A 72,089-nucleotide genomic window follows, 5' to 3' on the forward strand; every position below is an offset into this window, starting at 1 on the left:
CTAACCTAACCTAACCTAACCTAACCTAACCTAACCTAACCTAACCTAACCTAACCTAACCTAACCTAACCTAACCTAACCTAACCTAACCTAACCTAACCTAACCTAACCTAACCTAACCTAACCTAACCTAACCTAACCTAACCTAACCTAACCTAACCTAACCTAACCTAACCTAACCTAACCTAACCTAACCTAACCTAACCTAACCTAACCTAACCTAACCTAACCTAACCTAACCTAACCTAACCTAACCTAACCTAACCTAACCTAACCTAACCTAACCTAACCTAACCTAACCTAACCTAACCTAACCTAACCTAACCTAACCTAACCTAACCTAACCTAACCTAACCTAACCTAACCTAACCTAACCTAACCTAACCTAACCTAACCTAACCTAACCTAACCTAACCTAACCTAACCTAACCTAACCTAACCTAACCTAACCTAACCTAACCTAACCTAACCTAACCTAACCTAACCTAACCTAACCTAACCTAACCTAACCTAACCTAACCTAACCTAACCTAACCTAACCTAACCTAACCTAACCTAACCTAACCTAACCTAACCTAACCTAACCTAACCTAACCTAACCTAACCTAACCTAACCTAACCTAACCTAACCTAACCTAACCTAACCTAACCTAACCTAACCTAACCTAACCTAACCTAACCTAACCTAACCTAACCTAACCTAACCTAACCTAACCTAACCTAACCTAACCTAACCTAACCTAACCTAACCTAACCTAACCTAACCTAACCTAACCTAACCTAACCTAACCTAACCTAACCTAACCTAACCTAACCTAACCTAACCTAACCTAACCTAACCTAACCTAACCTAACCTAACCTAACCTAACCTAACCTAACCTAACCTAACCTAACCTAACCTAACCTAACCTAACCTAACCTAACCTTTTTTTTTTTTTTTTTTTTTTTTTTTTTTTTTTTTTTTTTTTTTTTTTCTCGCTGGAAAAACGCGTTACGCGCTTCCCCCACGTGATGGAAGGTGGGGGGGTGTGTGGGACTCCCCGGAGCCCTGGACGCCGAGTGCGCCCAGGTACGCCGGGTTTACCCACTAAAAAACCAGCGGTACCCTCTCCGTCTTTCGGCGGGCGCCACGGGATCGCTTGCGCATGCTACCGTGACGCCCTGACGGTCGGCCCGCCTATGCGGGCCTCCAACACCTAGAGGGGGTTCTCGGGGTACTGAGACCCCCCCTAGTCCCTGCGACGCCTATTGAGGCGGGGGGAGAAGGTGCGCGTAGCGCTTCTTCCTCCTCCCCGGTCGTCTTCGGCGGAGCGGGTCTGCAGCGGCATCCTCTTCCCGCTCCCGCTCCGCGGCTTCCTTCTGCGACATCACGCTTTCGCAGAAGGAGCGCATCTCCGACCAACACGTCTCACTACCGAGCATTTCGTTGACGATGCTCGGCAGCGAGAGGTCTCCGCCCATAGTCGCCGCAAGGGTGTGCCTCTGGGGCCCCCACGCAGCACACTCACTCAGGGTGTGGTGCGCCGTGTCGACTGGCGCACCACACTCGTGGCAGGAGGGTGACACCTCCCGCCGCGCTATCCCGTGCAGGTACTTACCGAAGCATCCGTGCCCGGTAAGTACCTGCGTCATCCTGAAGGTGAGTGTGCCCTTCTTCCTCTCGACCCAGCGACTCAAGTGGGGCCGGATCGCCTCCACTGTCGCCAGGCCCGCCGTGGGTGACCCCAGATCCTCCTGCCATCGGGCGATCAGGGCTCGCTGGGCTAGAGCCCTGATCCGCCCGACCTCCGCCGACCCTGGACGGTCGCCGCGGTTCCTCGCCTCGACCCGGAACCGGTACACTTCCGCGAGCACCTCCGCCTGGAGCTCCCAGGGCGGATCGCCCGCGAGAAGTGTCGCCGCAGCCCACGACACCGTACGGTACCCTCTGATGCCTCTCACCGCTATGACCCTCTGCGGCTTACGCAGCAGGGCCCGGTTGTCAGCGGTGAGGGCGTCGACCCAGATCGGGGCACCGTACAGCGCCATCGACCTCACTACACCGGAATATAGACGCCGGCATAGCGATCCCGGCCCCCCCACATTCGGAAGGAGGCGGCCGAGAGCGGCGGCGGCGTTGATGAGCCTCGGGCCGAGATGGACAAAATGCTGCCCGAAGCTCCATCGACCGTCCAGGATGAGGCCCAGATACTTCATCTGGGCCTGCACCTTGATCACCGTCCCCCGGACGGTGATACTCGCCCCTCGTGGGGGTCCTTGCCGTGGACCGTGGAACAGGAGGGCCTCCGTTTTGGATATGGAGACCCTCAAGCCCAGCATTCCCATACGGTCCACGGTGAGAGCCGTTCCGACCTCGGCGAGGCGTGCCGCCTCCCGAAAGTCCCGCCCAGTCGCCGTGACGAGGGTGTCGTCAGCGTAGCACAACACCCCCATCCCGGGAAGGACGGGAGCTCGCAGGAGCCAGTCGAAACCGACGTTCCACAGGATTGGGCCGAGAACCGACCCCTGAGGAACGCCGCAGCCTACCCGACGCCGGACCAGCCTCCCATCAACCCCCGCCCAGAGGACCTCCCTGTCCTGGAGGTACGCCTCCAGCAGCCTCCTGAGATAGGTCGGCACCCCATGGTATCGGAGTGCCTCCCGTATCGTCTCGAAAGGGAGACTGTTGAAGGCGTTCGCCACGTCGAGCGACACCGCCAGGACGACTTGCCCCCGGGCCACCGCTTCCGTCGTCCGAGTCTTCAGGGCGTCCAGGGCGTCGACCGTCGACCGGCCCGCCCTGAACCCGTACTGAGCCTCTGAGAGACCCGGACCGACCTCCTCGAGGTGCTGAACGAGACGGGCTGCGAGGACCTTCTCGAAGAGTTTGCCCGTCTCGTTCAGCAGCACTATTGGCCTGTATGCCGAAGGGGAATCCATCGGCCGACCTTCCTTCGGCAACAGGACCAACTTTCCTTCCTTCCAAGGCTTCGGAAACTGCCCGCTGCACAGGCACTCGTCGAACAGCTCCCGAAGCCTTGCACCCAGGAATTCCAGGGCGTCGCACAGAACACGCCCTGGAACCCCGTCCGGACCCGGCGCCGTGTTCTTGGCCCTCAAGCGGCCGAGGGCCATCTCCATCTCCCGCTCCGTGATCAGTGGTGGAGCCACTGCGTCTTCGATCACGGAGCGGGGGGCCATCTGCGGAGGGACATGCTCGCCTGGATGGGGAAAGAGTTCCCCGACCAGGCGCAGGAGGAGTTCCGGCGGCAGCGTCTCAGTGACGGGGGCGCCTTGAGTGCGGAACTTTCCGCGTACGCCGCGGTACGGGCGCCCCCACGGGTCTCGATTGAGACCCGCCAGAAGCTCCTCCCTGGCCTTCTCCTTGGCCTTGCTTATCGCCAGCTGCAGATCTTTTTTCAACTGGCGATAAGCGTCCAGCATCTGTCCCTCCAGGTCCGTGTCGAGGCCGTTGCGCCTTCGACAGCGGACGTAGGCCCTCCGCGCCCGGCAGCACGTCGCCCGAAGGTCGGCGATTTCGGGCGACCACCAATAGACGTGCCGGCGCGGAACCCTGCGCCGGGTCCGAGGCATGGCCGCATCGCAGACCTCCTTGAGCGAACTGCGCATGCGGCCCGCCAGCTCCTCTGCGCTGGCGCCCTCCGTAACCTAACCTAACCTAACCTAACCTAACCTAACCTAACCTAACCTAACCTAACCTAACCTAACCTAACCTAACCTAACCTAACCTAACCTAACCTAACCTAACCTACCTAACCTAACCTAACCTAACCTAACCTAACCTAACCTAACCTAACCTAACCTAACCTAACCTAACCTAACCTAACCTAACCTAACCTAACCTAACCTAACCTAACCTAACCTAACCTAACCTAACCTAACCTAACCTAACCTAACCTAACCTAACCTAACCTAACCTAACCTAACCTAACCTAACCTAACCTAACCTAACCTAACCTAACCTAACCTAACCTAACCTAACCTAACCTAACCTAACCTAACCTAACCTAACCTAACCTAACCTAACCTAACCTAACCTAACCTAACCTAACCTAACCTAACCTAACCTAACCTAACCTAACCTAACCTAACCTAACCTAACCTAACCTAACCTAACCTAACCTAACCTAACCTAACCTAACCTAACCTAACCTAACCTAACCTAACCTAACCTAACCTAACCTAACCTAACCTAACCTAACCTAACCTAACCTAACCTAACCTAACCTAACCTAACCTAACCTAACCTAACCTAACCTAACCTAACCTAACCTAACCTAACCTAACCTAACCTAACCTAACCTAACCTAACCTAACCTAACCTAACCTAACCTAACCTAACCTAACCTAACCTAACCTAACCTAACCTAACCTAACCTAACCTAACCTAACCTAACCTAACCTAACCTAACCTAACCTAACCTAACCTAACCTAACCTAACCTAACCTAACCTAACCTAACCTAACCTAACCTAACCTAACCTAACCTAACCTAACCTAACCTAACCTAACCTAACCTAACCTAACCTAACCTAACCTAACCTAACCTAACCTAACCTAACCTAACCTAACCTAACCTAACCTAACCTAACCTAACCTAACCTAACCTAACCTAACCTAACCTAACCTAACCTAACCTAACCTAACCTAACCTAACCTAACCTAACCTAACCTAACCTAACCTAACCTAACCTAACCTAACCTAACCTAACCTAACCTAACCTAACCTAACCTAACCTAACCTAACCTAACCTAACCTAACCTAACCTAACCTAACCTAACCTAACCTAACCTAACCTAACCTAACCTAACCTAACCTAACCTAACCTAACCTAACCTAACCTAACCTAACCTAACCTAACCTAACCTAACCTAACCTAACCTAACCTAACCTAACCTAACCTAACCTAACCTAACCTAACCTAACCTAACCTAACCTAACCTAACCTAACCTAACCTAACCTAACCTAACCTAACCTAACCTAACCTAACCTAACCTAACCTAACCTAACCTACCCTAACCTAACCTAACCTAACCTAACCTAACCTAACCTAACCTAACCTAACCTAACCTAACCTAACCTAACCTAACCTAACCTAACCTAACCTAACCTAACCTAACCTAACCTAACCTAACCTAACCTAACCTAACCTAACCTAACCTACCTAACCTAACCTAACCTAACCTAACCTAACCTAACCTAACCTAACCTAACCTAACCTAACCTAACCTAACCTAACCTAACCTAACCTAACCTAACCTAACCTAACCTAACCTAACCTAACCTAACCTAACCTAACCTAACCTAACCTAACCTAACCTAACCTAACCTAACCTAACCTAACCTAACCTAACCTAACCTAACCTAACCTAACCTAACCTAACCTAACCTAACCTAACCTAACCTAACCTAACCTAACCTAACCTAACCTAACCTAACCTAACCTAACCTAACCTAACCTAACCTAACCTAACCTAACCTAACCTAACCTAACCTAACCTAACCTAACCTAACCTAACCTAACCTAACCTAACCTAACCTAACCTAACCTAACCTAACCTAACCTAACCTAACCTAACCTAACCTAACCTAACCTAACCTAACCTAACCTAACCTAACCTAACCTAACCTAACCTAACCTAACCTAACCTAACCTAACCTAACCTAACCTAACCTAACCTAACCTAACCTAACCTAACCTAACCTAACCTAACCTAACCTAACCTAACCTAACCTAACCTAACCTAACCTAACCTAACCTAACCTAACCTAACCTAACCTAACCTAACCTAACCTAACCTAACCTAACCTAACCTAACCTAACCTAACCTAACCTAACCTAACCTAACCTAACCTAACCTAACCTAACCTAACCTAACCTAACCTAACCTAACCTAACCTAACCTAACCTAACCTAACCTAACCTAACCTAACCTAACCTAACCTAACCTAACCTAACCTAACCTAACCTAACCTAACCTAACCTAACCTAACCTAACCTAACCTAACCTAACCTAACCTAACCTAACCTAACCTAACCTAACCTAACCTAACCTAACCTAACCTAACCTAACCTAACCTAACCTAACCTAACCTAACCTAACCTAACCTAACCTAACCTAACCTAACCTAACCTAACCTAACCTAACCTAACCTAACCTAACCTAACCTAACCTAACCTAACCTAACCTAACCTAACCTAACCTAACCTAACCTAACCTAACCTAACCTAACCTAACCTAACCTAACCTAACCTAACCTAACCTAACCTAACCTAACCTAACCTAACCTAACCTAACCTAACCTAACCTAACCTAACCTAACCTAACCTAACCTAACCTAACCTAACCTAACCTAACCTAACCTAACCTAACCTAACCTAACCTAACCTAACCTAACCTAACCTAACCTAACCTAACCTAACCTAACCTAACCTAACCTAACCTAACCTAACCTAACCTAACCTAACCTAACCTAACCTAACCTAACCTAACCTAACCTAACCTAACCTAACCTAACCTAACCTAACCTAACCTAACCTAACCTAACCTAACCTAACCTAACCTAACCTAACCTAACCTAACCTAACCTAACCTAACCTAACCTAACCTAACCTAACCTAACCTAACCTAACCTAACCTAACCTAACCTAACCTAACCTAACCTAACCTAACCTAACCTAACCTAACCTAACCTAACCTAACCTAACCTAACCTAACCTAACCTAACCTAACCTAACCTAACCTAACCTAACCTAACCTAACCTAACCTAACCTAACCTAACCTAACCTAACCTAACCTAACCTAACCTAACCTAACCTAACCTAACCTAACCTAACCTAACCTAACCTAACCTAACCTAACCTAACCTAACCTAACCTAACCTAACCTAACCTAACCTAACCTAACCTAACCTAACCTAACCTAACCTAACCTAACCTAACCTAACCTAACCTAACCTAACCTAACCTAACCTAACCTAACCTAACCTAACCTAACCTAACCTAACCTAACCTAACCTAACCTAACCTAACCTAACCTAACCTAACATAACCTAACCTAACCTAACCTAACCTAACCTAACCTAACCTAACCTAACCTAACCTAACCTAACCTAACCTAACCTAACCTAACCTAACCTAACCTAACCTAACCTAACCTAACCTAACCTAACCTAACCTAACCTAACCTAACCTAACCTAACCTAACCTAACCTAACCTAACCTAACCTAACCTAACCTAACCTAACCTAACCTAACCTAACCTAACCTAACCTAACCTAACCTAACCTAACCTAACCTAACCTAACCTAACCTAACCTAACCTAACCTAACCTAACCTAACCTAACCTAACCTAACCTAACCTAACCTAACCTAACCTAACCTAACCTAACCTAACCTAACCTAACCTAACCTAACCTAACCTAACCTAACCTAACCTAACCTAACCTAACCTAACCTAACCTAACCTAACCTAACCTAACCTAACCTAACCTAACCTAACCTAACCTAACCTAACCTAACCTAACCTAACCTAACCTAACCTAACCTAACCTAACCTAACCTAACCTAACCTAACCTAACCTAACCTAACCTAACCTAACCTAACCTAACCTAACCTAACCTAACCTAACCTAACCTAACCTAACCTAACCTAACCTAACCTAACCTAACCTAACCTAACCTAACCTAACCTAACCTAACCTAACCTAACCTAACCTAACCTAACCTAACCTAACCTAACCTAACCTAACCTAACCTAACCTAACCTAACCTAACCTAACCTAACCTAACCTAACCTAACCTAACCTAACCTAACCTAACCTAACCTAACCTAACCTAACCTAACCTAACCTAACCTAACCTAACCTAACCTAACCTAACCTAACCTAACCTAACCTAACCTAACCTAACCTAACCTAACCTAACCTAACCTAACCTAACCTAACCTAACCTAACCTAACCTAACCTAACCTAACCTAACCTAACCTAACCTAACCTAACCTAACCTAACCTAACCTAACCTAACCTAACCTAACCTAACCTAACCTAACCTAACCTAACCTAACCTAACCTAACCTAACCTAACCTAACCTAACCTAACCTAACCTAACCTAACCTAACCTAACCTAACCTAACCTAACCTAACCTAACCTAACCTAACCTAACCTAACCTAACCTAACCTAACCTAACCTAACCTAACCTAACCTAACCTAACCTAACCTAACCTAACCTAACCTAACCTAACCTAACCTAACCTAACCTAACCTAACCTAACCTAACCTAACCTAACCTAACCTAACCTAACCTAACCTAACCTAACCTAACCTAACCTAACCTAACCTAACCTAACCTAACCTAACCTAACCTAACCTAACCTAACCTAACCTAACCTAACCTAACCTAACCTAACCTAACCTAACCTAACCTAACCTAACCTAACCTAACCTAACCTAACCTAACCTAACCTAACCTAACCTAACCTAACCTAACCTAACCTAACCTAACCTAACCTAACCTAACCTAACCTAACCTAACCTAACCTAACCTAACCTAACCTAACCTAACCTAACCTAACCTAACCTAACCTAACCTAACCTAACCTAACCTAACCTAACCTAACCTAACCTAACCTAACCTAACCTAACCTAACCTAACCTAACCTAACCTAACCTAACCTAACCTAACCTAACCTAACCTAACCTAACCTAACCTAACGTAACCTAACCTAACCTAACCTAACCTAACCTAACCTAACCTAACCTAACCTAACCTAACCTAACCTAACCTAACCTAACCTAACCTAACCTAACCTAACCTAACCTAACCTAACCTAACCTAACCTAACCTAACCTAACCTAACCTAACCTAACCTAACCTAACCTAACCTAACCTAACCTAACCTAACCTAACCTAACCTAACCTAACCTAACCTAACCTAACCTAACCTAACCTAACCTAACCTAACCTAACCTAACCTAACCTAACCTAACCTAACCTAACCTAACCTAACCTAACCTAACCTAACCTAACCTAACCTAACCTAACCTAACCTAACCTAACCTAACCTAACCTAACCTAACCTAACCTAACCTAACCTAACCTAACCTAACCTAACCTAACCTAACCTAACCTAACCTAACCTAACCTAACCTAACCTAACCTAACCTAACCTAACCTAACCTAACCTAACCTAACCTAACCTAACCTAACCTAACCTAACCTAACCTAACCTAACCTAACCTAACCTAACCTAACCTAACCTAACCTAACCTAACCTAACCTAACCTAACCTAACCTAACCTAACCTAACCTAACCTAACCAACCTAACCTAACCTAACCTAACCTAACCTAACCTAACCTAACCTAACCTAACCTAACCTAACCTAACCTAACCTAACCTAACCTAACCTAACCTAACCTAACCTAACCTAACCTAACCTAACCTAACCTAACCTAACCTAACCTAACCTAACCTAACCTAACCTAACCTAACCTAACCTAACCTAACCTAACCTAACCTAACCTAACCTAACCTAACCTAACCTAACCTAACCTAACCTAACCTAACCTAACCTAACCTAACCTAACCTAACCTAACCTAACCTAACCTAACCTAACCTAACCTAACCTAACCTAACCTAACCTAACCTAACCTAACCTAACCTAACCTAACCTAACCTAACCTAACCTAACCTAACCTAACCTAACCTAACCTAACCTAACCTAACCTAACCTAACCTAACCTAACCTAACCTAACCTAACCTAACCTAACCTAACCTAACCTAACCTAACCTAACCTAACCTACCTAACCTAACCTAACCTAACCTAACCTAACCTAACCTAACCTAACCTAACCTAACCTAACCTAACCTAACCTAACCTAACCTAACCTAACCTAACCTAACCTAACCTAACCTAACCTAACCTAACCTAACCTAACCTAACCTAACCTAACCTAACCTAACCTAACCTAACCTAACCTAACCTAACCTAACCTAACCTAACCTAACCTAACCTAACCTAACCTAACCTAACCTAACCTAACCTAACCTAACCTAACCTAACCTAACCTAACCTAACCTAACCTAACCTAACCTAACCTAACCTAACCTAACCTAACCTAACCTAACCTAACCTAACCTAACCTAACCTAACCTAACCTAACCTAACCTAACCTAACCTAACCTAACCTAACCTAACCTAACCTAACCTAACCTAACCTAACCTAACCTAACCTAACCTAACCTAACCTAACCTAACCTAACCTAACCTAACCTAACCTAACCTAACCTAACCTAACCTAACCTAACCTAACCTAACCTAACCTAACCTAACCTAACCTAACCTAACCTAACCTAACCTAACCTAACCTAACCTAACCTAACCTAACCTAACCTAACCTAACCTAACCTAACCTAACCTAACCTAACCTAACCTAACCTAACCTAACCTAACCTAACCTAACCTAACCTAACCTACCTAACCTAACCTAACCTTTTTTTTTTTTTTTGTTTAACGAGGAGGAAATGCATTTACGCATGCCGCCCGGTCGGGGGACCGGGACGGGTATGTGGGACTCAACCGGGAACTAATGCCCCGTGCCAGGGCACGCTAGTGCTAATGCCCTGTCCTACCCACTAAAACCATCCTCGGGTTTCCACCATGCCGCCGAGTGGTGAGGCCACGGGATCGCCAAGGGCATGCAACCGCGACCCCACCAGCGGCAGCCGCCCTAAGGCGGCTGAATATTCATGGAAAGCGCGCCTAGTGCGCGCCTTCCCCCTCATCCTCCACGTAAGAATGTAGCGAACTCCCCCGAGTTCGCCACTGGAGGCTGGGCGTCAACGAAGCTGACGCCCTGCGGCGGATAAGATGGTAGGCTCCGCCGCTGACCGCCGGTGTAAAACACCTGGGAGGCTCGAGTAGCGAGCCCTCCCACTCCCTCCTAGCCAACGAGGCCACTCACATGGTTCGCCCTGACGCCGATCAGGGACGTACCAGGAGCAGCCCCGCGGCATCCCTCCCGCCAGTCTTAGCCGTGGCCGACGAGCAAGCTCAAGCCGGCCCCGTTGCCCAGGGTACACCACGAGGAGGTGACTGACATGTACCCCAACCTAACCTAACCTAACCTAACCTAACCTAACCTAACCTAACCTAACCTAACCTAACCTAACCTAACCTAACCTAACCTAACCTAACCTAACCTAACCTAACCTTTTTTTTTTTTTTTTTTTTTTTTTTTTTTTTTTTTTTTTCTCGCTGGAAAAACGCGTTACGCGCTTCCCCCACGTGATGGAAGGTGGGGGGGTGTGTGGGACTCCCCGGAGCCCTGGACGCCGAGTGCGCCCAGGTACGCCGGGTTTACCCACTAAAAAACCAGCGGTACCCTCTCCGTCTTTCGGCGGGCGCCACGGGATCGCTTACGCATGCTACCGTGACGCCCTGACGGTCGGCCCGCCTATGCGGGCCTCCAACACCTAGGGGGGGTTCTCGGGGTACTGGGACCCCCCCTAGTCCCTGCGACGCCTATTGAGGCGGGGGGAGAAGGTGCGCGTAGCGCTTCTTCCTCCTCCCCGGTCGTCTTCGGCGGAGCGGGTCTGCAGCGGCATCCTCTTCCCGCTCCCGCTCCGCGGCTTCCTTCTGCGACATCACGCTTTCGCAGAAGGAGCGCATCTCCGACCAACACATCTCACTACCGAGCATTTCGTTGACGATGCTCGGCAGCGAGAGGTCTCCGCCCATAGTCGCCGCAAGGGTGTGCCTCTGGGGCCCCCACGCAGCACACTCACTCAGGGTGTGGTGCGCCGTGTCGACTGGCGCACCACACTCGTGGCAGGAGGGTGACACCTCCCGCCGCGCTATCCCGTGCAGGTACTTACCGAAGCATCCGTGCCCGGTAAGTACCTGCGTCATCCTGAAGGTGAGTGTGCCCTTCTTCCTCTCGACCCAGCGACTCAAGTGGGGCCGGATCGCCTCCACTGTCGCCAGGCCCGCCGTGGGTGACCCCAGATCCTCCTGCCATCGGGCGATCAGGGCTCGCTGGGCTAGAGCCCTGATCCGCCCGACCTCCGCCGACCCTGGACGGTCGCCGCGGTTCCTCGCCTCGACCCGGAACCGGTACACTTCCGCGAGCACCTCCGCCTGGAGCTCCCAGGGCGGATCGCCCGCGAGAAGTGTCGCCGCAGCCCACGACACCGTACGGTACCCTCTGATGCCTCTCACCGCTATGACCCTCTGCGGCTTACGCAGCAGGGCCCGGTTGTCAGCGGTGAGGGCGTCGACCCAGATCGGGGCACCGTACAGCGCCATCGACCTCACTACGCCGGAATATAGACGCCGGCATAGCGATCCCGGCCCCCCCACATTCGGAAGGAGGCGGCCGAGAGCGGCGGCGGCGTTGATGAGCCTCGGGCCGAGATGGACAAAATGCTGCCCGAAGCTCCATCGACCGTCCAGGATGAGGCCCAGATACTTCATCTGGGCCTGCACCTTGATCACCGTCCCCCGGACGGTGATACTCGCCCCTCGTGGGGGTCCTTGCCGTGGACCGTGGAACAGGAGGGCCTCCGTTTTGGATATGGAGACCCTCAAGCCCAGCATTCCCATACGGTCCACGGTGAGAGCCGTTCCGACCTCGGCGAGGCGTGCCGCCTCCCGAAAGTCCCGCCCAGTCGCCGTGACGAGGGTGTCGTCAGCGTAGCACAACACCCCCATCCCGGGAAGGACGGGAGCTCGCAGGAGCCAGTCGAAACCGACGTTCCACAGGATTGGGCCGAGAACCGACCCCTGTGGAACGCCGCAGCCTACCCGACGCCGGACCAGCCTCCCATCGACCCCCGCCCAGAGGACCTCCCTGTCCTGGAGGTACGCCTCCAGCAGCCTCCTGAGATAGGTCGGCACCCCATGGTATCGGAGTGCCTCCCGTATCGTCTCGAAAGGGAGACTGTTGAAGGCGTTCGCCACGTCGAGCGAAACCGCCAGGACGACTTGCCCCCGGGCCACCGCTTCCGTCGTCCGAGTCTTCAGGGCGTCCAGGGCGTCGACCGTCGACCGGCCCGCCCTGAACCCGTACTGAGCCTCTGAGAGACCCGGACCGACCTCCTCGAGGTGCTGAACGAGACGGGCTGCGAGGACCTTCTCGAAGAGTTTGCCCGTCTCGTTCAGCAGCACTATTGGCCTGTATGCCGAAGGGGAATCCATCGGCCGACCTTCCTTCGGCAACAGGACCAACTTTCCTTCCTTCCAAGGCTTCGGAAACTGCCCGCTGCACAGGCACTCGTCGAACAGCTCCCGAAGCCTTGCACCCAGGAATTCCAGGGCGTCGCACAGAACACGCCCTGGAACCCCGTCCGGACCCGGCGCCGTGTTCTTGGCCCTCAAGCGGCCGAGGGCCATCTCCATCTCCTGCTCCGTGATCAGTGGTGGAGCCACTGCGTCTTCGATCACGGAGCGGGGGGCCATCTGCGGAGGGACATGCTCGCCTGGATGGGGAAAGAGTTCCCCGACCAGGCGCAGGAGGAGTTCCGGCGGCAGCGTCTCAGTGACGGGGGCGCCTTGAGTGCGGAACTTTCCGCGTACGCCGCGGTACGGGCGCCCCCACGGGTCTCGATTGAGACCCGCCAGAAGCTCCTCCCTGGCCTTCTCCTTGGCCTTGCTTATCGCCAGCTGCAGATCTTTTTTCAACTGGCGATAAGCGTCCAGCATCTGTCCCTCCAGGTCCGTGTCGAGGCCGTTGCGCCTTCGACAGCGGACGTAGGCCCTCCGCGCCCGGCAGCACGTCGCCCGAAGGTCGGCGATTTCGGGCGACCACCAATAGACGTGCCGGCGCGGAACCCTGCGCCGGGTCCGAGGCATGGCCGCATCGCAGACCTCCTTGAGCGAACTGCGCATGCGGCCCGCCAGCTCCTCTGCGCTGGCGCCCTCCGTCCTCCCCGCGGAACCCCACCGCTGCACGATGGCGGCCTCCTTGACCAGCTCTCGATCGACCTGGTCGAGAGACCACCTCGGCAGCGTAGTCGGCACCCTCTGGGGTTCCGCCGGCCTGCTAGAGGTGGAGATCTCGAATCGGATGTACCGGTGATCCGATAGAGTCTCCACCTCCTCCTCCACTCTCCAGTCGACCACTCTGCGTGCAACGACAGGGGTGGCGAACGAAACGTCCACCACGGAACCCCCCTGATGTCGCACGCAGGTGTGAACCTGCCCCCTGTTTAGAAGGGACAGGTCGGAGAGCAGGGCCCACACCTGGACGGCCCTCCCTCGCGGATTCGTGGCGGGGTTGCCCCAGGCACGCGACTTTGCGTTTAAGTCGCCGAGAACCAGTATCGGTTTCGGCGACTGCCTGGCCACGCAGCTCTGACTAAGCCGAGGTAAGTCTCGAACTCAGCCAGGCTGCGATTAGGGGAGAAGTACGTACCGACGACGACGTACTCCCCCCACCCCACCACTACGTAGCCCGAGCCCCTCTCGATGAGTGAGAGGGGGGAACCTAACCTAACCTAACCTAACCTACCTAACCTAACCTAACCTAACCTAACCTAACCTACCTACCTTCCTAACCTACCTACCTACCTACCTACCTTCCTACCTACCTACCTACCTACCTACCTACCTACCTACCTACCTACCTACCTACCTACCTACCGACCTACCTACCTACCTACCTACCTACCTACCTACCTACTACCTACCTACCTACCTACCTACCTACCTACCTACCTACCTACCTACCTACCTACCTACCTACCTACCTACCTACCTACCTACCTACCTACCTACCTACCTACCTACCTACCTACCTACCTACCTACCTACCTACCTACCTACCTACCTACCTACCTACCTACCTACCTACCTACCTACCTACCTACCTACCTACCTACTACCTACCTACCTACCTACCTACCTACCTACCTACCTACCTACCTACCTACCTACCTACCTACCTACCTACCTACCTACCTACCTACCTACCTACCTACCTACCTACCTACCTACCTACCTACCTACCTACCTACCTACCTACCTACCTACCTACCTACCTACCTACCTACCTACCTACCTACCTACACTACCTACCTACCTACCTACCTACCTACCTACCTACCTACCTACCTACCTACCTACCTACCTACCTACCTACCTACCTACCTACCTACCTACCTACCTACCTACCTACCTACCTACCTACCTACCTACCTACCTACCTACCTACCTACCTACCTACCTACCTACCTACCTACCTACCTACCTACCTACCTACCTACCTACCTACCTACCTACCTACCTACCTACCTACCTACCTACCTACCTACCTACCTACCTACCTACCTACCTACCTACCTACCTACCTACCTACCTACCTACCTACCTACCTACCTACCTACCTACCTACCTACCTACCTACCTACCTACCTACCTACCTACCTACCTACCTACCTACCTACCTACCTACCTACCTACCTACCTACCTACCTACCTACCTACCTACCTACCTACCTACCTACCTACCTACCTACCTACCTACCTACCTACCTACCTACCTACCTACCCTACCTACCTACCTACCTACCTACCTACCTACCTACCTACCTACCTACCTACCTACCTACCTACCTACCTACCTACCTACCTACCTACCTACCTACCTACCTACCTACCTACCTACCTACCTACCTACCTACCTACCCTACCTACCTACCTACCTACCTACCTACCTACCTACCTACCTACCTACCTACCTACCTACCTACCTACCTACCTACCTACCTACCTACCTACCTACCTACCTACCTACCTACCTACCTACTACCTACCTACCTACCTACCTACCTACCTACCTACCTACCTACCTACCTACCTACCTACCTACCTACCTACCTACCTACCTACCTACCTACCTACCTACCTACCTACCTACCTACCTACCTACCTACCTACCTACCTACCTACCTACCTACCTACCTACCTACCTACCTACCTACCTACCTACCTACCTACCTACCTACCTACCTACCTACCTACCTACCTACCTACCTACCTACCTACCTACCTACCTACCTACCTACCTACCTACCTACCTACCTACCTACCTACCTACCTACCTACCTACCTACCTACCTACCTACCTACCTACCTACCTACCTACCTACCTACCTACCTACCTACCTACCTACCTACCTACCTACCTACCTACCTACCTACCTACCTACCTACCTACCTACCTACCTACCTACCTACCTACCTACCTACCTACCTACCTACCTACCTACCTACCTACCTACCTACCTACCTACCTACCTACCTACCACACAAGTTTTATATTCTGTCTAAAATATTTTGTGTCATTGATGTCAATTAGTTTTATTTCTCATAAAATTGTATAGATGGAATTACTAGTCTTTTAAATCGCGCTGATGTTTTGTACAAATGATTTACATATGAATATTGCATGCGAGTCAATAAATTGAGTTATTCAAGAACATGGAAGTTTAATTCATCTAGTGAGTAGTGTGATCAGTATAGTAGTGCAGTGTTGACATTCTGGTGCCGATAAAAGACTAAGAATAATTTGTGAAATTGTGGGACTTAGAAAAAATAATGATTGTGTAATTCCGAAAGACTTTAAAATAAATTGTGTTCAACTGAGACTTCAAATATTCGCGATATATATACGGATTTAAAAAAATGTGTTAAAAGTCTGAATTATATATGTAATTTCAAGATTTCAAAATATGAGTTCGTTGACATTGACAGTTTAGTAAATCAAACTATAAAATGGAGTCTACGATTTTAAAACAAGAAGATCAATTAGAAAATTTACAGAAAGCTTTTCGCAATTATAAAAAATCACCAAGGGAAAGAATTACGCGGGCATATATAGAATCGAAGCTTGAACATATAGAGAAATTATATCCGATTTTCTTTGATCAACATTTAGAAATAGTTTCTAAAGTGACAGTTGCTGATAAAATAAAATTAAGTTACTTTAGAAATGAGATCTTTGATAAATATGATGAAATTTATTTCGAATTCAAAGTGAAGTTAAAAGAAGATCTTGAGCAAATAACGTCAACAATTTCAAAGAAAAATTCTTCAAATCAGCCGACGAACATGTATGAAGTACGATTGCCGCAGATTAATTTACCAACATTTTCAGGTGGTTATGATGAATGGCAAACATTTTATGATCTCTTTGTATCACTCATCCATGAAAACGGAAGTTTAAGTGGCGTGCAAAAGCTGCATTATCTAAAGAGCAGTCTTTTGGGAGAACCTGCAAACCTATTAAAAAATTTATCAACTACAGAAATTAATTATGGTGAAGCGTGGAAAATGTTAGTCAAGCGCTACAATAATTTCAGATACAATACCAATGAGATTATGAAGAAGCTATTTTGCCAAAGAAATATAATTACTGATTCGGCGATTAATTTGAAACAACTTTTGGATACTACTACAGCGTGCCTGAAATCTCTGAGCAACTTAGGTGTAAACATTGAAAATTGGGACTTATTCATTAATTATTTAGTTGTATCCAAGTTAGATCAAGAATCTCGTAAGCAATGGGAAGTGCATGTTAGTCAGACTGAGTCGGACGCCTTACCGACGTGGAAAGATTTATCAAAATTTCTAGAAACACGCTTTAGAACATTAGAGATGATAAATCCATCAAAACAATTAATCAAGCAGAAAATGAATGAAAAAAAAGGAGCTATTTCACGTACAAATACCTGCACTATGTGTTCTGGATCACACATACTATATCAATGCAAGCAATTTGCAAATAAATCTCCTGAAGAAAGAACTGAGTTTGTGCAAGCAAAGAGATTGTGTTTTAATTGTTTGGGACATAATCATGCAGTTAAGTTTTGTCGCCAATCAACCTGCTGTCGGCGTTGTGGAAAACGTCATCACTCTTTGTTGCATATTGAACGAAAACAAGAATCATCTCCTTGCGAGTCGAAGGAGCTTAACATCGCAACAGAAACTGAAACTAAGATATCAACTCACTTTACACAGGAGACACGCAGAGAAGTATTATTGGCTACAGCAGTGGTCAAAATTAAAGCAAAAACTGGCTATTATCAATTTGCGCGTGCTCTTATAGATCAAGGTTCTGAGGCATTATTTATCAACGAAGCTACTGTTCAAGCTCTGGGTCTTGAACGTACATCAGTGAATGGCCTTATAACAGGAGTAGGAGACGGGAAGACACGTACAAAGAGTTCGGTTTCATTTATACTAGAGTCACGATATCATTCTTTTACAATACCAGTTGAAGCATTTGTCTTGAGTAAATTGACTTCCTTCTTACCAAATAATACAACTTCAATCACGGACTGGCCAGAAATTGAGAATTTATCACTGGCGGATCCGCAATTCGGAGAACCAAGCAGAGTTGATATTATTTTGGGCGTTGACATTCTTAGCCAAATCATCTTAGAGGGTCTTAAGAAACATCCATCGAAGTGTGGCCTCATTGCACAGAACACGCAATTATGTTGGATATTATCAGGACGTATTCATAAGACTAATAAATCTAATAGGATTATCAATCTCCATCTACAATTGGAAGAAGACCAACTCTTAACCAAATTTTGGGAGATAGAAAGAGGACCAGAGAATATAGTTAAGAAAATGACAAGAGACGAGACAATTTGTGAAGAGTTTTTTGAAAAAACAACAAAAAGAGATGAAGAAGGACGGTACATAGTAAGGTTACCATTTAAGGAAGAAGATCCACAGTGTTTTAAAGGTGAAACAAAAGAAATTGTACTAAGAAGATTTAAACTACTAGAACGAAAACTAATAAAAAATCCAGCCTTATATGATGATTATAAAAAGGTGATAGAAGATTACATCATTCAAGGTCATATTATTAAGGTCTCGAATTCAGATACGAGTTCTAGAGCATTTTATCTTCCACATCACGCTGTTGTAAGAGAAGACAAAGAAACAACCAAGGTTCGATGTGTTTTTGACGCCTCTTGTAAAGGATCTAACAACGTTTCATTGAATAGCTGCTTTATCATAGGTCCTAAGCTTCAACAAGATCTTAGGCATATTTTAATGAGATGGAGACTTCATCCATACTGTGTTGTAGCTGATATTGTACAAATGTACAGGCAGATTCGTGTACATAGTGATGATTCAGATTGTCTGAGAATTTTGTGGAGATTTGATCCGAACAAACCCATAGAAACCTATAAACATGTAAGACTCACATTTGGTACCTCATGCGCACCATATTTAGCCGTAAAATGTCTGCAACAACTAGCAATAGATGAGAAGTCCAAGTACCCAATAGCAGCCAAGATAACTTTGCAAGATTTTTATATGGATGACTTATTAACGGGCGGTGATGATGAAGTTGAGATTATTGATATCTACGATCAAATGAACAAATTGATGAATGCTGGAGGCTTTTGTCTACAAAAGTGGTGCACAAATAGCGAGAAGTTACTTAATCACATCAAAGCAGATAAAATAAGATCAGATCAAGCTGTGATTTTTAAAGAAAATAATATGATTAAAGTTCTAGGTATATGTTGGAATAAAAATACAGATAATTTTGAATACTTGCATCATTTACCTGAAGCAGATATCCCCATAACGAAAAGGAAGGTATTATCAGATATCGCAAGATTGTACGATCCATTGGGATGGATTGCGCCTGTTATCATTACAGCCAAAATTTACATGCAGAAGTTGTGGAAGTCTGGTTTAGCTTGGGATGATAACCTTACACCAGACCTGTTAAAAGAGTGGCTAGCGTTTCGACGTGATTTGGTTAACGTACAAGGCATAATGATTCCAAGATGGTTGCAAGTAAAACGTGATTATTACGTAGAACTTCACGCTTTTGCAGATGCTTCGCAAGCTGCCTATGCTGCTGCAGTTTACATGAAAAGTAGAGATGAAATAGGGAATGTTAGAGTTCATCTAATCACGGCAAGAACTAGAGTTGCCCCAGTGGAAAAAGAAATATCCATCCCACGTCTTGAACTATGTGCAGCTCTTCTTGCAGCTCAATTAATGTTTGAAGTGTCGCAAGTTCTTAACATTCCAAAGGAACGATTACGAGCTTGGTCCGATTCCACCATAGTGTTAGCATGGATAACTGGTGAACCAAGTCGTTGGACGACGTTCGTCAGCAATAGAGTGTCAGAATTATTGACGATTCTAAATAGAGACCAATGGAATCATGTCAACTCAAAGGAGAATCCTGCTGATTGTGCATCAAGAGGAATTCAAGCCGAAGACTTGAAGGATCTCAATTTATGGTGGTTTGGCCCATCATGGCTTAAAGAGATTAATGAGTACAAAACATATAAATCCAGTAATTTTATAACTAACGAGGAACAAAGACCCATTAAGAATATGAGCGCAGTAGTTCAAATAAAGGAAGAGGAATTCCTGTGGACGAAATTTTCAAATTTGCAGAGACTATTGCGAGTTTTATCTTATTGTCGAAGAGTTCTGCTATGGAGAATACCAAATAAGATGAAACTTCTATCAGAAAACATTACGCCAGAAGAAAGGAACATAGTTTTACGAATTTGTATAAAATACACCCAATATTTCCATTTTAAGAATGATATTAATAAGTTAAAGTCTAATGGATATGTATCAAAATCTAGCAATTTACATACCCTTTGTCCTATTCTTGATGTCGATGGTATTTTAAGAGTTGGTGGTCGCATTGAACATTCTCAGGCAAGTTTTGATACGAAACATTCTATTATTTTACCTAGTACGAGTCACCTCACAAAATTAATTATACAAGATGCTCATTTAAAAACCCTGCATGGTGGACCGCTAGCAATGCTAAATTATTTAAGATCAAAGTTTTGGATATTAAGGGCAAGAGATAATGTGAAAAAATGCTACAGAAATTGTATTACTTGCGTCAGATATTCACGACAAAAAACTCATCCATTTATGGGTCAACTCCCGTCAGTGAGACTGAAGCCGGAGAGAGCATTTAAGTCTACGGGAGTAGATTTTACTGGCTTCATAAAATTGAGAGTCGCGCCAGGTCGCGGTTCAAAATCTTTTAAGGGCTATATATGTGTTTTTATATGTATGGTTACCCGCGCTATCCACTTAGAAGCAGTTTCCAACCTATCTACTGAAGGGTTCATAGCAGCCTTTCGAAGATTCGTGAGCAGAAGGGGCTATTGTAAGGATCTGTATAGCGATAATGGTACCAATTTTGTAGGTGCTGATAAAGAATTGAGAGAAATGTTTAATAAGGCAACTTCTGACTTTTCTAAGGAAATAAAAACCTTGCTAGCAAATGGAGGTACTACGTGGCACTATATACCACCTCAAGCACCAAATTTTGGAGGACTTTGGGAGGCCGGTGTTCGATCTACAAAGTATCATCTCAAAAGAGTTATAGGTGACACTACTCTAACTTATGAAGAGCTTTCTACGGTACTGACGCAGATAGAGGCGTGTTTGAATTCACGACCGTTGTGTCAATTGAGTGATAATTCGGATGACGTATTGCCACGAACTCCCGGTCATTTCCTTATTGGAGAACCATTGATAACAATTCCTGATGAAGATTACTCCAAAAGCAATATCACAGGTCTACAGCGATGGAAACTTGTACAAAAAATGTTAAATGATTTCTGGAAGAGATGGTCAGCTGAATATCTGATTACATTAAACCAACGGTTTAAGTGGTTATCGAAGAGAGCTGAACCAGAGATTGGTGATATAGTTATTATCAGAGACGAAAATTTGCCACCCGCAAAGTGGCTACTTGGAAAAATTGAGGAGAAGCACTCGGGGAAGGACAACATAACCCGTGTTGTTACAGTTAAAACCAAGAATGGTCTTCTCAAAAGAGCTTGTAACAAACTTTGTTTTTTACCCATGACTGAGTCTGTCAATGGTGATTAAATCTTGTTATTGTGATTAAGAGTGTTAAAGTTGTGTGTTTGTGTTTGTTCTAAATTTATTTACTATAATTGTTGTTATACTCGTTTAATTTACTGTGTCATGGTGGGCGGCCTTTATATTATTATATAACTTCATTTTTTATTTTGTGAGTAATTTAAAAGAACGAGTTCTTGGTGGGCGGAATGTCTAAAATATTTTGTGTCATTGATGTCAATTAGTTTTATTTCTCATAAAATTGTATAGATGGAATTACTAGTCTTTTAAATCGCGCTGATGTTTTGTACAAATGATTTACATATGAATATTGTATGCGAGTCAATAAATTGAGTTATTCAAGAACATGGAAGTTTAATTCATCTAGTGAGTAGTGTGATCAGTATAGTAGTGCAGTGTTGACATATTCATTATATTTTTTTTTTTTTTTTATATGTGTGTATGTCAATAAATGATTTTTTTTTCTTTCTTTCTTTCAAATATTTGCCTTTTTTTTTTCTCTTAACAACAATTTACCCCTTTTTATATTCGGTGTATTGCTGCGACTCATTTTAAACTACCTATTTAGTTACACAACTACACTTACCCACACCTTAATAAAATAATGTTGAAATTGAGCTCCTTCTCGTTTCATACACTGTTCCGTACGTTTACGCATATTGTCTTTTACACGATGTAACGTGTTAGAACGGTACGGTGGTGCTCTCCTTACTGACCATATTAGTCACGGTCCACGGGGTGGGGTTTGCGGGTGGTAAGCGGCACAGTAGAACAGCACGCCGCACGCGCCTCTGGCAATGTGTCCGCACTTCATTTTTTTTTTTTTTTTAATTTGGTCATTTTCTTTTTCATAATTCGAATGAGAACCATGTACCGAGTATGCTCCTTAAATATTGATAGTAATTCACCAGTCACCTGTATATTTATTTCATTTTTATAATTATCTACGAACTTAATATTGGTTATCCACAATGTACATATTCTATGAATTACTGGACCAAAAGTCACTTTCCTTCGGTTATGCAACATGTTTAGATGTGATAGCCGACTTATATTTGTACCATTACGCAAATTCTATTGCAATTTTGTCACAAGTACATTTATTTATCGTGCATGCTGCACATATGCTGGAAACTATTCTTTTAAAGGAGAAGTTATTGTACAGTTAAATTATGTTTCGAGCACTCGATGCTGCTTCCGTTTATCAATGTAGTAGCGCCATCAACTGTATGCCTTGCATTGTTTAAAGTGGTTTTTGTAATCGAAGGCCGCGAAATATATGTGTATATATATACATTGTACACTGCATTTTTTAGGAAAAATACTATTTTACAGAATCCATTCTATACTTTAAGCTTTGATTATAATTTTTTTTCAAGAAATAATTATTTTTAGTAATATTTTTTTTTTCGCGTATTTAAATACAACTACAAGTGTGTTAAAAACACCTTGCTACAACTGTAAGTTCAAATGCCACACAAAAGTGTCTCTAAAACTCGTTTTTGAAAAGAAAATTTTTAGAAAAATATTCATAATGTTATAGTAAAAGGCGATTTACCACAGACGGTAATTCCAATCGAAATTATTCTGTCCATTATCTTTTGCGCATGATTTAAAAAAATAATAATATACAAGTGTGTAGGACCATGTTTTAAGAATACTTTGAATGTGAACAGATCATCCAAAAACTGTATAGAAATACAACACTACTGAGTATGCTAAAATGATAAAAGAGGTATCCATTCGAATAAGAGGAAAGTTTGTAGATAACCGTTTGTTCTTAGCGGCCGTCAATATTTTTAAGGGGAACACATATTCGTTTCTATAAGGCCTCCTTCGCACGAGAGTTATTTTAACGGACGTTAAAAAGCGTTTAAATACAACAACTTTTTTTTAAGTAAGACAGATTAAGTAAGAAATTATTAAATAATTATATATTTATTTATTGAATGTTTTAACAAATTATGTGACAATAATAATTTGATTTAAATTATTTTTGAATTGTATTCATAACATTGATACTAAAATAAGAGGGTACCTACTTTGACTTTTCTGTTCAATATTGTGAATCATGTGGTTCGTAGTGAGGCTTATATAAGTGATAGAAGCTCGGTACAGAACGACTTTACTCTTTACTTCGATCCTGGACCAGCAAGATGCTAACATTTAAGGTACGATATAATTTTGTGATAAAGTATTATCGTTGTTGTTTGTTAAATTATTCATAATAATATATGAATTGTATTTTTGCAATTATCAAGACACAAAGTTAATTAGTATTAATATAAATATAAATTGATACAATATTACGCTCAGTTCAGGTATAATAATGTTAAATAAATGGTTATGAGTCATATAATCTTTTATTGTTTTATAACCTTAAAGTATAATAAAGAAATATAAATTATCTTAATATATCCTGACATAATGTATTAAGTCTCTGTATAATCGCTATAGTTCGATTTGTGTCATTAGGTGTAAGTGTTTAAATACAACGTCAGAGCTATGCAAAAAGTATTTAGTTAAGTCATTTCTTATGTTTTATAATTTACATAATAGATGTCACTGTACCAAAATTAAATCGAGCTAACGTTTGGTATTGTTGTAAATACTTCAAATATTCAGTTCAAAAATAATAATGTATACTTGAAGAAAAAAGTAAAAGTATCAGTGTATAAAGTGAAGTGGTTTACTAGTTCCTGAAGTAAGCTTATGTACGCCTGTGCGGGTTGTACAGTATCTACAAACAAACTAACACGGGCTTAGCGATCTCGGCCCTCCCGCATTCCGTAGGAAGTAGCCCAGGGCGGCAACAGCGTTGACGAGCTTCGGGCAGGGTACAGACCCTACCTAATTAATTCGCGCTAACGTTTGGTATTTTTGTAAATACTAATGTTGGAGAAATGTTTGTGTATGCAGTTCAATTTTAATGTATACTTAAAGATTTATATACCAGTGGGTATAGTAGTGACGTATTTTATCTGTTCCGTTATTCTCGAAGAAAGCTTATGCACTTTTCAGGCTGTATACCCAGACTAAGCAGTACTTTTGAATTATAATTAAACTGTGATTTTTTTTTGGAATCGATTTGGGTAAGGCTCACTATTAATTTGCTTTTACAATGAACTTACATGATGAGGATAATAGAATTACAAAAAGTAAAGTTTAAGTCTCATATAGCAAAATATAATATAATATCTCAAAATTCCTTATATAAAAATTAAGGAAATCAAAGGATTATACTACACTATAAACGGAAATCAATTTAATACTTACTTGAGAAAATTTATGGATCCACAAAAGATTTTATTTTTCTCTGAGAATTTTTTTTTTACAGTATCTAAGAATGAAATTCGGCATATTTGTAAAAATAGTAGTTTTCAATAGTATTTGTTAAAATAAACTTATTTTTATCTTTTCCGTTATCGGGTTATCTGTTTGGAGTATGTTAATCTATGTCGGCATATCGGTTATACTGCTCCCTCCTATAGTGAAGTCAAAATGGACGAAAAAATATATAAGTAAGTTTGCAATAATTCGCATCGGGCTGAAAATTGGTGGAGGTGATAACTTCACCACAATAAATAAATTTCAATAGTCCCCACTGATGCACTTCCATGATTTCGCATACACGGCAAATGTCATCGCAAAAACAGGTTACACAAAAGTTGTAGATTATGCAATTTATTGTCTACAAAAAAAAAAAACATCCTTTTTTGAACGGCACACCATTCCGAAGGTATAGCGATGTCAATTAGTCTTCGCAATGATGTTCGAATGAAACGGTGACAATTTTTATATCTCTCTGTAATTGAAATTGTGTAAAAGAGTAACCTGTGAGTTTCTTGCCTGTTCTCGGTAGAATTTATTTTCCGAACCGGTGGTAGCATTGCATTTAATTCAACACTGTAATATGTCGATTCAAAGTGCTTTTAGAATATTTTTATTTTCTTACTGGAACAATCTGCGATTTCGACTGACCTCTGTTACTTCTGCTCATTTCAGTATTGACATGAAATACAAATCGTTTCGAAATGGTGCGTCCTTTGTTGGCCGTTTGAAAAATAAATAAAAATGTTGGGGAGTTTCAGGGGGTAATTAAAACGCAAATGCACTTTCAGAAAGAATAAACTTTACCTAGTCGATGAAAACACATGACGTGCTGAACAGTATCACTTATATACATAGTAAAAGTACAAAGATATCCTATTTACAATTCTTACTTTATTTGCGTGGGAATATATTATTATAATATAAACTAATATTATTATTGTTTACAAATAAAACACAATTTACATGAACAGATTTATTCGTTGACTCTCTGGCAAACTTAATTGGTCCACCTTTATTGCTTCTAACTAAAAGACGCTTCTTAGCGCCGTGCGGTACCGGGACGGGAGGAGGGACGACGGTCCAGAGGGCGTCGGGCAAGAGGCGAGGACGAGGAGCCGCGGACAGGATGGGAGGGGAGGGAGGGGAGGGGCAGGGGTACGACGGGTCGGAGAGCGGGGCGCAGGCGGCGGTGGACCAGCGAAGTTGCCGCGGCTTAGGCCGCGCGCGCCTCACCTACTCTTACGCTTAACCTACCTATGTACAAAATTAGTACCCGTTTAATTATATTATTATATACCGAGGCTATTTACACAATAGAAGACGCGCGGTGTGGGTCCCGCACGAGGCGGCGCCGTCACTTGTCGGCGGGCGGCGCGGGCGGCGCGGGCGGCGCGGGCGCGGCGGGCGCGGGGGACGCGGCGCCGGGCGAGCCCGCCGACATGCGCGCCAGCGTCTTGTACAGCGGCGAGTTGACGAAGCGCGGGTACGAGTCGCGGTGCATCAGCGTGTAGATCTGCAGCTGCGCCTCGTCGAACGTGTGCGGCGTCGGCTCCACCATGTTGCGGTTGACGGTTTCGCGCACGCGTGAGTCGAGTGATACCTAGAAGTGAACGTGAGCCGCGTCAATGCCTGTCCATTTGTGGCTGTGTCTATAGCGACAGTTGCAACTTTGGTTCACTTGCGCTCTAAAACCACCTGTATGTTTACTTTTCAATTTGAAAAATGTTATTATACCAATGAAAAGAGACGGGCGGCACTCGGCTACCTCGTATGTAAATCGAGACTAGTTACCGAAATAAGCACGAATATTACCTCCTTCGGTGAAAGTATAGAAATGTAGTCCTCGTAGATGAAGCGCGCCTTCTCTTCGACGGCGTCCGGGTCGGTCTCACGCTTGAGCTCCTCACACGCGAGCCAGAACATGATGTTCTCCTCCGAGTACTCGCCGCGGAGGAAGTCGCGGAACACTTTGCGGCCCGCTGTGTACACGACTTCCGATTAGATTACGTCGCACCAAAGCACGAAGCATAAGTTAGTACTGTTTATCATATGACGACACGTACCTGCGCTACGCATGAGGCGATCGAAAGATTGACCCCAGCTCTGAATCTCTTCTAGTGTGGGTCTGAAAACAAGGTCACCGTTTAAATATTAAGCTCAACTTTCGACACATCGGTAGAGATAAAATCGTGTCACACAGAACAGTCCGTTGACCAGACGATGAATCGATCATTATGTATGTATACTTATATATTTTATTTTAGACATTCTCATTAATAATAGTTGCTCAATATACAGTTACGACTAATGTAGGGCGGGAAGGGCACTCACGGCGCGTCTCCGTCGAGCAGCAGCGGCTCGTGCGGTCCGGCGTCGCGCGGCTTCTTCCCGGGCCCGCCCTCGGAACTACGCGCCGCCAACCTGCGCGCACACACACTTACAACGCTTCAATCATCTCGTGAACTCATCTGTTGTACGTATATTGACATCCAGCTATTAACATCGTCCTGTTTGTAAGTGAAATTCTGAACTCATTTGAATCTTTATATTTTCATAAATATATGAATTACCAATTGAAATTCATTCAGTCCCACGTCATTTCACAAACATAACAATTTTACTAGTACTAAGAAGTGCCTAAGAATTTTGACTCCACTTATTTCCTATAGTGTTAAACTCTTGTAAGTTCACTGATCAATATAGTTGGCATGCCGATGTAAAGATAATTTCATTGAGATCAATTCTATTCTTCTCGAAAATTGATTTATTGTGACAGACACTTTCGATCGAGTATGAGACCTGAAGACACCGTAACTTGTGCAAAAATCACTGAGTAAATTCGTTTCGTTGTTGTCGGTCCCTATAATTGCTAATGGCTAACTAACTTTATCCATTCCTTAGACTACCTAAAAAGGTTATTTTAAACGAAAAAGCTATTCATTATTTAAATAAATTAGGAATGTAGTCTGAACGCGATATTGCGTTTGAACGATTTTAATGAGATTTCTATTTTGATTTTTATATAAATAATAATCTGAGGCGAAATATACTCTCGTTGTGTATTCCCGCTCCGCTGCGCTCAACCTTCGCAGTAACTCCTCTCCACTTACCACTTGGCCCTGCAAAAATTAAAATTCACAGCGTTAATTATGAATACATTGCTGCATACTTTTATTTATTCTTGTGTTTTTTTCTTTAATTACATATAAAAAACAGAAAAATGCTTAAAGTAGCAGTTTGTCCGACTGACCAGGAGCAGGAGCAGCAGCAGCACCAGCAGAGGCAGCACGGCTTGGCGGCGGGCCGGCAGCCGCGCGCCAGCGCTGCCAGGCTGCACATCTGTAACGTCCGGACCAATACATGTCTTGTTTACGCAAAAATGCACGACGAGGAGTTGTCGTGTGTGTCCTTTGCAACCCATTCTTGTATTCAATGAACCTATGGGTGCGTGCAATGACTGACTGATACACATTTAACACGAGTCTCTCACAGTGAGCCCCACTCGTCATCATCGTTACCGCTAAAATATTTACAAAGCGAAAAATTTGCTTCGTCATATTGATCATAATTAAATTATAGCACAATATATGGTAACATTGCGAATCTCATATTTTATTTAAATTATAGTAACCGGACATAGATGTCCCAAGGCTGGATGAGGCTTTATCTCTTAAGGGAAACTTTGGAACTTGTTCCACGCCGCTGTGTGTGTGTGCTTTAGCCACGGTGTCGAGTGCGGATTGGTGGGCTCAGTACGAATGTGCGGCAGCTTCATCTGATATCCGAAGGTATCCTCACGATACTTTCATTCGCCGAGCACAGTTTGGATTGTTAACAGTCTCTCAAACCTCTCAACTAAACGGAACAACAATGTACATATACATATGAAGCTTGCTGTGAGTGAGTTTAATATTACATTATGTTACGCGTTGCATTGTTTACTCGCTTAGGAAGTTCTTTGTCCGAGCGGCGAGCATTAAGCAGTGGGTGAGTCACCCGTGGCGCGAACGAGCGCGCTATAGGCAGCAGGCTGTACGGCACCTACCTACAGTTGCGGAACACCAAGGCGGCCCGCTCCTCTAAACCAGCTCCAAGGACTTCATGTCACCACACTCATCACTCGCGAACTGCACTACTCTTAACATATAGTGTTACAACTAATACTATGTGCCTTTAATTATGAACCTTTAATATTATTAAAATCCTTTGTAATATTTTTATTTGAAACTTTTTTCAGCGGTTATCACTTCCAGTCACACAAAACTATAGATCTGTCTTGTCGGGTACACCTGAATAATGAAAAACAAACAAACCAAAGGGAATCACAAGGAAATAAAACATTACACGGCTCGCATTGGGTCGTCGACGACTCCACGTGGCGCTCCGCAAGTAGCCGTTCCAGATATTCGTATCAAACGCATACGGTTACCCGCCGTATTCCTGACACGGACGCGGATATACTCGTGTCAATGTAATGAACATGTTTATTCGTTTATTACTTTCAGTGAGCTATGTTTTTGTTTTTGTAATTGAATCGCTCAAGTAATTGAAATGACCATAAACATTCCATGAAAATAAGAAATTGAAAAATATATATATTTTATTGTTAAGCAAAGCCGTCAAGGATTGTAATGTTATGATCTTCGAAGAGGCGATGTCTCGAGACGTCAGAACACGCCCGCAGGAAGAAAGATGGCGACGTCAATAGACAAGCACGGAAGAGACGCAATGCTTGGCGACGGATGCAAAAATAAACAGAGTTTGGAGGGTAGTGGGTGAGGGTCGCAGGCGTGTATTAATAGCACGCTCATTGAGGCGCTCACCGCGCCGCGCGCTGTCTACTGTATATGTTCCCTATATCGGTACGGCAATCGCGTAAACAAGCACGCCGCGCGGCTCTACGCGCTCCTCCCGGAGCATCGGCCGCTCAAGGCCGTGCGTCGTGAGAAGGACACATGACTTGACTATTGTGTCGATGCGCGATCAAGTCGCTAGTGATGGACTACGAGGCGACGAGGCGACGACGCGGCGGGCGCCACTGAGCCGACACACTGGACGGTCGATACGGGCGCGGCTCTCCTGCGACGCCGCGGAGCATCGGGAGCGATGGGATATCACGCCGCATCACTCGATGACCGCATAAATATCGGTAAACATCGAGTGAGCGTCCAATTCGAAAACGGAGGCCGTCGTTCTAGACGAGGAGAAGTGAAGGAATACTTTCGAGTCCAACCGACAATCGATCATCATATGGTATGTCATCGCCATATAGAATATGCACAGCTAAAAAACTGATCTCGTTCGATCGAGATCGCACAATCCAGGTGAAGTCGCATCGGGCGGACGAGTGTCGTCGGCGGCGCTCACCTGCCCGCGGCTAGGCGGCCGGTGCGGCCGGGGCGGCCGGAGCGCGCGAGGCGGCGGCGGGCGGCTCGCCGGCCATGCCGGCGCTAGCGGCGGCGCGGGCGCGGCATGGGGCGGGCGCGCGGCCGGCGGCGGGCGAGGCGGCGAGGGCTGCACGGGGACAGGCCGCGGCCGGGGCGCGACTGAGAGATCGACCGCGCCGCGGCGTCGCCTCCCCGCCGCCCGCGGTCGAGCGCCGCGCACGCGCGCCGCGACGCCTTGCGCGCGTCGCTCCGCGCCTGACCTAGTGCGGGCGCGTCGCCGACCCAGATAGCGCGCCCGGAGGCGACCGACTCGCGCCGGAGGAGTCCCGAGCGCGGAGGTCTCGCGTTCCGGGTGCGTAGCGCCTCGGTCGATGAACCGTTACGCTGTCGGTCCTCGGTACCCGACCTAACCGCCTATCGCTATCTACTTCGTACATATTGATTTTTGAACTAGTGCGTCATCGTCCATTTTCATTCATATACAAGAGACGCGTGTTTATAAACGTGTGGGTATGGTATACACTAACGTAGTTATTACTTTTTGTTTTTCCTAATGCATTCCAGCAATTATAAAAACGGCTGATTAAAATATTTTACAGCATACTTTGCGATCGTTAACAAAATACAGAAATGTAATGTTCCGTACCAAGCCCTTACTGGCGACATATTTAGGTATGCTCACCAGATAGTGCAACTCCGGCATATACTTACATTATTTGATACTTAAGTCGCAGATGGTAGGACTTAGGATGGATAACGGTTATTAAATAAAAGTATTGATAAGTTTCTTAAATAGCCTTCAAAGACAAATTCTCCCTGATTAACACAAAGGGATTCATCACTTGCATGATTATCTCATAACTTAGACTTTCTTCGATATAATTTTGCTTTTAAACTCTCTCCAGCACGACCTCTCCGTAACTCACCGCCCCAGTCTCCGTTTTTTTAATTCCAGTATCTCCCTCGTCCATTGCAGACTAATCTAAAACTTAAATCAATATACACTTTTTCAAACTAAGAGTTGATGAACGAACGGCTTCGTATTTCCTTACAGATGGTTCTCGTCTGATTGCATTGACTTAATGTTTCGTGTTGCCTACTTGCGGATACACGTGGTAGGTCGCGAGCTAATTAGAGGCTTCGACGGAAACATGCCGCCCGGCGATCGTTACTCGTAACCACCTCCTTTATGACGTCGCCCGGCGTCCGATGTTCTTTGTTAGAGTTGTTTCAACTTGAAAGTATAAAATCAGCTAAAGAATATCTCCGCAGTAACATTAGCGAATGATTACTACAGCTCTCAGAGAGGTTAATATTTATATAACATCCCGTTCTATTTTCCATTGTTTTATTTTATGATGGCATCACAGCGGTTTCCCGGTTGGATTAGATCGTCAGTTCCCTCGTGACGTCGTCGTAACGAATTGATGAATGGTATAAATCGGCCCTTATTCATTATTTGTGAAGTATCTGACCCAAATTATTTTAAAAGACCATTTTTTATGTACATACATACTTATTTATTGCAGAATGACCAATGTACCGCCCGACAATAAGTAGCAAATAAATCAAAATTCATCAATCGAGAAGTATTTCACTTACATTTTGCACGCAATCATTTCTTTCGATTTTTTAAAATTTCTGGGTTCGTTATTGTTATGAGAACCTATCACGTTTTCTCATAAAATCGTTAATCTGTTTCCGTACCTTCATAACAATACAAACATAATATACATAGCGAGCTGTATTGCCGACGGTTTCATTGACACAAAAATATAAAATATTCTGCGCCGCCAACAACAGGAACAAAGACGTCATGTCCCTTGAGCAATTACACTGACTCGCAATAATATTTAACAGCAGAATAACTGAGGAGTACGCTTGGGCGGGTGGGCGCAAGAAGTCTTTGTTGTTGAACGCGGATGTGACTGACAATAATGAACTTTCTAAATGTTATGTCATTTACATTACATAAAAATGTTTCTGTAGTATAACCATTGAACAGCAATCGACTTTAAGCTCGTGCCGGTCGCGCCGGTTGAGCCGGTCGCGCCGGTCGCGCCGGCCTCGGCAGCAGCTGCGACGGCTAGCAGTGCAGTGAGTGTAATCATGAGAGGTTCTAATGTAATATACATACGTTTGCTTAAAAAAATATTAACGTATCTTATAAATAATGTGGTTAACATGTAATCTTACAGATAACAGTTTTTCCAGCGAGAAATACGCATTTACTTCTTGCCTGAATCTTACTAATTATATAAACTCTAATGTATATATTCGTATCTGAAGTCACAATTGCAAAAGTTCATCAGTGACTGCGGTAAATCCACCTTCAAATATTTGTTGGCTTGGGCGAATATTAATGCTTCGCTCATGGTAATATTGATTATTTATATGAAAGATTTCATGTTGTATAATTTACATTTGGAGATAATTCAAGGACACCATTTAAAAAAAATACATTTTCAACCATGCGTAGATAAGCAGGCTCGCTAGTAATAAACTGGAATCAATGAAGTAAAAAGAAAAACAAAATTGTACAACACATCACATCACAATTATTACTTCATGAAACTAACGACGTCTTTGTTACCGTCTACGGCCGTCACAAATAGCTTTATTTGACATTCTTTGTTTTCTATCCGGCTTCGCGATCGTCAGCGTAGATACTCGTAGCGCCGCCGGATCAGGCGAGCTTAAATCACGTCCTGCTACGTACCCGTAGTAGGTTCACAGGATTGTTTGTAAAAAAATACCGAAAGTCGTTATTTTTATCATTGGTAAAATATTTTGTGTATACCCTTAAACATGGCAAAATTAAGGAGGACATAAATATGCGCCTAATCGAAATAAGCTATCCACTCTTTGATTAAATATAGTTGATTTTTAAAATGATTGCACAAGTTTCCACCCGAGTCAGCAAAAATACAATAACATTCAGAACAATAATAAAATCAGTAATAAATCTATTTGTCTGTCTCATATACTTAATTAGTACAATTTACTAATGTAGATCCTTCAAACTCATTGATTTGAAATACACGTCGAATACTATTGGCTTACATTAGATTGTTTTTATAAAATGCTCGCTAAAAAGCAACACTTGTGTTGTTGTGTTCCGGTTTGAAAGGTGAGCGAACCAGTGTAACACACGAGTGACATCGCACTTTCATTCTCAAGGTTGATGGAAAATAGACGATGTAGATGTAGAGGGTTAGTGTCGATGGGCGGTATTAAGCATTTCCCGTCAAGTGGACTCTTGCCAGACTATAAATAACGTAATAAATGTAATAATACATAACCGTACAGTATAAATAACCGTTTAATAGGTTTTTCAATTAGGGAACACAACATCTAGACACGTGGTAGCGTCAAGCCAAGCTCACGAAAAAGAACTAGCGGGCAGCACAGTGTGTAATATTTGGAACAAACGAACACGAACCATTTGGAGCCACTTTGGACCCCCTCATAACTCAAAAACTATTTCACATAAACGTGTCAAATTCGTCTCATCTAGTGAGACTCGCGAGATACATATGTGCTTCAAATTTCATTAGAACATCTCTGGCTGGCTGGCTGTCATAAGTTTTGATTATCCCGTATCAAAACTTATGACAGCCAGTCTTTATGTGGATTTAAGGTCTTAAATATATAACGAGTTGAATACCACCTTTAATTTTTTTATCCAAATATTTTCGATTTTGTACTTATATTTAGGAGCATTTATTTTATTATTATATTTATTTATTTGTATTCGACTTTCGTATTTATTACGCTAATAACTGAGATTTCGTATTAATTATTGCTTCAATATTTAGCGCACATCATTAGAGTAAGATCATTATTATTATACATAATTAAATAATAGACATTTCGGTAAACGGCGAGCGATGCGACGCCGGAGCAGTGAGGTGGGGCGAAATGTTGAATCGCTTAAGAATGGGTAAAGTAAAAAGTCAACACAGTTGTACTTTATCTAATCGAAACCTCAAATTAACCGCTAAAAATATCTTATGTTTATTTCCCACTCAAAATATATGTAACCAGTTTAATACTGCAATGTTGGCAAGTATGGAACACAAAAAAGAATAATTGTATACCTCGTAACCGTAGGAAAATACAATATTTTAACAAAAACCATTTGGTATTAATTTTGTTATAAATAAGTACTTACTAATAATTTATGTATAAAAAAGTTATGTAAAAAATTAAGTTATGATATAGGCCTTGGTTGACTTCAACGACAAAAGAAGTGAGATCTAAATGGGTGCTAAGTTTAATGGTCAGTCCTGAAATTTATTTATAACAACATAAAAAAACAATTCTGTTTATATCTTGGGAGAATATATTGTCGCCTAAGGTCTCATTTCACATTTATGTTTTGATGGGATTAATTAATACTATACTATAGCTTGAAGCCCCTCTCGTTGACTGCGAAGAAAGAATGATTGTCGTAGAATAATCATCGTGGCCCGTAAAGCGGAATAGATAGCTACATCTTATTAGTGTTAATTCAGCCAAGTTTATCTAATAAAAGAGAAATGTGCGTATATATATGCATATGTATATAATATAACCTGATCCGAACTGAAACTATAAATATTTTTTTATGAACTATCAACACACTACATAAAGAAATCAGATTAAAGAGGGAAGAAGTGAACAGTTTGGAACATTACCGTAGTGAACGTCATTACGACTCCACCGGACTGATACTGAACGCTTAGTTCGCTCCGCCACTCCGTAGCGAAAGCCTGACCGCCGGCTCATCCGAAGCTGGAAGTGCACACTGGCGGGCGGCGCGCGACGAAGATCGATACATTTGTAAGTGCGAGCCGGCGCGCTGAGCGCAGAGTTCAGCTCGTCGACCGCGGCGAGCGCGGGCGTATCGATCGCGGCTCCGGCGGGCGGCGGGCGAGGCGGTCGGCGCAGCGCGGGGGCGACTCCCCACATCGATCGCCGCCCCGCGCGGTGGCGGCGGGCGCTAGTAGGCGCGCACCCGCGACGCGGCCGGCAGCGCCACGGGCCCGCAGCCGCAGCCCCTGCCTCGAGCCGCGAGCAGAAGGTACGCCGCGCCCGCCCCCGCGGCTGCACCTCCCGGCTCGTGCAGCTGCAAACGCTGCCGCGCGTCGCACGCCTTCTGCAGGCCCACACGCAGGGCGATCGCGCGAGGTGGTGCACCCGCGGGGCGGAGGGGGTAGCCCGATCTCGTCTATACCCACTAGCGATCATATCTCACTCGAATTCCACTATGATGTTCCCTTTAATATTGCTTTCAAATATCCATTCACGTAAACATTAACAGACAAAGCGTAGCGTTTCGCAGCTCGTCCAACAAATTCTGATTAAAAAAAAATCATGATTCATTGCTCTGCGCTTTCATGTCAAAAATATAACTTTATAACAGTACCACCATTAACATATATAACAGTATCCACCAAACTTTTTTTAAGAAGCAATAACATCAAATGTATTCTAAGGTTAAAAAGTTATATTCCAAAATAGCGATATATTACCGCAGGAATTATACATTAAAAAACTTTATAAGTATCTTCATAAAGTCATGAACAATTTGCAATCTTAATAATATGTAGTATTAAAAGCATAAATTTGCAGAGCTCTAGTCGGTAGCACCGACGATGGAGGGAGGCGCGGGAGTGGGCAGCGTAGCTTCCCTAACGATGGACTGCGAGGATATGTTTAAAGAGATAACAAAAAAGCTATACGGCGAGGAGGCAACCGTAGGCGTGGGAGTGGGAGTGGGCGTAGGTGGTGTTGTGGGTGTGGAATTCCCCGCGGCGGAGCGTGATCTACAGGATGACGAGCTGCGCCCCGAGGAACACATTACTGCGTGGGGTCTCGCTGCGCTCATGCAGAACGGCTTCCCTCCTCCGGGAATTTTACAGGTTTCTACGTCATGAAATAAAATAAAAAATAATCCTTTTGAATTATTTTATTAACAGCCGAAGAATAATCTTCAATCTTTCAATTAGTTAGACTTAATATGAACCACCGCAACAATTTTTATAAATATATCATTTCCTAACGTCAGGCTAACTTCACACCCCGCACGGACCCGACGGCGGAGGACAGGTGGACGGCGGCGGAGGAGCCGCTGGCGTGGGCGCACTCGCGTGTCGCCGCATACAACCCCGCACAGCGCCTGTTCAAGTGCGCGGACTGCGAGTGCGTCGGGTTCCTCGCCCGCGTAGCAGAGCACTGGCTCGGTACGCATTCGCAGGCGCGCGCCTTTCAGTGTCCGCTGGCCGGGTGCGGGTTCGCGAGCGGGTGGGCGCGCGCCGTGCGACAGCACCTCGCCCGCGACCACCACTCCGACCCGGCCGCCGCCGACCACCTCCTGCGTGACAACCCTGCCCTCGACGACCTCACACGTTACCTCCAGCGACTCAAAACTAAGGTGAATTGTGACCTTAAGGCACAGCTAGGAACTTAGTTTAAGAATATGGCTAAATCGTCGTTCATAAATCTTTAACCTGCACACATTAAGTTTTGCCTGATGATATTTCATTAAAAAATTGTAACAGGTCGAGACCGCACGCACCGAAAGACGAACGAGCGCCAGCACCGTGGTCGCGAGTACTGTCGTAGGGGAGACGACCGCGCCGCAATCCGAGAGTGGTGGCGAGGGCGGAAAGCGTTACGCGTGCGCCGCATGTCCATACGCGACCGACCGGCGCGACTTATTCACGCGCCATGAAAATATTCACCGGGACGAGAAACCCTTCCACTGCTACCTATGCCAGAAGCAATTCAATAGAGCAGATCACGTTAAGAAGCACTTCCTGCGCATGCACCGGGACCAGCCCTACGACTTGAATCGTATCCGGCGCACCAGCGTGAAGAGTTCAACTAACGGAGCAGGAGCGACACTGTACTGCGGCGCACAGGGCGGTGGCGGCGCCGTGGCGACTGCTACCAAGGCCACTGACACGGCGCTGCCGACTCTGCCGCCCGCACCCCCCGCCGAATGCCGCGCCGCGCCCGTCAAACTGGAGCGCGCGCCCCTCGTCAAGACCGACACGCCGGCCTCCGCAACCCACAAGCCTAGTGCATCGAGTCCGGTACGACGTAAGGTAGGATTTTTTATCTAGATATCATCACCTATAATTACTATTTATCATCAGACAGAGACATTATAATCATAGCACTGCATTTGACATTTACTTTGAACTATGATTATTTTAAAAATCGAGCAGGGGGAGCGCCGTTACGCTTGCTGTTACTGCGCGTGGTCCGGCGTAGATAACTGGTGTCTGAAACGGCATCTCAACACTCACTTGAAACCGTTCGCGTGCGCTCTGTGCGAGTATAAAGCTGCGCGCGCCGAGCGGCTCGCCACGCACGTGCACAAGGTGCACAACAAAAAGGCCTGCGCCAAGTGTCCCTTCCTAGCGGACGATCAACAACAACTAGCGCTTCATCTACGCGACGCCCAGTGAGTGAAGGTTCTAAATTTCTCGAGAATATTTCAAGAAACGCTCTAATTACAAGGTTAATACTATTTTTCACAGCCACATCGAGAGTCGCAACTTAAAAGTTCCATCGGGAGTGAATCGCGGAGGGTTCGCAAGTGCGCCACAAGCTGCACCGGGAGGCGCCGTGGGAGCGACGGGCGCAGTGCAGGGGTCGGGCGCGCAGGCGGTGACCGCCGCGACCGCGAGCGGCGCAGGCGGGGCGGGCGCGGTGCCGGGCGCGGGAGGGGCGGGCGGCGGGGCGGGCGCGGCCGTGGGCGGCGTGCGGCGGCGCGAGAGCAGGGCAGCGGGCGCAGCGCGACTCTTTGGCTACCTGGAGGCTTCGGACGGGTCGGGTGACGAGTACGAGCCGCCGCCGCTACCGGCCGAGTTCGGCGCCGCGCCGCACTACGCCCGCGACAAGGAGAACGCCGCTCCTCCGCCACTGCACCACGCTCTGCATCACGATCACTGCCTCCGCTATTAGTCATGCAACCTTCTCCGCCGACAACAATAAACCTTCTGTACCATACTATGATGCAGTTTCATTTATAAACCTCAGTTATTGATATTAACGACTATAAATCTACTTTAGGACACGTAAAACTGATTATACTGAATTATTTGTCCACTAATATATAATCGAATTCTTCTCTAGACATACTCAGCACTAGAAGTTTCGTAGACAGCTATTAATTCTAATAAAGACACTTGTCTTGAACTCTCGAATATATACATACAGTTGGGAATGGCCGGCCTGACTGTAAAAGGTCAGAAAAATACCATCATTTTTTATTCTCGAATACTCGTATAGATAGGTTACAACCGAATCGATGAATGACAATCATCCATCTTTTATACCTAGGTTGTGTGGAGGAAGTATTTTTTCCTGTTGGCACAATTGATCTTTACAGCCTGACCGATAGCGATGGGCGGATGAACGATGGGAATACCTTTCCTCGCGAGAACGTAACGATCTCAATCTCCATCCTAAGGTTGCGTCTTACATGGCCGTAACTAGATTCAGGACATGGATTATGGTCAAGGGTTGCAAAATTATTAGGCATTAGGTATTTAGATATGCATGTATTTAGTAGAAATACATGCATCCATAACGTTTAAATTATATTCTATCAAAATATTACTTATTGTTTGTATGTAATCTTCACATGTACAGACATAGACACACGCATTTACAAAATGCCATCTACTGGTTGACAAATGTAACTTTTAGTACCTGTTTATTAGTCAAGGTAACTGAACGTCGTTAAAAGTAAACGAATCGTCACTAGTGTCGAAGAGAGCGTTAAAATTAATCTGAATAATTCTATAATATTACTACAGTATTTATTACTAGAGTTTAGTTTTAAAATACTATTTAATTTTATTATTTTATAACAGTTATTGAAGTATGTGAATATTACTTGTTATAATTTACGTCAGCTAACAACAATGGTACCTACTGATTTCGGATATTAGTATAATTTATTTTAAATTGAGGGCCCTCTATTTTAACAAAGCATTAGGTGCCGAAGTGGCAGTTCCAAGCGAAAAAAATAAATGACATTTATGTTAATTTATTAGTTTGAAATGATTCAAAATAAGTTTATTAATTGTTTAAAACTGACTTTAAGGCAATAAAAATTACGTTATTAGATTTACGAATGTTAGAATCAGAGAAAATAGTATTACCATAATTTGTAAGCACACGCCTAGCAAACCCGAATCGCGAAGAGAGAACCTTCGTAGAGACGAGTGGTTAATTTGGTTGATTCCGTAAGTTCAAACACGTATTCTTATACAAACTCTTTATAATATTTACGAATTTAATACATAAATTTAGTAAGGGTTTGTCCATGTGTTGACAATAAATATATAAAACTTATTATAATATACATTTAATTTATTTAGTTCAGACGTACCCCACGGTAACGCACAAATATCTCGGGAATTTATTCAATTATAATTTTAGTGGACCAAAGAATCAAGTAGCAGGGATCTCACATCTCACACTCAATCACACGCACTCACTTGTTTCAATCGTTGTGAAAAAATAGCATCTGAAGTTCCATCTAGTGTTAGTATATCGTGATGAATAAGACCTAGGTTATAATTCTGTTGAAGGCAATACAACGAATATTAATGAAATGGACAACGAATAGAATAAATCGAGTCGAGTGGTATCATTTTATTTATTTATTTAATAAAAAATAAAATAATGAGTGACGAATACATGATCGCGGATCGCGCAGATCGCGGATCAAATATTTTTTTAACTCAGGCAGCAATATTATCTGCGTGAAATACTTATTTAAATGTTGGCATTTGGATAACACAATTCTATAAAGAAGTATAAACAACTTTTGGCTATAACTGAAGTGAGAGTGAGTATTTAAAAAGAAAAAAGATTATTTTTAATTTGTATAATTTTTATCGTTATATATTATAGTGCTTGTTCGGAATCTAGAAACATTGTCTTTAAAATGTTGTATTTTTTAATTTTTTTTTTTTTTTTAGACTAAATATTTATTTATTTGTTTGTAATCAACAGCGTTTTTCAAAACATAATTATAGTTTTACATTGATTTAAAATGTAAGGCCAAAAAGATTACAATGTTTAAAGTATTGAAAATAAACATTAACAGAATGACTCAAACAGAAAAAATATAAAATAGAAACGATAACAAACCAAACATTCAAATATTGAAATATTGAACGATATTCACAATGGAAGCACGAGCTCGCGTTGTCTCGCGCTGGCTTGTGTCTGTGTGTGTGTGTGTGTTTGTGGTGAGTTTGAATGTATGTGTGGTTTGTGTAATTATTTTACTTTTTGTGTGTATATCTAAATGAGATATATCTAAATGAGAGAATATTTTATTGTACGTTCGCGCAAGACGCAAAGTAATAGAATTTTTGGCGTAATTTGTGTTACATTTAGGCACAGAAAGTAGGTTTACATTTCGTGGTCTAAAGGGAGAAACATTGAGTGAAAAAGACGATACTAAGCTAGGACAATCAGTTCTACCAGTCAAAATAGCCTGTAGTAAAAGCATATCACTCAAGTTTCTTCTTTGTTCGAGAGATTCCATTCTATAATAGACACAGGCTTCCTCATAACTGTTAAATTTTTTGAAATCTTTAAATGCTAAGTACTTGAGGAACTGTTTCTGTATGGATTCGAGTCTTTGAATGTGGTTGGAATATAAGGGCGACCAGATATTATTCGCGTATTCCAGTATACTCCTAACGTACACATAGTACAGTGTCTTAATACATTCGATGTTACTGAAAGAACTAGTTGCTCGCTTGATAAAGCCTAGTTGTTTAAACGCCCTATTTACGACAACTTCGATATGTTCAATCATCGATAATTTGGAATCAATTTTGATACCTAGGTCTCTAATAGTATTAATTTTTGAAATGTTTGTGTTATTTATTTTATAGTTGAAAGAAGTTAATTGTCTTTTACGAGTCAAAGTTATATAGTGTCATTTTTTTATATTAACTACTATTCTGTTTTTAGCATAGTATTCTGATAGGGCATTTAGGTCTTCTTGCAATTTGCGACAATCTTCAATAGAACGTACTTTAGGAAAACTTTTTTATCATCAGCGAACATTAAATAATGTGAATACTTCAGGCAGTTTCCAATATCAAAAAGATATGCGTTATATAAAAGAGGACCCAAAATGGATCCCTGGGGTACCCCTGATGGAACGGATACAAAGTCACTTCTAGCACTGCCTGTTACTACTGCTTGCATGCGATTTTTAATATATGATGTCAACCACCGGAGCAAGTTACCATTAATTCCAAGGACGCTGAGCTTCTGTAAGAGAATGATGTGATCTACACGGTCGAACGCTTTTTCAAAATCCGTGTAGATAACGTCAACTTGACTATTTTCGTCCATGCTCTGAAGCACAAAGTCCGTGAATACCACCAAATTTGTAACAGTGGAGCGGTTTTTCATGAAGCCGTGTTGTTCATAAGGAATGGATCTAGCTATAATAAGGCTTATATGTTTATATACAGCAGTTTCAAACAGTTTGCTTATCACATTGAGGATTGATATGGGTCGATAGTTTTCTATTTGGGTGTTAAGTCCACTTTTGTGGATGGGTACTATAAGGGCTTCTTTCCATATGTCAGGGAAGCTACAGAAAACATTGATGGATAGGTTAAAAATTATGGAGAGTGGTTTCGCTAAATATTTGGCACATTTATTTAAGAAAAAAGGAGGGATACCATCACTACCCGCACCCTTATTGGTCTTAAGTGATTTAAGCAGTTTAAGTACGTCATCTTCGTCAATAATTATTTTGCTAAGGGATTCTCTGTGTGTTGAATTTGGGATGTTTAATGCGTCATATGAGTTATCGGGTTTTATAAAAACACTCTCAAAGAATTGGCTAAAGCCTTTACATATAGAAGGTTCATATGTATATGTGGTATTGCCAAGTGTAATAGCCGTTTTTGTTAATTTTTAATGACTTTGTGTAAGAGAACAGAAGTTTAGGGTCCTTGAGAATGTAAGCTTGCATGCGTTGAGTGTAAGATGTGTGGCATTTGCTTTGAACCATTTTTTGTCTTGCCCTTAGTATAACAAACTCGTCATAGTCTCGAGGATTATTATGTTTTTTCCATAATTTATGTTTTTTAAGTTTTTCTTTTACTATGTGTATTAGTGATTTGGAATACCAGATTGGAAAATTAGACTTAAATTTAACCGTTACAGGAACAAAATTTTTAATAGCCTCCCTTAAGATTGAGTAAAATATCTCGATAACATCCTTCATAGAATTTGCAGATAGAATTTCGTGCCAATTTATTTTAGACAGGAATTCATTTATTTTCGAATAGTCTCCTTTGAAAAAGTTGGGTTTTTTGATAGGTTTTTGAGGGATGCTACGAACTAATAAATTAGAAAGATAAATTCAAGACACGGATGGTAAGCATCTTCCGAGACTAATGGATTGGGACAATGCTTGACTTCAAAGTTTATGTTGCTAAATAAGAGATCCAAGGTATTGTGTTTGAAATTGACAATATTGTTTTGTTGTTTCAGGCCGGACAGATTACATATATCTTTGACGTTATTGATCGAATTTAGTAAATCGTTTGATTCACGGTTTTTTATAATTAGTTCGCAATCTGACCACACAACATTGGGTAAGTTGAAGTCACCAGCTAGAATAATGTAGTCGTTCGGTTGGCTAATAGCGATTTCAGCTAAACGAGAAGAGATTGAATCAAGCCGGGAAGGTAATAAGTTATCGGGAGGCGCATAAATTAACCCGACGTGAATTTTACGATTTCCTTGAAATTTCAGAGATTCAGCAGGTATAGTCACCCATAAGGATTCTACACGATGGCAAGTCCATTCACATCGATGTTGAATTCGCAATTTTTTGAGGGCACAAATAAGTACGCCTCCGCCCTTTTTTTCTTGGATGTTTCATGGTTTCGGTCGCATCGTAGAACATCATACCTATTATCGCAGATTTCGCTGTCGTATATACTATCTGTAAGCCATGATTCTGTTATCAAAATTAAGTCAAAATTATGACTTAAGATATTATGCCTAATTTCGTCTGTCTTAGTGCGTAGACCTCGTACGTTTTGGTATAATATACTTAAAGGATTAGCACCTGAAGATGTGCATGGTGAGTACCGTAATATTGTTCAAATCCGTATATAAAGATGTGCGCAATGCACAACTCATATTATTAAAAAGTATAGAGAAAAAATAGGATACAACGCGTAAAATTTTATCTATTAAAGACAGATCGATTTTTTCGAGATGATTGTTTGCTGTATGATGAATGCGATTTGGAATTACAAGCTGAAGTGTGTGTAATATAGCATCTTGTTTATTTGTGCGTTTGCGGAACTTGAAATATTTCAATTTTTGTGTTATGAGTGAGAGTGTTGAGTGTGTGTAGTGTGTGCATTGCGAATATTTACAAAAAAAGATAAGGTCCATCAAAAATCCTGAAGCGTATTCAAACAACTCAATAATTATACAATATTTCAATGACAGCTTGTCAATGATTACTCTATCTTCTGTAGGTCTTTTTCGAAACGTATATTCAGAGCCGGTGATTCTTCGTTTTTCCTTAAAAAAATTTACAATAATTAGTGTCCTGTTATGGAAACCGAGCCTAAATCCAGGCGTTTTTTTCTAAAAAGTACTCATTTAATGAAAAATAAGACTTATTTATTAATTTAGTCTTAATGAACTTTTTAAATTTCGTAAATGGTAAATTGGTTACATTCCTCGGTATCTTCTTATATATGCGTAAACCATTGCCCAAAAATGTTCGTTGTACCGTATATGCTAACGGAAAGTAGGGGTTACAAGTTTATTCTTATTTCTTGTATTAATTGTATGTATATTAGCTTTATTGGAATACTTTTGTATATTCTTCTGTATAAACGTTATATTATCATAAACATATTGTGAAGCAGCCGTTAATACACCTATTTCTTTAAATTTTTCGCGTAATGATATCCTAAAGCTAATATTGTAAATACTTAGTTCGAATAGCACTTTTCTGCAGAATAAATATATTTCAAAATCTGCTGCATTACCCTACAACAACATTCCATATGACATAAGACTGTGAAAATTACTAAAATAAACTAGTCTAGCAGTAGGTCTAGTAGGCATTATGTCCGTGAGTTTTCTTATTATTTTTATAGCATAAATGGCACTACTCAGTTTCCCTGTTAGAGTATACAAATGGGTGCCCCACTAAAGTTTGGAGTCAAAGGTTATCCCTAGAAAGTTAAGTTAAATAATTCAAAGTTTCCATTAATGGAATGAAGCTTTTCTGTAATGAAAAACTCGGAACTGATCGCGGAGCTCGAAATGTCAACATGTGATATATAACACTAATTATAATCATTATCAATTTTGCAGGCTACACTTATCAAAATGGCGTATTACTGTAAGTTGATTGTCAATACCTTACGAATGAGATACGAAGTTATTTTTTTTACAGAATCCCACTGGAGTACAACGAATAAGTATCCACGAGGATTAAAACAATTAGTTTTCTATTTTTGATGTATACCTATACAATATAAATTATCTCCCTTTTTATTACAGTTTTTGTATTGCTTTTATATGTTACTTATATTATTAAACAAACATTGCGTGTGAGAAAACAAATATTGAAAGCAAACATTTAACATTTTTATTTGGATACATCAGTGGAATCTTCATTTATCTTCCGTTAGAGGAAGACTCTTCTCTTAGTATGTTTTGCAGTACACGCGGTGAGAATGGTCATAAAGTTCTGACGTAACAATAGAAAAAATACAATTGTACTGAGAGCCTTAATAAAAAAAAAAGAAAATAACTAAGCGTATGTCAGAGTGTGACACGCGACGACGAACGATACGTCGACCTTTGCGAGCGCTCGGCGCAAAGATAATACATATAAAGCATACTGCTCGGCGCGGAATGAAATAATTGTATAAGTATTGGTTCGCTTGACGATGTAGTTTTATAGAAATAACATGAAGTTTGAAGCTTAATATTGTGCATTTAGCTTGGTTTTCATTGCTTTTTTTCTCAATAATTATACAGGAGTTTATTTTGTATCAAAATTATACAGAGGACAATCTGCTCTTTTTGTAGTGTTTACAGAAATAACTTTCAACTAATTTTACGGGTAAAAACAAATATCAAATCACAGCGAATAGGGTATTCTACTATGTTTGAAAAAGTACTTACTTCAAAATTGTGATTCTCGTTGCCGTTTGCCTTTTTTTAAAACCGTAACCATCACCGATGATTCAATGAATTTTCATGTGCTTTATTTATGTTTATAATTCATCTCGTGCTCGGCGGTGTTTTCCTTCACCGCATGTGTCTAATTTTAACGAAATTCTATCACTTGTGTATCCAGCGACCCGCATTGGAGCAGCGTGGTGGAATAAAGTGAGGCCTCCTCTCCCTTTGAGAAGGTTAGTCTTCTCAAAGGGATAGGAGGTCTCAGTCCAGCAGTGGGAAATTTACAAGCTGTTACTGTTTGTTGTTGTGTATGTACGACCGACACTCATTCAACGTTAACGGCTATAAATATTTGATGTTTTATGCGAAAATAATGAATTACAATCGATATCGTTGGTGTATAATGTCTTCTTGTATAAATACTTACATTAAAACTCCAGTAAAGTTGTTTATCAAAGCGCGAGATGATATTTAAAAATGACAGTTTTTGCCTATATGACGTCACACACATAGCGACTCGTGTTTCAGGTCACGTTATATACAGACTAAAAATTCCGACTTCTTATTTTAATATAATAAAACAATAATATGCTTTTATGACTCAATATCTAAAATATATATATACATTTCTACATATATTTAAATTTTTATCAAATTTCATAATTTATTTATAACTACCAAAAGTAGCCTATTGTAAAATTTTTCAAAAACTTACAATTTTAACAAACAATTGGCAAATATCAGTGATGTTTATTTAGTATTTTTCAAATGATTTTATTAATAAGAAACTAAACCGTATTTTTCTTTATCTAAGTAATAAGTATTTGGCTTACAGTTCCTTTAAGAAAACTTGTGAAAACGGCTAGTTCGGCATGAACGCTGTTAATCGTAATGACCATTGTAGTTGTAAGTATACCGACATGTATGCAGTTTTTTTTTTATATACCTTATGGGGTACCTGGTGGTCAGCACCACTCATATATGTCTAATATTGTCTATGGGCAGCGATGACCACTTACCATCAGGTGGCCCATATGGTCGTCCGCCAACCCGTGCCACAATATAAAGAAATATTTTTTTTATATATAACCAACTCGAAGCCAAGCCAGGCTCCTTCTAGGCCCAGGCGATAAGTGTACTTCAGCTTGCTTGTCTTCAGTTCTTTCTTCAGAACTTTCACACTAACACATCAAATGTACACGGCGAGTATTTAGGTGTCATATGATACTTACCCGGAAAGTAGTAATAAGTAGGTGGGTCGTAAAAATATCGGTGAAAGAGGATCAAACTGAAGGGGGAGGGGATTTAGGATAAAGGCAGAAAGCAGCACATTAGTGTGAGAGATGAAAAGACTAAATCAGATAATACTGTTTATTGTAGGCGTAGTGCGGACAGCGGCCATCGCTACACGCGACCCGCCGTCCGACCGATGCGTCGCTTACAAAAATAATATGCTTATATGAGCACTTGTTAATAAAGTACTCGTCAATATTACATTATCGTATAAAAATTGCTCCCCAATATTCCATATGATTCACTCTCTGCGCCTCGGAAGCCGTCGACGACTCCTCGGCTTCGGGAGCAAAACGACGCTCGCTGTCAATATTACACTCGAGAGAGAGAATCATCTGCATCGAGTCGTCACGGATACATACACTTACACCTAAACGACACCGCGGCGCTCTCTGCCGGACAGTTTGGAAGCGGGCAGCCCGCGGCGCGCCGGCGCCGGCGGTCACGGCGCGGCGTCGGGCGCCGGCGCGGCGGGCGCCTGCGCGACTGGCGGCGCGGGCGGCACGACGGGCGGCGCGGGCGCGCGCGCGGGGTGCGCGGGGTGCGGGGTGGGGCGCCGCAGCAGCGCCGGCTTGGCGGCCAGCGCCGGCTTCAGCGAGCCGCCCGTCAGCGTGAGCTCCGCGAACTTGGCGGCCACGCGCATGGTGTTGCGCGCCGGCACGGGGCTGCCGCCGCTCGCCTCGCCCTCCGGCGCGCGCGCCTCCCCGCCCTCCGAGCACGTCTGTCTGTGAGCGCAGCGGGCGGTTAGAGAGCGCGAGCGGCGTCGGCCGGGGCGGCGCGGCGGGCCAGACCTGTGGGCGGCGGGGTGCGCGGGGTGCGCGGGGTGCGCGGGGCGCTTGCGGAGCGTGTCGCGGTTGTGCGCGAAGGTGTCGGCGGCGTCGGCGGCGCGCGCGGGCAGGTCGAGCACGAGGTCGGGCGTGCTCTCCGCCAGCCGACTGCGGTTAGGGAACGATTTTCACCAATGTTTCGTCTTCTTAACTTAAAATCTAATCTAATCTGGAATGAGACGCACCTGCAGGCGTCGTGCGCGACGGGCGCCGGCGGGTCGCTGCCGGCCTGCTGGCACAAAAATCTCTCATAACATATTTTTTAAGTTACAATATAATTAAAATCTCGGCGCACCGACCCCGCTGCCATCGAAACTATGATTTAAAATAATAATGATGGTATATATTTATAAATGGTATGTTTTAATTTTCGTATGAGGAATCTAAAATAAAAACAATAATAATGTTAGGGTTATTCGTAAATTCTGTCTTCCTCGGACTGTTGCCGCGGGTATTTCTTAAGTGAAATTTATCTAATGTTGTCTTAGATTTTCGCGATTATTACACATTGAAATAAAACTAGTTTTTTAACGGATTTAATCGCGTATATTAATTATTTTATTTTAACATCCCGACGTTTCGAGCACTTTGCAGTCTGCCCGTGACCACGAACACTGTGAATGAAATTTATCTGTCAGTGTTTCTAAGAACAAATTTTAAGGACTACTGATTTTCCCATAGTAATTAAATTGACGCAACTGACATTGTGAAATTGTAACAAACTGACAGGCACTTGTCAATGTACGGCGAGAAATTACATCACTGGTTTAGTAACTGTAGATCGGAGTCACATTTGAGTTTTACAATCAGATGGATATCAAATGGCTGGACAGCCACAGCCGTCGCTGAGACGACGACCAAAGCCACAAATGTACACATTTCATACTATATGGTTATACTATAGACAAAATTACTGAATTCTGTACTCTCAAGAAATTTAAAAACATTTACAAATTGCATCAAAGAATTCGTACCGTCAGTTGCAATAACATCGGCGCAAATAGACTCGCTGCTGTGAGATTACGAGATCAAAGATAAAATATATAGGAATATTAGCGTCGCTTGCTTTCGAATAATTACTAAGATTGCAATATTTCGCTCGAGTGAACCGTGTGTACATCTCTCGGCGGCCGATGAAGGTTTAATATTTATTTTATATTTCAACTTGGCCATATGGTATATACTATATATATACTTACCCCACTTACTCGACTACGTGTGCCGGCTTTTTACATTAGGATTACCGTAATTATGTTTGACGTTTCGTTTTCAGAATTGTGCCGAGCTTGGCCGTTTGTGCACAATTTTGTACAAAAGCATGAGAAACGTGCAATTACGCTTTTACGTAACATTGTTTGATATTTTCGTACGATCGCATTAGTATCACAAATTTTGACGTAGACATTTGTAAACCTTCAAACCACAAAGTGACTACCATGACGAACCGAAGAACGAACTGGCGCGACAGATCGGTCTTTTGAAAACTCGATAAAAAAAACCCGATATAAGCAGATAAGGCGACCGTTCATCTCGACGCCAGCTCGAATCCCCAATTTGCCTACAAAGCCCAGTAACTATATGAAAAACGATTAATTTTGCTTACGAATAGTGGAATTGTCTAATTGACTTTTACATTTTTATCGAAACTCTAAACCTCACATCACATATTCAAACATTTACCCTACCAGCCATTATGCGTCTAAGTAACAAGCTTATGGCAGTTTCTTTCTCACTCCTCGTAGACGATGCGACTATTCGTTAGCAAAACGAATCGTTTCTTAATATTGAAACCAGATATAAGTCTACGGACACTTAAAGCGAGTCGCCGCAGTCGGCGAGCGGGCTCTGCGTCAGTCGGGAACGAGAACGTTGCAGCTCCAATTTAAAACTGTCGATATTATTACTCACAAATAAAGTTACATTGCCATGTTATACAAATAATAAGGTATTGTTTATTATTCAGAACGATCTAATGGTAGACAGCCACGAGCTCGCCGACCGGCCGAGCACCGTTCCGGTCCGGTACCGCCACCGGCCGAGTTCGGATCATGCAGTGAGGCACCGCAACCACTACAGGCATAAGAAGCACAGAAATGAACCAAGTCAGCGAAAACCCACCTTCGTGCCGTCGAGACCGTTTCTAATGCAAGCGGCATGCGAGCGTTAAATCAAACCAAAATAGCGTTGCTTATATATTTATTTATATTTCATATAATACTGTTGCGCTTAAATAAGAAGCACCTTCGAGACATTACAAGTATCCTCCCGTGATATGGTCACATCCGTTCACAACTATCGTTTACTCAATGAAAACATTAATCACAATCAAATAAAAATAACCGCACTCAAAAATAGCAAAAAATATGTAGAGCAAGAATATATAAAACATGCATTACTTAGATGTTAATTAACCGTAAAGAACTTCCGTAGTGATCAAATAAGTTGTATTTAAGTGTATAAAATTGTACGAATAAAAATTTTAGAGAAAACTCAACCTCGCGACGCGACACTCGGTTTAAATATTTATAAATAGAGAAATAAACTCTAGTCTAATATTGAGATGGTTCGAGAGATAAATACATTAAAAAAATTTAATTTTCGAAGATCACTCGAATCATAGAATCGCTTCATTAAAAAATGCAAAATCTAAACGGAAGACGAGTGGACACGACTTCACCGAAAGCTTATTTTATCACTAACTTCGGAAAGGCCGGATTCACAATCCGAGCACTGTTATAATTGAACTATCGAGTGAGTAGACTAGGAGACGTCCCGCCCCCCGCGGGTCCCGCCGCCGCGAGCGCGGGACGGGGCGGGCGCGGGACGGGCGCGGGGCGGCGGGACGCGGCCGGGACTCAGGCGGGTACCTGCGGGGCGCGCCGCTCGCCGCTCGACGACCTGCACACACAGACAGGGCGGTGCTGATCAGTGACCCGCGCGGTGGGAGCCGCGGTACTGCAGGCAAGTAAAGCAACGTAGTGTCGTAAGCGACGGAATGACTGAGGGAGCGTACCGGCGCGGCGCGGGGCGGCGCCAGTCCGCGTCGGCGTCCAGGTCGCTGACGGCGCCGTCTGCAACACGCGCACGCGGACCTCGTTACTTATACAATTCAGTACTCCGTAAGCTGCTGGGTCAATGATATCTCGCGTATCTAAACCGGTTCCTACCGTCGTCGTCATCGTCGTCGTCGTCGTCGTCTTCGTCGTCATCGTACAGCGAAAGATCGCGCTGCGCGTCATCGTCGTCGGCGCGCGCGCAGGCGGCGAGCGGCGCGTCGGGCGCGTCCGGGCCGGCCGCATCCGGGCCGGGCGCCGGCTCGGCGCGCCGGTACAGCGCGTGCGGGGCCACGTCTTGCGGGAACACGTCGGCGTGGTGCAGGATGGCGCGCTTCACCAGCTCGTTGACGAGGTTCTGCGCCGCCACCTGCGCGCCGCCCTCGCCCCACGCCGCCAGCAGCGTGGGCCCGAGGCAGATGGCGAGGTTCCACGCGTCCATCATGTTGCGGTCCGCGTGCTCGGTCAGGTGCGCCAGGAACGCGAACAGGTAGCGCAGCACGAGCAGCGACGGCAGCGGCAGCGCGGCCAGCGTGTCGCGCAGGCGCCGCACGAATGACGCGTCGTCCGGCAGCGCCGCCACGCGCAGCAGCCGCTCCTGCAGCTGCGGCGGCAGTAGGGGCGGCCGCAGTTCGCGCAGGTACAGTTTCAACAGGCCGCACACGGAGTTGATGTCGGAGGCGTCGCGCACGTCCGCCAGAGGGTCCTCGCCGCGCTCGAAAGCCGCGCGCAGCGCCTGCATCTCCACCTGCGAGCCCGACACGCGGAACACTCCCTGGTGGTTCAGACCTGCAACGGACGGGTGCATAAGCAAAACGACGTCGGCCTCGCAGCCGGCGGTCGGCGGTCGGCGGTCGGCGGTCGCTCCGCGTGCGCACCGTAGGTGGCGATGACGCGCACGCAGGACGTGAGCACGGCGGGCAGGCGGTCGTCGAGCGGCGCGGCGAAGTGTCCGCGGCGGCGCGCGGCGGCGCGGCGCGGGGGGGAGGGCGGCGAGCGCGGGGTCGCGGCGCCCGCGCTGCCGCCCAGCAGGCGCTCGCGCACCGCCACCGCCTTGCTCTCCAGCCGCGCCAGGCGGCCCGCGCACGACACGTACGATCTGAACTTCTGAAAACGACCGATCGATCGTGTGAGTGCCGTCCGTGACGCGAGAGTCCGACGAGAGTGTCGTTTGGCTCACCGCGAGATAGTAGTCCTCCTGGTCTCTTCGCGGCGCATCGTCCTCGGCGGGAGGGGGCGCGGGCGGCACGGCCGTGGCTCCGAACAGCGTGTCCACCTCCCAGGTGGCGTCGGGCCCCTCCATCTGGCGCACGAGCTCCGCCTCGGCGGCGTCGAGCGTCTTGGCGGCCTCGCGGCACTCGGCGCGGAGGGTGCGCGCGCTGGCCTCCAGCTGCACGAGGCGCTGCGAGAGGTCCCGCGTGGCCGCGTCCGCCGCCTCGTCGCGCTCGTCGGCCGCGCCCTCCAGCAGCTCGCGCATCTCCTTGTCCTGCGCGGGCGGCGCGTCGCCGAGGTAGGGCAGCGGGCGCGGCAGGGCGAAGGCGGCGGGGTGCGCGGCCACGAAGCGCTGGCGGTCGGCGAGCGCGTCGAGCGCGTCGGCGGCGGCGAGCAGCGCGCCGGCGGCGGCGCACACGGCCTGCGCGCGCGCGCTCTCCGCCGCGCTGGCCGTGCGCACGGCGCGCCCCACCACCGCCTCGAAGCCGACCTCCGTGCACTGCAACGCGGGCGCGGGAGTTTAGTTCGACTGAATGCATATTGTAAAAACCGAAAGCGACTTGACCGAGACACGTCGTCCCCGCGAGTACCGGTGGAGCTGCAAAGCATCCATATGAGTGGAAGCCCGCTTTAGCCAATAGACTTTTCTGTACTGTATCTATTCGGAGGATAACTCACCAGCATTATATCTGCGATGTCGTCGAGGTAGTATCTCTGTAGGGTAGCGTTAGCCGCCTCTAAGCTGAGCACGTAATCTGCTCGAGCCCGCAACGCCTTCTGTCGAGCCTCACTGTGTCGCGTCCGACGCTGAAAACGTCAAACAGCGAACATCACGTAAGTCGTTTCTCACGACGATAACTGATCGACGAAACGACGTATCCGCATACCTTTTCGAGTTCCTTGTCGAGCGCCTTGATCTTCTTGTGGCGCGGCGGGTCGGCGGCCAGCAGCGCCTGGCGCGCGTGGTGCGCGTGGCGCAGCTTGAGCGCGGCGGCGCGCCACTCGGCCGCGGCGGCCGCGTGCGCCTTGCCGCCCGCCGCCGCCTCCGCCAGAGCCACGCCCACCTCCTCGTGCCGCTCCGCCACTGCACGCGCAACGACATGAGTCATCGAAGTAGAAATGGCAGTTCCACGTCGAGGGCTGAATGTCCATCTTACCGATATCTCGACATTTCCTATGCAATCGCAGCACGTCATCGGCGGCGCGCTGCAGACGGGCGGCGAGAGGTCCACCATAGAGGTCCGCGAGCGCGGCGTGATCGCGAGACAGCGCCCGAGTGTTATCGAGCGCTGCTTGCCAGCAGGCGTACGCTCCGGTTAAAGGCCACTGCTCTCGTCTGAAAGGAAACCGCAAAGATCATCAGTTGTGCGTTGCCTACAGACAGGCGACTGAAGAACATTAAGCCAGACAGGTTACACGATGTCATACTTGTGCTTCTGGTCCTTGTGCCGCTGCGCGGCTGCGCGCGCCAGTTTGTCGAGCGCTCGCGAGTACTCGTGCTCGAGGTCTGCTCGGCGGCGGCAGTAGTCGTGCAGCTCGCCCGCCACGCCCGCAGCCGCCTCCGCGCGCGCCTCCAGCACACGAGTCTGCTCAGAGAGCTGCACGCGGATGTCTGAAGAAACACGATATAATTTTGTTATTAAAAATTCTAACGTACACAGTGCAGCTCTAAATAAATCCTTCTCTTTTGCATTAGTAAATTCAATTATTTATCACACATTTAACCTTTCGTATATTTTTACGTGCATTTAGTGTGGTAGCACTTAGCAGGTATATATCATACAGCTGCAATGTGTGTTAAGACATACATTTACAAGGACAGGTCCAAAAGAGCGCAGAAATATTATTAAAACTACTATAAGGCAATTTCAATTGTCGTTGTGTTTTAGAAGCAGAACGACGCGACGCATCTTTGCGCCCTCACGACCCCTCACTACAATTCTGTAAAATGACTGATTTAAAAGTGATTGTAAAAGCCTACTTTAAAAAAGTATATAAGGTCGTGGGTTTTTCAAGCATTAAACAATTTGATTCATCTAAAAAATAGAGAATCGACAATTGCAATGTTCATGCTTTATTTATTTCCTTAAAGAGAACTGGAATTGTCCTTTCCACTCTTAACTGAACTAAAATACTAATTAATAAAAAAAAACGTTTATCACTACGTTTTAAATAAATATTTAAATTAATTGACACTTCTTATGTCATTAAAAAAATATTATATAGTTTTTTACTGAGACGGCCTCCTTCGACTCAACTGCCAACACTCAAATGTAATCACAAAGCTTACATCTCCCCCCTTCGAAATATAAATGAGAAAATTTATATTTCCTCTTAAGTAATATTTAGCTGTGAAAACTAAAAATCAGTATGCATAGGGATAAGCTTTGTGACATGATATAGTCCAGTTGATCTTGTTCCACGACCAGTATTTATTTTAAAAACTGAATCCGATATTTTTTCTTCTATTTCAAATGGGCCAATTCTAATTTCATCCATCTTTTTTTTGTTTAATTTGTTCCCATAGTCAACATATACCATATCTCCTTTTTTAAAATCATATTGTAATCTATTCTTGGCAAATAAAGTTTTATTATAGTCATGCGATTTTATTGACCTTTGGAATGCTATTTTCCTGTCTTCTTCCAAACTTTTTGTTAATAACTGTTTTTCTTTTAATTCATGTGGTAACAAGTCTGTAGATTCCCCAGATAACAAATATTTAGGAGAAAATCCTGTTACAGAATGGTCTGTTTCATTATATCTGTTTCTACATTCTTCAGCTATTTTTGACCAATTTCTTTTTCCTTTTGATTCATTCATTTTGCATCTTATTTTGTTTACAATAGTCTGATTTAGCCTTTCGTTTAAACCATTTGAGAACGGTGCGTCTACCGCAGTAAATATTAATTGAATGTTTCGGTTCTTAAGATAATTTTTGAATTCAATCGAATTAAAAGCTGGATATTGATCAGAGAGTAAGATGTCTATTGTTTCTTCTTTAGGAATTTTTTCTATGAGTTTAATGAAGTCTCGAGCGTGTTGATTCTTAGAACATAGAGTATATGCATATCTAGTAAAGTGGTCAACTAGTAGATGTAAATACTTTTTTGTTGATCTTTGCCCACCAAATCCTCCTATTGTGTCCAGTGACATTATTTGAAAGGGTTTATTAGCTGGGCCCAATTGCGATATAAAGCCATACTTTTTATTTAACCTTGTTTTATTTTTTATACAAGTCTCACAGTTTTTGCATATATATTTGATATTTTCTGATAGATTCGGTGCAGTATAAAAGCGTTTTATTTTAGATTCTGTTTGATTTATTCCAGTATGACAATATTTTTCATGGGTTTTTTTTATTATAATTTTACTGTAATTTTCACTTAGAAGTATTTTTTTATTACTTTTACCACTTTTTTTATAGTAAATTCCATCTTCTAACCATTGTTTAACATTTGTTGTATTTTTTGAAAACTTCTCTATTGAAAATTCTGATATTAATCTCATCTTATTTTCTGGTTTTTTCAACAATATTGGTTCTGTTGTTAAAGACTCATTTCTTTGTTCTATTTTTTCAAGTAAAAACCCATCAAACTGTAAGTTGTCATCATCTAAATATGTTGATTTCATTTCCTTAGTTAATGTTATCCATACCTGTCTCTTATCGTGCCTTTTCTGAAGAGATTTTTTTATTTTGTCAAATATTTCATGCTTTATTATTTCTTTGTGTAGATGCACTGGTTGGTACTCTCTAGGCACAATATAAGTTTGGTTTTGTATATCCGTAATGGAGGTTATGGCATAAATACTTGTCTTATTATCATCTGGTTTTGCTTTTATAATAAATTCAAATCTTAATTTCTCCATTACGTAGGTACAAAAGAAGATATTTCCTTTTTTTACATGTAACTAAATTGTCGATTTATAAGGTCGTGGGTTTTTCAAGCATTAAACAATTTGATTCATCTAAAAAATAGAGAATCGACAATTGCAATGTTCATGCTTTATTTATTTCCTTAAAGAGAACTGGAATTGTCCTTTCCACTCTTAACTGAACTAAAATACTAATTAATAAAAAAAAACGTTTATCACTACGTTTTAAATAAATATTTAAATTAATTGACACTTCTTATGTCATTAAAAAAATATTATATAGTTTTTTACTGAGACGGCCTCCTTCGACTCAACTGCCAACACTCAAATGTAATCACAAAGCTTACAAGTATATTGTGAATTTGAATGGAATCTTAATAATCTCCGATGATTGTGTTACCTTTTTGAAATCAACGTCCTAAAAACTGTAGCTATAATGTTTTCGGCATGTTTGACATCTCTGTCTTGTTAGGGTAAGGTGCGCGCTTTGCGAGCCATTGCATTGACTCTAGTTTAAACACGGGCTACATGATTTCGGTGATCTCTGTCTGCGTAACACAATAAAAGAGGGCAGGAAAGTACGACACTGGTGTTACAAGGCAACGCATGGGTTGCTCTTAGCGCACCGTGCAGTATTCAAATTTATTGCTAACGTTCACTTTTAAGCTTACGCATTTTTTACGAATATTGTTAATAACTGACTCATTAAAATTAAAGATTGTTATGATTTATTTAAAATAAATATAACTCAACGTACGTTGTTATACTCTGTGGCTGACATATTATTTATTTATTATGCAAATTGAACCTGGAACAATCTCATAGTATAAATAAACAAATCCTCAATAAAATATGACAACAAATAACAACAAATATGATTGGAGCCTGTGTGAACAAAGGATTGTGTTCCAACCGATGGCGAAGATCTTATATAATTTTGTATTCTATTAAAATAGATAAATGAAGCCGAATGTCTTATATGTAGTGAATAAGTTTTAGGTAAAAAATTGTCAATGCACTTACGAGAATACACCGATTATATAAGACGCCGCATTCATATAGATAATGTAAAACCAAGAGTTTCATAACGAGTTTTTACTAAAAGTATTACATTAACATAAACTTATTTAAATATATCAGATTTTGTAGATATCGTTTTAAATAGGATTCTCAGAAGACGCACACATGTAACGAGGCACACTCGGAAACAAATGTAACACATCTATACAAATGTTAAAGATCAAAGTTTAGAGATTAACACATCTCGGTATACAAATGTCTGTGGTTTTATGGGATACTAGCGACTCGCCCCAGCCTCGCACGGGAGCAATGCTGATACTAAATACACTACAGAATGTATGTATATACACGCTTTTTTGTCATTAGACAATACAGTCCGCTATGTCCCTGCATTTTAAATCTGTAATATCTTCGACATGCTGTAAAGGATAAGGATTAATTCTGTGCTGCTTAAAATCGCTTCGTAAAGAAGCCATTATTTCTTGTAAAAAATAAAGGATAAAAGATGGATATTGTGGGTTATCCTTAAGAGTAGACATATACCAACGCGGAAGTTTTTGTAGACCTTTTTATAGTAGTTGTAGTAGTAAATGATTTTGAACTATCTCGTAGGGTTTAGCCAGCGTTTGCAATTTAAGCGCAAAAAAAGTGTTTATTTACGACATCACATTAGAAACCCCTAAAATTATCTGTTTTTCTCTAGTATGTATATTAGGCATATTATAAGCCATTCTCTTGAATCACTCTATGTTTTAAAAACCGCATCTAAATTCGTTTGGTAGTTTTAAAGATCTAAGATTTTTAATCTCATAGGGACAGACAGACAGCGGGAAGCCACCTTGTTTTATACTATGTGACGTAGTGACGTAACACACTAGCATCTAGAAGTGATCTGTAAGCAACTCGATACTTATTGGTATTGACTACTCAGGTACATTATTGTACCGATCGGCATTGTAGCATTTACAATATACATTTACAATATTTGAGAACATAATTAAATAGTCATATTAGTATCAATACACATCGCGTATCGCACTCAAGAGACTACATCTTCAGTGTATAAATAGACTTCCAGCTTAAAGTACATAGCTGTTACCTACCAATCCACCCGCATATTGTTTGTACAACTATGATTCCTCGCAAACCTTCCCGGAAGATTCTGGACGCTTGTATTATTAATTTCAATATTTAAACCTTGTTAGTCATTATTTTTATTAGGTTACCTAAATAATCATTTGACGAATTTAATTAAATTTCTTGTATTGTAATATTTTATTATCTTAAAATAAATTATTAGTAGATAATATATATATATAGATAAGTATTCATGTGTAAAGTAAATATTTGTATGTAAGTTTATGGATGCACCGTCTACCCAGATTATGTTTTTTAATAAAGCTCTCTTATATTGCGTTGTCTGTAAGACTTTGCTCATTAGCCATATATACAACATATAATATATAAATAATTTTATTTTTAGTATTATTATTATTATTTCTAGTGCTAAGATCTTTTTACATTATGTTTTTGGTGTACAATAAAGTATATTAAAATAAACATTTAGCTTAACACACCCTCATGTCAGCAACACCTAGCTGTCATAACATAAATAAAGTTATTCTTATTTTAAAAGTCCTCTTAGTGGTTTATTACAAAGAACAAACAGTGAGCTTGTAATATTTTCGTAAATTTACAAACGAGATGATGCAATTTTTTTATAACTGTTACCAGGCAGAGAATACGTTACATTCTTTTTAAACATATCTCTACAGACGTGTTGTGTTGAGTTTGTTTTGTTTTTTATAAATGTGGAGTAACTAAATAATTATGTTCTAATAACGGAAGTTCAACGGACTATCGAGCTATCGTTCCCACAAATCGGCCCGCGCCCGATACTCCCCGAAGCACTCGCTCCCGGCGAGGGGCTGATATGTTTGTCCATTTCACACATATTAAGTAAGCAATCATTTAAATAGAACTCCATAAACAGCAATCGCATTGTTTTGCGAAGTACATATCTCGCCGACCGGAGACCGGTCATTTGCGGTGAACTTATCGTTTCGAATTAAATCCGAGACTATCCTGCAGTAAACACAAAACAAAGAAGTGAACCGGAAATATCATGAGTAATAAATTGTGCGACATCGAGGAACAGGGTCACATGTCGAAGGGGATCGAGTGCGAGGGGGAGCCTCGCCACCCCCGCCGCGCCGGTGGCCCGATCCACTATTATTTTTATTTCGTACCTACTACTTGAATACAATCAGTACTAATACATACATGTGGTTGAGTACGTATATCTACACATAAATTCGTATTTTGTTTCAACGCAATACAACAGCTGATACGAGTCAACGGCCACGCTGGATATTGAACAGTGTAACGGTCCCAGTGCGGGAAGCGACCTTCGAAGATTTATTTCACACGTATGTGAATAGAGCGCGCAAAAAATTTGCCAGGTGCAATAAACCGAGCGGGTTATCGTACGACTCTACGTACAATAACTGACTACCTGCTCGAGCACGGCTACCTGGGCCACATGATCCGTACGACTAATGAAAAAGCACTGCGATCCTGCTGCACCACTGCCCATCGATTTAACATGAATCACCACACGTCTTATAGTATCGTACCCCATATTATACACATGCTGGAGAGCGTGACTGCCAACCATGTAAGATACGACAAACAACTGTCATTTTTACGAAAACGCGGACTGGTTGCCACAAAACTTATAATTCCACATTCCTCGAAAAGTTACAGTTACATTCAGAGAGACAACATTAACAGGTTAAGGTACGAAGATCGACGGAGTTTTTATCGGAGAATTAACACGTCTATCGAAAGTAAATATTAGCTTATGTCGCGGCCGGGCGTTGCGGGCGTCGGGGGGAGATGACGGGTTCGTGTGTGAGGCTGCTGAGTTCGATGGCGCGTACCGGGGAATGCATTTGCGAGGTCGGGTGGTCCCCAGTCGTGGCGCGGCTGCACGATGCAGTGGAACATGGGGAGCGCGGTCGGCGGACGACTGCGGGCGCCGCGCAGCCTCCGCGATCGTCCGCCGCGACCTCCCGCCCTCCCGCACTCTCACCCTCGCAACCCTCCGCCTCCGCCTCTGCCTATTACGAGCGACGAACATTATCTCGAACGTCTATGGTAGTTAAAAACACGCGCACGCGCTTGCAGCGTTCCATTTACACTTTTAAAATACTTCTACGTAACAACTTAACAAATGCAGCCGTTCTAAAATTATTTCGAAAACCATGTTAATACAATTAAGATATACATTAATTACGAATATGTTATTATTTGTCGATTGTATAAACATTCGGTATAAGACTGCCTTATAAACAATAGTCTTTGTCATGCAGCTTTCGGTTCAAATAAAATGATATAAATAAATGCAGTCGGTGCACAAAAGGCCCAACAGTATTGGTCGGGATGTGAGCAGATGCACGGGGCGCCGGCGTAGAGGCACGGGCGGGACGGGACGGGGCGGGGAGGGGGCGGGAGTCAGCGCGGCGGTGATGCACTCGAGATCTGCGGCGGAGGGCCGGGGGCGACTCGACTGGCTGCAACGGAACCTACTCGCTGCTTAAGGGAGATATCGGTCTCATTATAATAATTTATGATTTATCTGAAGGAGCAAGGTCGTGACGTAGAGCTCGAGAATGATTCTTTCGAAAGATAACGTGTTCATCGAAAGAATACAAACTGTTGAATGTTTAGATTTTATATGTATGAAATTAATTTTAACCAGATGAAAACCCGGCTTCGCTTGGGTGAATAGTTAAATGAACAAATACGGTTTATCATTTACTTTACATATAACATATACCTTTTTCGTAAACGTTGTGTTTAACATTACGATTATCCAACATCTATATTTTCTACTTAGGTCGAGAACAAAAAATGAAATTTTACTAATTTTGGCTTTCCAATTAAAATAAGGTTCAGATGTAGTAAGTAGTCGGAAAGTCTTTTTCTCAAACATGGCCGCCCGTTGAACTGTCATGACTCATGTCGTTGAATTTCATGGATTTAATATCGAAATATCTCGATTATACGAATTTTGCGGATATTTTGTCGATAAAAAAAATATTTTTAACGATCTATAATTGTGGATAAGTTTCGATCGAAGATTCGATTGAAGATCGGAGCTATCGTAGACCTGCACGAAATTATTATAATATAGATAAGTACTAGGAGCCGAGGTTACCTGCCCATCGACTATACATGTAGATCTCAGCAAGCAACTAGCACTTATAACTTTTTGAGGTTCGACGATATACGATAGCGTCGCGAAGAAATCTCTTTTGAGATATTTTTGTATCCGCATGCAGCAATCGAGTACTGAATTAAGATTTAACTACTTTAATTGTTACGTATACAAGCGGTTCCGTAACTCTACTAATAATTACTGACAACTTAAAAAAACAATAACCGTAAGTGACAAATGGTGAATTAAGTGTTATCGTCATCGCATCCTTTGGTGAACATGTCGAGATGAGTAAGATCGCGAATGATTTTGACTAGTAAAATAGTATTATTAGAACAACGCATGGTGTACTGAGACAAGCTACTGGCACACCAGGCCGGATGGGGCCCGGCACTGGTGAGCCCACGCCTGCTCACACGCCCTCGGGACGTGCGACACGCGAAGAAGTGTCCGCTGACCACATTTGCCTTATACGTTTTAGAAGAAATATTAAGCTAGGTTCTAAAAAAAAATGTAGTCAACGTATACGTACGTACGTAAAGAAATATACAAGATCTTACTCAACGGTCAGTCTCTATTGTCAGACCTTACAGTACAAGATGTTACACTGTACAAGCTGCATATCAATCGCATTAGCTGTTGTTCCACCCGAAACAAACCAAATGAATAGTACTATGACTTAATTAAAAAAAAAAAAAAAAATTTTTTTTAATATTAAAAATAAAAATTAATTGACAAACATTTCTGCAAAATTTGACGAGATTAGTCAGAAAGGAAGCAGTACCTGTTCCCAGGAAAGTTTTATTGACTTATCGGAGTCGGTGGCATTATAAGCTTATTCTTACTTCTCGTGTGTACGCCGCGATTATCGCTGATTCTATCAAAGTGATAACATTTAGTATCTGTTTACTTATTGGCTTACTGCCACTCGGATAAGGCATCGCTTGGAATTAGCGCATTCACAAATGATGAAGAGTATAGAAAAATCGTATAAATAAAATAGGAACGGAAGGTATAGGTATAAGGTTAGGCCATATACCCATCGCAAGAATACCTTCGGTTAGCTATAGATTGTGAGATTGGTAACATTGTATTCGACAGCTGCAGCAGGAGCGCGCGGCGGAACCGGTCGCGCACGCAACGCGTACATTCAACACGCTGATACACACCGACACCGCACACCGTCAACGTCTCAAAATGGAGACAAAAAAGACAATAAAGCTTATTAAAACACTCCTGCCATAACAATGTCGACAATTTGCTTCCTCGTTCAATTAAAGGACAATGTGACGCGACCGCTTCGCTGCAAAAAGTAAATCGGCAGGCGTAGAGCATTCCTCGCCAAAACAGATATACAGGAAAAATATAGTATTTACTGCGCAATTCCACAAAGCGATCTCTCTGTGATATGATTCAATAAACACGCCGGCTCATCGATAATACGCACCAGCTGCGATGTAGACCTAAATAACTGACGCTATTGATCCCGAGCAGATCGTAAACTTCGGGATTCTATTGCCCATATAACAAAATCGAGCTATTAAACGAACATCATCTTATTATGACCTTTATGAAATTAAATCGTCATTAAATATTATTCTTGTATCGTTGAAGCACGTCCTACGTATACAGAAGACTCACGGCGGAAAAAAGCAAGCAGGCCGCAAATTTGATCCCTTGAGCCGCCCCTTTCGATAACACAGCTGCATGTATCACAAATGCTCTTTTCTCTTTTAAGTAGCATTGACTATATTCACTTGGCCGATTTTATGTAAAATTTAATATCGAGAGTGAGTTTGTTTTCCTTATACACATATATGATATCATGAAGCAAGTAACCATAAAGACTGATTACTTATTATTAATCTCTGTATCTCAGAACAAAGTACAACATTAAGCCATCACACATCACAGTACACCACGAAAATATATGGACCATAGAAGGAATAATTTAGCGAGTAATGTCATCAGAAAATTGTTAATATTACAAGTAGCTTGTTGCGCAAGGTTATGTGGCGGTTTGTAATGCGAATATTTTCACTTTTACGGTTTGTATGTTGAAATAAGCATACCGTCGACAGCGCCAGTTCTGCGCTCATTAGCTTGCAGGAGAGGACGCGCGCCGGATACGTCGCGTCTCGTCGACCACGCTCATCAAACACCTTTAGCTTACAAGATGCTAACATCCCTATCTTTTCTATTTAATCCACACCGTTTCTTAACATCGGTATTGACTGCAAATATTTTTAAAAGACCAATTTTTATACAACCGTCCGGTGCGGTTGGATTGCTTATTCGCTGCATTAGCACATTATTATTCATAAAATATGATAAGAACACAAAATCAATACCTACATCTGCTGCCGCATCTTCCGCTATAAACGAGAGCATTACCTGACCTCAATAACTGCGCAGAAAATAGTTGAGTCACGTCGATACGAGCGAGAGGACAACTTAAACTGCAGCCGGGCCCTTGAGAAACGAGCACCGTTTAAGGCTTCGAAACAGGCACATTCAAAATAACCAAAAACCTTCTTTTTATTTTCATAAATTATTATTTTTGACAATTATAAAAATAAATTATATATAAACAATCAATCTCAAATCAAATCAACAATCTAGGATTGCATTAGCTAGCCTGCCGTCGTTGCCTTAGCACATTATTCGTGAAAATTTAATAAAAGAACTTTGCCTTTCGGTGCATCCGTCCTGTGCTACGTGAGCCTCGTCGTGTTTATCGAAAACCCTTCGACGCAACACAAAGCGAGACATCGATATATATCATGACAACGTTTCAAACGACTTTATAACAGACTAACACTGATTTGTGATCGATCTTTGTATTGTGGTTTATTATAAGATTAGCTCTGAGATTATTCGGACGCTCAGGGAGGGCGCAGCGGCGCTGCTGCCCGGTGTCCCACTCTCCCTCTCGCCGCCGGTGTCGCCGGTGTGGGTGATTCATTCAATACGACACAATTAAGTCTACATCGCAATCACGTATTCACTGTGGCCACTCCTACTGCCATTGCTTATTCCTGTCCTGTCATCGGAATTAATTTTGCACGAACCTTATTTAAACTGTTTTACATATAATTTTAAGCACTATTTAAGTCGACAACATCGTTCGTTACATTATGAATTTAATATTTTATACATGTAATTGTAACTTTTGTTATGTGCTGTAATAAAATTAATCATAATACTATAAATTATAAATTGAAAGAAATATTTCTATCGTTGTCCTAATAATAAGATACATTTTAGCTGTAAACAGTATTTTCATTGATAAAGTAGAAAAGAGCTTGAGTTTTTATAACTCGACGAGCTTCAAAATAATAGAGTGCAATGTGGAGCAACGTCCAAAGAGCAAGTGAACGGGCGCGGGCGCGGGCGGTGCGCCGGTGGTCGGCTCCATCGCGGCGGGCGCGACGCGCTATATATAGCGACCGCTGCCGTCGCGACCGCCGCGCGCCGCCACTGATTCACGCGCACTCCTCACGGGCCGGCTAAACGACAGCCCGCCATTCTTTGCGAGATAATATCGACTACTTTCAAAACATACGAGATTTCTTTTACTTGACGGATTATTTTTATATTTATAAAACAGTAGGGAAAAGACAAGAATAAATCCTAATAAAAGCATAATATGCTGGTATTGATTTAATGGAGCGACTATAAGTAATCGTCGTGGTTTCAATGACTACCGAGCGAGATTGCGGAAGTATCGCAAGTCTGCTGCATTAGCGTGTACAATCGAAAGGACGTAATAATGAGTTGAGCACAATGAAGTGGTCTAATAAGTGTAACGTAGTATTAAATCTTTAAACTGACAAGTCGCGAGCTCACGAACGAGTCGAAAGACACAACTGTTGAATATTCATGTACCTCGCATACCAGTTATCATTTCAACAAATAACATTGAAAATAATCGCACCTAATTTGTTAAACGTATTCCGGAAAAAAAAACTTATCAAATTCACGGACTTCTTTTCAGCGACACACTTCATATAATACGAGAATTATGCAAATATACTTTTATCCTTTGTGAGGTATTTACTCGTTACTATTGAAATTAAGCGACGTAGTTTGTCAACGTATTTCAGTTACGTTCTACAAAAGCAACAATGAATAGCTTCAGTGACATTCAGACACATGTGGGCGCCACATGGGATGTCTTCTTATTCTTCAGCCGTATCTGTCATTTGCAAGATAATAATGATCTGTCACGAATGTGATGATGTATTAAATAATACTACTTATCACCACTTAGATTTTCAAAACCAAATTTAACAACAATTGTATCAGTCAATCCGGTGGAAAACTGCATATTGGATTGGCCTCCTGTGATGACGTTCTAACCGATTTCGGCCACGCGACCAAATTCAACTGAGACTGTCGAACAGCGTCGAAGAAATTATATACATTATTTGATCCGTCACTCTGTCCGATGGGACGGCTATTCGACAAGACTGGTGAGAGACTAGGCGCAGAGCATTAGGCTGTAGATGCATTAAGGCATTGTAGTGTATGGTGCTAAACATCCTAAATCGAGATGATTATTGAGAATTTCTCGAGAGGAAACTCTACTTTGATTGGCCTGACTGAACATAAAATACTCAGAACTTGTTGTGAAAAAAAACAACAGCACAGAAATTTTAAATCAGAAAATCTAAATTCAGACAACTCTCACTATCCATATTGGTGGCCGTAGTGCAGCGACTGGTCCAATAGTGTTCTCTTATCTATAAAAAATAATATTTTATTTGATTGAGATTGTTTTTTCATAAAATATTCTCAATGATTAGTTTTTCACTGATCCTTCAATTGAAATAGAACTTCCATGTTGAACTTATATATTTTTATTTACATATATCTTTGGAATAAGGAGGAAGGAGGAGGAAAACAAAATGGGTAACACAATGTAATGAGATTCAAGGAAAACCTTGAAAAAAAATGTTTATGATTTAACTTTTTGTAATTAATAGCTGATTAGAGTATTTGTAATTTTTTTTATTTTCAACTCTCTATATCTTTAAAATAAAATCGGAAATAATGTTTATGCATAATTTTGTACTTTATCTGTATGTACTGTTGAAAATTAACTATAATATAACGTATATTTTTTACATTAACATCCTGTAAATTTCCCACTGCTAGGCTAAGGCCTCCTCTTTACTTTGAGAGGTTTGAAGCGTATTCCACCACGCTGCTTCAATGCGTGTTGGTGGAATACACATGTAGGAGAATTTCGTTGAAATTAGCGTGAGATTCCCTCAAGATGCTTTCTTTCAACGCCGAGCACGAGATGAAACGCACTATGGAGAAATAATTATATTACGTAGTTTCGTTGTGAATGTTTCTTCAACGCATTTGTGTTTGTTGTTACGTAGGGAGAATAAGGTTTTTATTCGACGCCGACGATTTAGGTATTATTTAATTTATGCACTGGTACTAATAAATCACTGAAAATATTAACTTTGTACTTAGCTGAAATACTTTTGCAGTGTTTTTATTTTGCATTAGCAGTTAGCACTTGATAGATTGTTTATTTGCAAATTGCCAACATTCTTAACATAAATATACGTAACCATACTCGTGCACTCATTTCATTATTATTAATTTTAAAGTTTTAACATTTAAATAAAAATATAATATTTTATAAAATATCTTAGGAATTGCTGACGTCTTAATTCAACAATAAGCAGTCTGGCCAGCAGCCTGTGACTAATACTCATTAAGTATGTCTATCTCAGATAAACTTTGCTAAGTTCGATCAGTGAGCTACTTTAGTTTGTCAAACGCCAGCCTGTTTTAGATCAAGGAACTATACAACTGTTCCAGGAATGTAAAAAAAAATAGTTGTGAGTGTCGACGCCGACCGGCTGCGCCTGCATTACACGGCGCTCGATCAGAATTTGACTTTATTGAAATCTCAGTCATACAGCATTTGGGTCTTATATTTTTGACTTTGTCGAGATAAACTTTATCGTTATTTAATTTAATTCTACAAAAGTAGTAATCCTTGCAAGTATCATTTTTCATGTCATTCTTCATTGATTTTGGAAGAACTTTCGTATGAAAACGAATACGTAACTCTACGATCGTGATGCAAGGTATCAGTTTTATTTTCCAATGGCTACAGAACAGACGGGAAGTACTGCGTACAGAAGGTGCAACTAGTCGCAATGACAGGAGCGAGGCGGCGCGCGGCGGCGGCGAGAGGAAGCCGTCCCCGCCGGCTCGGCGGCCGCGCTGCCCACTCGCTCGCGTGAGTCCGCAGTCCGCACGGTTACATTACATCATTTATTCATTACCGCATACGAAGGAAATGCTCTCCACGACGGAAATATTAAATTACCATTGCGACTAAACACAATGGTACAGTCGTGTCATTTATACGCCGCATTAAGTGAGAAATCAATGGATCGCTTACTCGTTCGGTAACTTTGACTATTAAAGCTAATCGTGAATGAAGCTATTATTTTGTTTACTATTTTGTTTGCTGGGCGGAGTGCAGCGCCCAAACGTCGGCGTCGTGTGGATGTAATTAGACCGCGCATCTGGTTCCGAACATTCGACGGCTAAAAAACTAACGGAATATTTCGCGAGCCATTTTATGATCACGCTCGTGGTCTCGACGTCGATTACATGTGATAATCGCCGATATCTGTTTTAGTACTCATGTCACTCAGATTGTCAATGTCACTGAAGATGAATACTAATTATTATCGCACTAATCTGAATAATATCGAATCACAGTGTCATTTACGCAATGTTTTTATAAGTAATCATCCGCTTACATTGAATTCATATGAACCATGATTAAAATATATTCGTATAGCACACAGAGCGATGAATGTCGAAATGTTACAAGCTGGCAGTTTTATTGAGGTAGGGTAGACGGTCTGAATGTAATTGAACGGTGAGACAGACGAGGGTTTTTTGTAGTCGTCGGTGAAGAGGCGGCCGAGAGGCGGCGGCGGGCGCGGGCGAGCGCCGCCAGATGCGAAATATCAAACAGCCGTAAAGCTGCCCGCTTCCACTGTTTATACGCTCTCAACACATTCACGCACAGTCTAACGATACATCCTATAACCGCTGAGTGGATGGCATAAACAACATCTAAGGACGCATCACGCACGTTAGCTCGTGAACTGGAACATTTTATAAGATTGAGATTGTACTTCTATATTACATACGGTTGACTCACTCGCCGCGTATGTTTGTTTGCAGGGATGTTTCGCGCTAATCTCAGCAACCACTGTAAATTTTCGTTGTTTTCTTCGATTCATTCGCCCGATTCACGTGAATATTTATATTTCCTTTGTATTATTATATATATTTATTGGTCGTGCCTCCTGAGATATTTTAGAGTCAATATAGAGTAAAATTGTTTTTCTCAAGCAGTACTGACGTAAATACTGCACCCGGGCGATGCCGGGGAATAATTACTAGGATATGATACAAAAATATTATTAAATTTAAACTCATAATGATGAGTGACAATCATTTCTGAATCTGTTTCTTTTGACTATGCTGTTATCTGAATCGTTGTGGTATACTCTAACAATGATGTGAGCTTGAGACAATTTCAGCCTTTAAAGCTCAGTTACATTAGTACAATAATAAGAACCACAATTCTGAGTTACTTAATATGCCAAGTGTACATGTACATTGATGAAAGCTCATACAACTGTAACAAAGCCAAGGCTCGGCAGACTTGCTCTTGAGATACTTATATTGTATATGATGTGTAAATATAACATACATTTATAAAAACACAAAATAAAAAATTCATTAATTGTTGTGATATCTGGCAATTTATACAATTATCAACAATTTTTATAATAACATAGATTTAATGTGAACTATGGTAGGTTGATATGTATGAAACACACCTTCCTCAAGTACAATTGCTAGCAGAAGCCAAGAGTTGGCCATGTCCAGGTTTTTATCAGTGATGTGTATTAGGTATGGATCAAATTTTATAAAGAAAAACTCATAATGTTTTAGTTCAGCATCAGCATTTTACAAATTTTTTTTCATGTAATTTTTTTTTCAACAATAATTAGGACTTAGTGTATTCTGGGACTGACCTATATTTGACTTATAAAAAGCCAAAACTATCACTTAACAACAATACTTTGCAAGTAAAATGCAATGACTGACAAATAAATATGAATAAATTATTTAATGCAACTGCCTTTAAGATTCACGAAAATCTATTGGTATTAAGGAAAAGTTTTGTTTGTAGGAGCGAGGTGAAGCTGCAATAAAGCAAGATAACAAACATAAGCCAGGGACAATGTTGACACTGCCTCGCTATTATCTACCAAGGATTATTTTCATTGATTCTCTATGAACTTCCTATGTTAACTAATTTAAATTATTAATAATTAAACGAGCCAATGATACAGTAAGCTTACAAATTTATCTTCACATAAACCTTTGTATCAGAAGAGGTTACTGAACCAGGATAAGTTTAAAACTTTTCTAGTTCTATGACCTCTGATATCAGTATCTAGTATGATACTGCATATTATGCATTTTTCAATTATTATCTAACCATGGTAATTATTAATAGTGTATCTACTAAATAAATATTAGAAAACTACTCTATAGTAAGAATTAAAGTATAAAACTTTACTTTTAAATATAAAACTTAACTGTTTTCAATTATTATACAAAGATAGAGATATCAATAAAATCAATGGATAGCAAGAATAAATTTTGCGCATATAAATATATGTAGTTGGAAAATATAATATTTTTGAACTTACTATTAAAAGCTGCCAGTTTCCTCGTAGAACCGAGACGCTTCATAGGAGTCCGCGGCTCCATGTCGCGGTCGTCTAGAGCTGGCGCTTCCACCGCCGTCGGTGTTGTGGTCCCCGACACAGACATCCTCGATCACCGCACTATTCCGTGCCACGAGAGATTATTTGATCATCACCGACATCCAATATTAAAAGTTCTAAATTACTCGCTCATGCTTTTCACACGAGTATACTTTACGACAAAATTCAAGAGTAAAAAAAAACGAAGCACCAAACATTCGAATACGTCCGGTGAGCCCAAAAATAACGACCCAATCATACTAAATCAATGTGTACTGATTTCACAAGCAATAATTGTAGTTAAATAGACTTGTACACATGAAACAACATTATTATAAAATATTTATTATTTCAAAGTGTCACAATAGTTTTATAAAAGTTAAGAAGCGCGCGTTTTATGGAACAACAAACACCGGCAGATAATTTACATCGCGACACGATACGCTAGCACGGAAAAACACTATTGACAAAGAGCACCACTCGTCGTCGTAACGTAAAGTCGTTTCATTTCATGTTTGCCCGTAAAATGTTGCTAGTTAAAAATGCATTACAAATCGGAATGTCACCAAATGTACCAATCAACGTCAAGTAAATAATTGCGTTCGGATGGTAAGTAGATAAACAAAATAAAAATAACTTTATTTTAAGAAAAATAAGTCAATGAGTAAATTTTCGTGTATTCATTTATATACAATATTTTATTCAATTATTACCAACAAGAATATTATATTATAATAATAGTGTTGTATATATTTATGTCTTTTCCTTGTCTAAGTAATCTTAACTCTAGATGAAATAGAGTTAAGATTACTTAGTGATCGCTGTGACAAAATTACACGTGATGCCTACAATAAACATAATATTAACATTGAAAAGCAAATTCAGAAAAACCCGAAAGCATTTTGGACATTCCTAAAGAATAAGCGTAATAATTCTAATTCATATCCAACTACTATGAGTAATGGACTTATAACATCTACTAAAGGGGCCGAAATATGTAACATGTTCTCATCTTATTTTGCCTCGGTATATAATAATACTGATGACAGCTGCAAATTAGATTCCACCTTCTATTTACGTAACATTCTTAATTTAGGTTGTAGTGAAAGCCTAACAACAATAGAAATAAGTCAGTATAATATTTTACAAAAATTAAAATACCTAGATACCACAAAAGGACCGGGACCGGATAATATACCATCGATATTTATAAAAAGATGTGCAAATTTCTTAAGTCTACCACTATACATAATATATAATGCCTCACTACGTACTGGGATTTTTCCAACTATATGGAAACAAGCAAAAGTTGTACCAATATTCAAAAATGGAGATGAAAAAGATATACGTAACTATAGGCCTATATCTATTCTTTCAATTTTCCCAAAAATCTTTGAATCTTTAGTTTGCCCATTAATTCAATCACATTTCAATCAATTCATCTCCGAACACCAACACGGTTTTTCACCAGGCAGATCTACCGCCACTAACCTAATGAATTTTACTTCATCATTATCAGAAGCTATTGACTCTCAGAGGCAAGTAGACACTATTTACACCGATTTTAAGAAGGCATTTGACAAGGTACCACATAGAATTCTAGCTGATAAGTTGTTTTTATATGGATATGCAGGATCAGTGCTGCACTGGATTTCATCGTACTTGAGCGACCGATCTTTTTGTGTTGTTGTAAATGGTTTTTGCTCCTCATCAAATATGATCACCTCAGGTATCCCTCAAGGATCACATATTGGTCCAATTTTGTTTAATATTTTTATCAACGACATTGTATTCTGTTTTGAAAACTCCACGCCATACTTATATGCCGATGATTTAAAAATCACTCGAACAATATTTTCACCGAGTGATGCGATTTTACTTCAGAGTG

General features: G+C 42.6%; 4 protein-coding genes across 12 annotated transcripts; 2 read left to right on the top strand and 2 right to left on the bottom strand.

Moving 5' to 3' along the window:
- The first annotated feature begins 17,122 nt into the window (after window positions 1-17,122).
- LOC125068819 lies at window positions 17,123-26,501 on the top strand. The gene is made up of 3 exons (XM_047678139.1): window positions 17,123-20,573; window positions 21,234-21,917; window positions 26,224-26,501. Exons 1-3 carry the CDS (start codon window positions 17,123-17,125, stop codon window positions 26,499-26,501), a joined length of 4,413 nt encoding a protein of 1,470 aa, XP_047534095.1.
- On the bottom strand, window positions 26,211-30,677 carry LOC125068599 (regulator of G-protein signaling rgs-2). Of its 4 annotated transcripts, none has more exons than XM_047677803.1 (8): window positions 30,620-30,677; window positions 29,298-29,541; window positions 28,503-28,591; window positions 28,363-28,371; window positions 27,584-27,673; window positions 27,316-27,377; window positions 27,065-27,231; window positions 26,211-26,852 (listed from the first exon to the last, which is right to left on the bottom strand). In XM_047677803.1, the coding sequence occupies exons 3-8, from the start codon at window positions 28,589-28,591 to the stop codon at window positions 26,607-26,609; spliced, it is 663 nt and encodes a 220-aa protein (XP_047533759.1). In that variant the 5' UTR covers window positions 29,298-29,541; window positions 30,620-30,677; the 3' UTR covers window positions 26,211-26,606. The 4 variants fall into 4 exon arrangements, with proteins under 4 accessions (XP_047533759.1, XP_047533755.1, XP_047533757.1 ...); XM_047677799.1 differs by having other exon boundaries at window positions 27,584-27,688; XM_047677801.1 differs by lacking the exon at window positions 29,298-29,541 and having other exon boundaries at window positions 30,620-30,671.
- Window positions 30,678-30,902: 225 nt separating this feature from the next.
- LOC125068598 (protein charlatan) lies at window positions 30,903-38,646 on the top strand. 6 transcript variants are annotated; one of them, XM_047677793.1, is made up of 7 exons: window positions 30,903-31,149; window positions 35,051-35,704; window positions 36,256-36,545; window positions 36,692-37,057; window positions 37,185-37,733; window positions 37,857-38,095; window positions 38,172-38,646. In XM_047677793.1, the coding sequence occupies exons 3-7, from the start codon at window positions 36,279-36,281 to the stop codon at window positions 38,596-38,598; spliced, it is 1,848 nt and encodes a 615-aa protein (XP_047533749.1). In that variant the 5' UTR covers window positions 30,903-31,149; window positions 35,051-35,704; window positions 36,256-36,278; the 3' UTR covers window positions 38,599-38,646. The 6 variants fall into 6 exon arrangements, with proteins under 6 accessions (XP_047533749.1, XP_047533753.1, XP_047533751.1 ...); XM_047677797.1 differs by having other exon boundaries at window positions 35,051-35,463; XM_047677795.1 differs by having other exon boundaries at window positions 35,058-35,704.
- An 8,749-nt stretch (window positions 38,647-47,395) lies between these two features.
- LOC125068633 (rho GTPase-activating protein 4-like) lies at window positions 47,396-70,700 on the bottom strand. The gene is made up of 14 exons (XM_047677878.1): window positions 70,145-70,700; window positions 53,672-53,855; window positions 53,401-53,579; window positions 53,131-53,327; window positions 52,922-53,050; window positions 52,212-52,742; window positions 51,910-52,138; window positions 51,146-51,820; window positions 50,992-51,049; window positions 50,846-50,876; window positions 48,164-48,207; window positions 47,943-48,086; window positions 47,631-47,876; window positions 47,396-47,582 (listed from the first exon to the last, which is right to left on the bottom strand). The coding sequence occupies exons 1-14, from the start codon at window positions 70,266-70,268 to the stop codon at window positions 47,522-47,524; spliced, it is 2,832 nt and encodes a 943-aa protein (XP_047533834.1). The 5' UTR covers window positions 70,269-70,700; the 3' UTR covers window positions 47,396-47,521.
- Between the last annotated feature and the right edge of the window lie 1,389 nt (window positions 70,701-72,089).

Source organism: Vanessa atalanta, chromosome 14 (assembly GCF_905147765.1).
Source record: "Vanessa atalanta chromosome 14, ilVanAtal1.2, whole genome shotgun sequence".
NCBI lineage: Eukaryota > Metazoa > Arthropoda > Insecta > Lepidoptera > Nymphalidae > Vanessa > Vanessa atalanta.

Excerpts from the sequence above, each read along its gene's own strand:
- LOC125068599 (XM_047677799.1), bottom strand. The coding sequence starts at position 28,591 with ATGTGCAGCCTGGCAGCGCTGGCGCGCGGCTGCCGGCCCGCCGCCAAG. Across the intron at positions 27,378-27,583 it reads CTGCTCGACGGAGACGCGCC|ACCCACACTAGAAGAGATTC; the intron begins GTGAGTGCCCTT and ends CCTTGTTTTCAG. Across the intron at positions 26,853-27,064 it reads CTATACTTTCACCGAAGGAG|GTATCACTCGACTCACGCGT; the intron begins GTAATATTCGTG and ends GTTCACTTCTAG.
- LOC125068819 (XM_047678139.1), top strand. The coding sequence starts at position 17,123 with ATGTATGAAGTACGATTGCCGCAGATTAATTTACCAACATTTTCAGGT. Across the intron at positions 20,574-21,233 it reads GAACATAGTTTTACGAATTT|GTGCTGATAAAGAATTGAGA; the intron begins GTATAAAATACA and ends CCAATTTTGTAG. Across the intron at positions 21,918-26,223 it reads CATGACTGAGTCTGTCAATG|ATTTATTCGTTGACTCTCTG; the intron begins GTGATTAAATCT and ends TTACATGAACAG.
- LOC125068598 (XM_047677793.1), top strand. The coding sequence starts at position 36,279 with ATGGAGGGAGGCGCGGGAGTGGGCAGCGTAGCTTCCCTAACGATGGAC. Across the intron at positions 37,058-37,184 it reads TCCAGCGACTCAAAACTAAG|GTCGAGACCGCACGCACCGA; the intron begins GTGAATTGTGAC and ends AAATTGTAACAG. Across the intron at positions 37,734-37,856 it reads CGAGTCCGGTACGACGTAAG|GGGGAGCGCCGTTACGCTTG; the intron begins GTAGGATTTTTT and ends AAAATCGAGCAG.
- LOC125068633 (XM_047677878.1), bottom strand. The coding sequence starts at position 70,268 with ATGTCTGTGTCGGGGACCACAACACCGACGGCGGTGGAAGCGCCAGCT. Across the intron at positions 52,743-52,921 it reads ACATCGCAGATATAATGCTG|TGCACGGAGGTCGGCTTCGA; the intron begins GTGAGTTATCCT and ends CCCGCGTTGCAG. Across the intron at positions 47,877-47,942 it reads GCGCACCCCGCCGCCCACAG|ACAGACGTGCTCGGAGGGCG; the intron begins GTCTGGCCCGCC and ends CTGCGCTCACAG.